Source organism: Ipomoea nil, unplaced genomic scaffold (assembly GCF_001879475.1).
Source record: "Ipomoea nil cultivar Tokyo-kokei standard unplaced genomic scaffold, Asagao_1.1 scaffold2705, whole genome shotgun sequence".
Lineage (NCBI taxonomy): Eukaryota > Viridiplantae > Streptophyta > Magnoliopsida > Solanales > Convolvulaceae > Ipomoea > Ipomoea nil.
Window position 1 is genome coordinate 425,366 of NW_017619133.1, and position 72,089 is coordinate 497,454.

The 72,089-nt window shown below is 40.1% G+C and overlaps 3 protein-coding genes and 1 long non-coding RNA gene across 6 annotated transcripts; 3 read left to right on the forward strand and 1 right to left on the reverse strand.

Annotated features, from left to right (window-relative positions):
• The first annotated feature begins 16,484 nt into the window (after positions 1-16,484).
• Positions 16,485-17,845, forward strand: LOC109156349 (protein UPSTREAM OF FLC-like). Of its 2 annotated transcripts, none has more exons than XM_019304185.1 (3): positions 16,485-16,951; positions 17,049-17,118; positions 17,194-17,845. In XM_019304185.1, exons 1-3 carry the CDS (start codon positions 16,756-16,758, stop codon positions 17,801-17,803), a joined length of 876 nt encoding a protein of 291 aa, XP_019159730.1. In that variant the 5' UTR covers positions 16,485-16,755; the 3' UTR covers positions 17,804-17,845. The 2 variants fall into 2 exon arrangements, with proteins under 2 accessions (XP_019159730.1, XP_019159729.1); XM_019304184.1 differs by having other exon boundaries at positions 16,487-16,966.
• Positions 17,846-18,031: 186 nt separating this feature from the next.
• On the reverse strand, positions 18,032-20,228 carry LOC109156304 (methyl-CpG-binding domain-containing protein 6-like). 2 transcript variants are annotated; one of them, XM_019304150.1, is made up of 6 exons: positions 19,946-20,225; positions 19,739-19,840; positions 19,615-19,659; positions 19,309-19,455; positions 18,551-18,727; positions 18,032-18,484 (listed from the first exon to the last, which is right to left on the reverse strand). In XM_019304150.1, the coding sequence occupies exons 1-6, from the start codon at positions 20,132-20,134 to the stop codon at positions 18,272-18,274; spliced, it is 873 nt and encodes a 290-aa protein (XP_019159695.1). In that variant the 5' UTR covers positions 20,135-20,225; the 3' UTR covers positions 18,032-18,271. The 2 variants fall into 2 exon arrangements, with proteins under 2 accessions (XP_019159695.1, XP_019159694.1); XM_019304149.1 differs by having other exon boundaries at positions 18,032-18,727; positions 19,946-20,228.
• A 916-nt stretch (positions 20,229-21,144) lies between these two features.
• On the forward strand, positions 21,145-44,155 carry LOC109156351. Its single transcript, XR_002050003.1, has 3 exons — positions 21,145-21,162; positions 37,839-37,845; positions 44,037-44,155. It is a non-coding gene; the product is annotated as an uncharacterized LOC109156351 (long non-coding RNA).
• A 16,899-nt stretch (positions 44,156-61,054) lies between these two features.
• LOC109156251 (uncharacterized mitochondrial protein AtMg00810-like) lies at positions 61,055-61,723 on the forward strand. Its single transcript, XM_019304109.1, has one exon. It carries the CDS (start codon positions 61,055-61,057, stop codon positions 61,721-61,723), a length of 669 nt encoding a protein of 222 aa, XP_019159654.1.
• The last annotated feature ends 10,366 nt before the right edge of the window (positions 61,724-72,089 follow it).

Genomic DNA, 72,089 nt, shown 5'->3' on the forward strand with positions numbered 1-72,089 from the left:
TGCCTAATTCGCACCACCTTCTCGCTTGCTTCATCAATTTATGTCACTGGTGGCTTTGTGAGCCCGACCTGGATCTCTTCAGATGTTTATTTACGGTGAATAAGTTCGGCTCACACTCCCCAGGTTTTATCTAAGTTTCTGCCCGACCTGGGCGTCAGTTATTCGAGGATCTTCCAGACTCCATAAAGGACTGGAAGCCCTACTTCTTCTTCGCCCGCCCTTCTTTCTCTACCTTTACCTTCCCTACCATATGACTGGCTGCCCTCTTCAAACCTTGCTCCCGGCGCGCTGCCTTCACCCAGGACGCGATCCAGGGTGCCGAGTTCTTGAAGAGCTTTGGACCTTACTCTATTAAGTACTGGTATCGAGTACGGGCCATGGAGATACGGGGCCTTTTGCCAGCCGGCGCAGCCACCACAGGTAGCCTTTCGTGACCTTCTATTTGCCAAATCTCCTTATTTGATCCGACTGCTGATCCTTTAACTTTCTCTTACGCAGGTCCATACGACTCCGATTCCACGAGCTCGGACGAAGCCGAGATCCTTACACCGGACATGGCCGACCGCACAGAGAAGATGAGGCGTCGACTATTGCAGCGGTCGTCAGGTGCACAAGTAGCTTCCTCCTCACTCCCTTCTCCGGTTCCCCGAGCGTCTCCAACTCCACCGGGCAATGTGGTGGACTTGACACCGTCTCCTGCTGCTTCTCCCTCCAGGCTTCCGCCTCCGGCTCCAACAGAGAGCCCGAGCTCCAAGCGACCATTGGAGCAGTCAGACACGTCGCCTCCTAAGAAGATCCGACTGGGCTTGGAACTTGAAGGGAACGCCCAGATCTGGCAGGGCAGCTACTAAGTCCAAAACTGGGCCGAGCACGTCCTTCTTCCAAAGGACTTAGAAGCGGCGAGCCAGATGCAGGATGAATACATCCTGGAAACCTCCTTACGACAGTCTAATTGCGTAAGTGTCTCAGACCTACTATTTGATTTCCTTTCTCCCAACTGTTGCTAACGTGTCTTCCTTTTCCCAGAACCTCACCTTCCAGCTGGAGCTGAGGAAACGGATGTGGGCGCTTAAGGCCACAATGCACTCTCTCGCCACTCGTCTATGCCATTCAGAGGAGGCTAGCCTTGAGGAACAAGCAGTTTACGCCAAGGAGAGGGAGGTCCACACTGCCGAGTTGCTGAGGGTTACCCGCCAGTGGGAGGAAGAGCGCGACAAGGTGGCGACCATCGCCACCACCTCCGTTGCTGACTATAAGAAGTCGGCCGCCTTCGAGGCAGACGTGAAGTCGGCAGTGACAAGTCGGCAGGAGGAGGTGGCAAAGGAGGGGTTAGCGACTCCGAAAAGAGATGAATACCTGCTGGATTTGGGCGAGCGCGACTACCGTCTGGGTTATCGTGAAGCACAGTTGAAAATCCACGCCCTCCTACTGGCTCGCGACTCGACCTTCACTCCGAAGGGCTGGGGTCTTAAGGCGGTGCTTGATCCCTTGCCGGCGGCTGATGCACCCGCGGCGACCGCTGATCCAATGGCTCCTCCTATGGTGAGTCCAGCGGCAACGGCTGACCCACCTCCTCTAGTGGAAGACTTCTCACTCGCTCTCCCAGCTGGAACATCAGCGGAAGAACGAGTCGAGGAAGTTGCTGTCGATACCCCCTCCCCCGTAGTCTAGGGCTTTTTAATAATCTCTTTTGTAAGGGTTGGTCTCCCCTTCGGACCTTTTAATGAAAAAAAAACTCCTTAAGGTTCTTCTTGCATCTCTCTTCTACTTATCTGATTCCTGTTTATGCATCGTGACTGCCTCTGCTGAACCCTTATATCCAGGCGACTCCTAGTGCACTTGTCTTTCCGCCGAGTCCTTTAATTGAGGCGACTCCTGTTCGTCCTTGAAAAATGTCTAAGGGTTTGAGCCCTGGCTTCCTATCTTTTCTCGCCGAGTTCCTCAGTCGAGGCAACTCTTGTATACTTTTCCTCGGAAACGTCTAAGGGTCTGGGCCCTTGTTTCCTATCTTTTCTCGACGAGTCCCTCAGTCGAGGCAACCCCTTAGGCTTTTTCTTTCTCAGAAACTGTTTAGGGTCAGTGCCCCGTTGTTTCTTTACTTTCTCGCCGAGTCCCTCAGTCGAGGCGACTCCTGTTCTTCCTTGAAAAATGTCTAAGGGTTTGAGCCCTGGCTTCCTATCTTTTCTTGCCGAGTTCCTCAGTCGAGGCGACTCCTGTATGCTTTTCCTCGGAAACGTCTAAGGGTCTGGGCTCTTGTTTCCTATCTTTTCTCGCCGAGTCCCTCAGTCGAGGCGACCCCTTAGGCATTTCCTTTCTCAGAAACTGTTTAAGGTCAGTGCTCCGTTGTTTCTTTACTTTCTCGCCGAGTCCCTCAGTCGAGGCGACTCATGTAAGCTTTTTCTCGGAAACGTGTAAGGGTCTGGGCCCTTGTTTCCTTTCTTTTCTCGCCGAGTCCCTCAGTCGAGGCGACCACTTAGGCTTTTTCTTTCTCAGAAACTGTTTAGGGTCAGTGCCCCGTTGTTTCTTTACTTTCTCGCCGAGTCCCTCAGTCGAGGCGACTCCTGTAGGCTTTTTCTCGGAAACGTCTAAGGGTCTGCGCCCTTGTTTCCTATATTTTCTCGTCGAGTCCCTCAGTCGAGGCGACCACTTAGGCTTTTTCTTTCTCAGAAACTGTTTAGGGTCAATGCCCCGTTGTTTCTTTACTTTCTCGCCGAGTCTCTCAGTCGAGGCGACTCCTGTAGGCTTTTTCTCGGAAACGTCTAAGGGTCTTGGTCCTTGTTTCCTATCTTTTCTCGCCGAGTCCCTCAGTCGAGGCGACCCCTTAGGCTTTTTCTTTCTCAGAAATTGTTTAGGGTCACTGCCCCATTGTTTCGTTACTTTCTCGCCGAGTCCCTCCGTCAAGGCGACTCCTGTAGGCTTTTTCTCGGAAACGTCTAAGGGTGTGGGCCCTTGTTTCCTATCTTTTCTCGCTGAGTCCCTCAGTCGAGGAGACCCCTTAGGCTTTTTCTTTCTCAGAAACTGTTTAGGGTCAGTGCCCCGTTGTTTCTTTACTTTCTCGCCGAGTCCCTCAGTTAAGGCGACTCCTGTAGGCTTTTTCTCAGAAACGTCTAAGGGTCTGGGCCCTTGTTTCCTATCTTTTCTCGTCGAGTTCCTCAGTCGAGACGACTCCTGTATGCTTTTTCTCAGAAACGTCTAAGGTTCTGGGCCCTTGTTTCCTATCTTTTCTCGCCGAGTCCCTCAGTCGAGGCGACCCCTTAGGCTTTTTCTTTCTCAGAAACTGTTTTGGGTCAGTGCCCCATTGTTTCTTTACTTTCTCGCCGAGTCCCTCAGTCGAGGCGACTCCTGTATGCTTTTTCTCGGAAACGTCTAAGGGTCTGGGCCCTTGTTTCCTATCTTTTCTCGCCGAGTCCCTCAGTCGAGGAGACGCCTTAGGCTTTTTCTTTCTCAGAAACTGTTTAGGGTCAGTGTCCCGTTGTTTCTTTACTTTCTCGCAGAGTCCCTCAGTTAAGGCGACTCCTGTAGGTTTTTTCTCGGAAACGTCTAAGGGTCTGGGCCCTTGTTTCCTATCTTTTCTCGCAGAGTTCCTCAATCAAGGCGACTCCTGTAGGCTTTTTCTCGGAAACGTCTAAGGGTCTGGGCCCTTGTTTCCTATCTTTTCTCGCCGAGTTCCTCAGTCGCGGCGACTCCTGTAGGTTTTTTTCTCGGAAACGTCTAAGGGTCTGGGCCCTTGTTTCCTATCTTTTCTCGCCGAGTCCCTCAGTCGAGGCGACCCCTTAGGATTTTTCTTTCTCATAAACTGTTTAGGGTTAGTGCCCCGTTGTTTCTTTACTTTCTTTTCTCGTCGAGTCCCTCAGTCGAGGCGACCCCTTAGGCTTTTTCTTTCTCAGAAACTGTTTTCAAGATGCGGAAAGTGATGGTATTTTATTCCAAGTTTGAACCTTAGGTGAATACACGGGCTAAGTCGAGGCGACCCCTTAGGCTTTTTCATTCTCAGAAACTGTTTAGGGTCAGTGCCCCGTTGTTTCTTTACTTTCTTTTCTCGCCAAGTCCCTCAGTCGAGGCAACCCCTTAAGCTTTTTCTTTCTCAGAAACTGTTTTCAAGATGCGGAAAGTGATGGTATTTTATTCAAAGTTTGAACCTTAGGTGAATACACGGGCTAACCTTTTGCCAATAGAACTTGAACTCACTGATAGAACTTCTTCAGGTGGATTACCTTCCAGATCTGGTCAACGAGCTTCCCTTCCAACGTTTCTAGTTTATATGTGCCGGCTTGGACCACAGCGTCAATGCGATAAGGTCCTTCCCACTTGACTGCGAACTTTCCTCCTTCCGTGGGTTGACTCGCTTGTCGGTCTCGCAGCACGAGGTCTCTTACTTGAAAGGTTCGTGGGCAAATCCGTCGATCTCGATATCTCTTTACATCCTGCTGATATTCCACCATGCGTGCATGCGCAGCTTCCATTCGTTCTTCTAAAAAGTTCTTTTCAATCCTGAGGGCTCTCCTCATTTCCTTCATCCGAGTAACTGCGGACTCGGTGGGTGGGCTCAACGACTTCTACTTGAACTTTGGCCTCAAAGCCATACGCTAAAGAGAACGGGTTTTCACCAGTCACCCGCCTCTGAGTAGTTCGGTAGGCCCATAGAACTCGGTCAAGCTCATCCGCCCAGTTTCCTCCAATGTCTTCCAACTTTTTCCGGATCCCGTCTACGATTGTACAATTTACATTCTCGATCTGTCCGTTGGCCTGGGGGAAAGTGATCGACACCTTGGTGTGGCGTATACTGTGCCGTTGGCAAAAATTGGCGAAGGGTTGGCAGTCAAACTGTCGGCCGTTATCGCTGACTATATGCTCAGGTAATCCAAAACGGCAGATTACTTTTTTCCACGGGAAGCGTCGACATTGATACTCGGTGATACTGGCTAGTGGCTCAGCCTCGACCCATTTGGTGAAGTAGTCGATGGCTACCACACAGAACTTTAAACGTCCGGGGGCGACTGGCAGTGGGCCCAATAGGTCGATACCCCACTTTGCGAAGGGGATGGCCATAGTGACTGGCATATAGAAAGTAGTTGGCCGAGTATCTTTTCGAGCGAATCCCTGGCAAATCACGCATTTGGCTATCCACTCGATGTAGTCTCTCATCATAGTGGGCCAGTAGTAGCTTGAGCAACCAGCTTCCGGGCGAGAGTGTGGGCACCCTGGTGGGCCGCGCTAATTCCCCGATGAGCCTCGTCCATTATTTTCTCCGCCTCAGTTCTGAGTAAGCATTTGAGGAGGGGACCTCCAAACGACCGTTTGTACAGTTGTCCATCGATAATCTCGAACGACGGAGCCTTGTGGCGGACCCGGGCGGCAACCCGAGGGTCCTCTGGCAGTTCTCCTTTCTCTTTATAACGTCGGATATCTTCTATCCAGAACATCTCAGGGTTTTTCACTCGGTCCCATTCTTTGGCCGTCACTTGCCGGATCTCTAGGGTCGCTTCCTCTATGCTAGGCCGGACCAGTTCTTCCTTTTGACAGATTCTGACAAGATGATTTGGCATGCCTTCTAGAGCAATTTTTGACAGTATATCTGCTTCTGTGTTGTCGGCTCGCGAGATATACTCTATCTCGTAGGCGTCGAATCCCTTCAATAGCTCTACCGTCTTCTCCTTATATTTGGCTATCCGGGCGTTCTTAGCTTCGCAGGTCCCGGACACTTGTCCCACCACCAGACGAGAGTCGGTCTTCATTCGTAGGCATCCTGCCCCTAATGTCTTGGCGAGTCGTAGACCTCCCAATACAGCTTCATATTCGGCCTCGTTGTTGGATGTCTGGAATAGATAACTCAGAGCGTAATAGAGCCTGAACCCTTCTGGAGTAATCAACATGATTCCACCGCCGCAATGTTGGCGACTCGCCGCTCCATCCACGTGCATCTCCCACCATTCGCGGGGGCCATCCTCCGAGATGGCGTCCTTGTCATCTTCTCCGGCAGTGCACTCGACCAAAAAAGTCAGCCAGGGTCTGTCCTTTGATCGACGGGCGAGGCTGGTGCTCAATTCCGTATTGGGTCAGCTCTACTGCCCACTTCACGAGCCGACCAGACGACGTGGGATTCCGTAACACGCCACCCAAGGGTTGATCTGTCAAGACTCGAACGGTGTGGGCCTGGAAGTAGGGTGCCAGTTTACGCACGGTGATCACCAAAGCGTAGACGATTTTCTCCAAGGGTGTGTACCGCGTTTCGGCTGATTTCAAAGAACGACTTACATAGTATACCGGATGCTGAGTGCGTTCTTCCTCTCGGACAAGCACCAAATTTACTGCCCTGAGGGATGTTGCTAAATACAAAAACAATGGCTCACCAACCCGAGGGGTGGACAGTACCGGAGGTGTAGAAAGGTATCTCTTCAGCTCTTCGAATGATTGCTGGCACTCGGCGGTCCACACGAAACCCTCCTTCCTCTTTATAGCTTCAAAAAAGGGCACGGTCTTGTCCGCCGACATGCTTAGGAAGCGACTCAGGGTAGCCAGTCGACCAGTCAACCTCTGTAAGTCCTTAACCGTGCTGGGAGGTTGCATATCCATAATGGCCCGCACCTTCTCAGGGTTGGGCTCGATGCCCCTCTTGGTAACCATATACACTGGGAACTTCCCACCTTGTACGGCGAAAGCACATTTTTTCGGATTAAGCCGTAAATTGTATTTAAGCATTACCTGAAAGCAATCGGCCAAGTCCCCGGCATGATTGATTTCTTCCCGACACTTTACTAACATGTCGTCTACGTAGGCTGCCATAGATTTTCCCAATAGGTCCTGGAACAACCGAGCGACCATTCACGTATACGTGGCTCCTGCGTTTTTGAGTCCGAATGGCATGACTTGGTAACAATACACCCCATCCAGGGTCAGGAACGTCGTTTTCTCTTCATCGGCCTTATGCATGAAGATCTGGTGATATCCTCTAAAGGCGTCCATGAAACTTAGCAATGCCGACCCTGCCGTCTCGTCGACCAACTGATCGATCCGAGGTAAGGGAAACGAGTCCTTCGGACAGGCTTTGTTGAGGTCGGTGTAGTCTACACACATTCGCCAAGCCAGGGGCTTCGGCACGAGCACCACGTTAGCCAACCACTCTGGATACTTAACTTCCCGGATGTGGCCTACGGCCAACAGCGTATTTACCTCTTTCTTTACAAATTCCCTTCGATCGTTTGCTAGATACCGCTTATTCTGGATCACCGGTCGATGATCGGGGTCTACAGCGAGCCGATGTGAAATGATAGACCTGTCTACTCCCGGCATATCCTCTGGCCCCCACGCGAAAACCAGGCAGTTCTCTCGCAGTACCCTTATGACTTCCTCTCGCACCTCTTCTTGGAGGCCGATTCCGATTCTTACACGTCTCTATGGTTGCTCATGATCAATTTCGACCTCTTCCAACTCTACGGCCAGCTCCGGGCGAGGTATCATTGTCTTCTTTAGAGGTCGCTCTGTGATCTCATAGACCTGCATTTCATGCTTGCCCATGCCTCTGCAAGCTTGCCGGTAGCAGTCGCAGGCGACTCTCCTGTCGCAACAGACCGTACCCACCCCTCTCGGCGTGCGGAAATTTAAGCAGAGATGCTCGATGGAGATCAGTGCTCCCAAATCTTCTAAACCCGATCGGCCGAGTATCGCGTTGTGAGAGCACGTCAGGTCGACCACGATGAACTTCATGTCCAGCTTCTGTACGTCGGGGTAGCTGCCGATTTCCACCGGCAGGGTGATGGATCCTTCAACCTCCACGGAGTCGCCCGTGAAGCCAGCGAGTGGTGTTTTGACAGGGATCAGTTGCTCACGTGACAGTCCCATCTTGACGAAGGTCTCGAGGTACAAGACATTGACGCTGCTCCCGGTGTCTACCAGGATCCGTCGGACGACTACCCCATTCACGTCCATCGCAATGACTAGGGCATCACGATGTGGTGTCTCGCATGTGGGTAGATCCTTGTCCGTGAAGACAATAGGCTCCAGGCAGGCTTTCTTCGAGCCACCCTCTCGTTCGTATACTGTTCCTACGTAAAATTGTCGAGCCCAGGCCTTTCTGGTGTTCGCGGAGTCGCCCCCCTCAGGTCCGTCGACTATCATATTGATGACTGGCTTCTGTCTCCACTGAGCCTCGCCTTCATCGGTCGCCAGCTGTTTGTCGTGGCTGCCCTCGACCGCCCCTGGGGGTTACTATCCTCTTTGGTTGCCGACCTTCTCCGCCACTGGTTGGGAGGCGGTGTTCCTTGCTGGATGATCCCCTCCATGATCTTTTTCAAACAGTAGCATTCTTCTGTGTTGTGGGTGTACGACTTATGATAGCGGCAGTATTTAGATGTCTTACCTGGGTCCCCGTTCACTGCGCGCTCCTCACTAGGAAGGGACGGAGGAGGCGTGACCGCTTGCACCTCATGCACCGAATGCTGGGGAATCGGCCGATAGGGCTAGATGCTAGGCATGTCGTACGGGCGCCGCGCCTCAGGTCGCCTAGTTGGCTCTGGGCGCCTCTCCTTTGTTTCTCCACAGGTTCGCTTTCCACTAACAGATCCTCCGACCTCTCGTTGTCGCTTGTGCTTCATGGCTTGTTCCGTGTTGGCCCGTTTGTTGGCCATATGTATGGCTTCCGCGTAGGTGGCTGCCGGTTATCCCGTAGGTCACGGTATAGCTGCCCGGATCGTAATGATTCTATGAAAAAGGTGAGGGCGGTCTGGTCCTCGACCTCCTCAATGGATTGGATCTCCTTTTGCCATCGAGCCAGGTATGTTTTGAGAGATTCACCCTCCTCCTGATGGATATCTCCCAGATGCGTTAAATCTTTTTGCGGTTTGATGTTAGTCGCATAATGACTCATGAAGCGGTCGGCCAATTCCTCGAAGCTGCGAATCGAGCCTGAGGGCAAGGCCACGAGCCATCTCTGCGCTGAGCCCTTCAGTGTTGGTAGGAAGGCGCAACACATGACTGGATCTCGAACCCCCAGAACTTGCATTTTGGCTTGATAGCTCAAGAGATGCTCGCGCCGGTCGCCGGATCCGTCGAAGGTGGCCTGTTCCGGGAACTTAAAGTCACCGGGTATCTTGTATGCCATAATCTCGGCCGAGAAGGGCAGACGGTGAGCAACGTCCGACCTGGGGACTTGGTTTTACCTTCTACTTGCTCCTTCAGATTCCGCAGCTCTTGGGCCAAGTGGGCCACATCCCAACATTGCGGGCGTGGTTTCTCGTGGACTCTATACTTTTGCCGACCTGTGACTCGGCCTGTCGTTCCTCGTTGCGAATTGGCTGCTCGGCCTGCCACGCTCGAGTTTGCGTTCTTCTAGTACGAGTTCTTTCTCGATTAACTTTTTCATTCTGTCGACCCGCTCTGGGGCGACTGGGTTCTTCTCCGCCAAGTCGTTCTTTCGCCGAGCGTCGTGTTACATTCGGGCCCAGCCTCGAATGCACCGATCGCGCAGGTGGTTCTTCCATGCGTTTTTCCTCTCGTCTTCCTCCATCCGACCGCTGGGGTGCTTGTGGGTTATGCGGTTGTATGTTCGGTGATCGCGAGACTGTCGACTCTCTCCTATCACGAGTTTCTGCTGCGACAGCACAAGCAATGGCCTGAATTTGCTCGGGAGTGAGAGGTATGATCGTCTGAGGTCGGTTTCGAGATGCCGAGTCGTCCCCTTGACTCTACGAGTTGCGCTGATTCAGCTGGTTCCTTAAGTCGGCTTCCGGCTCACGGTTATGATTGGAGGCCCGGCTTCGTCCCTCAGACATCTTCTTACTCGCTCGTCTCTCCTTTCCTGCGAATTTCGATGCTCAAGAATGAGCGTAGCTCTTTGTTTCGATCCTCACAGACGGCGCCAGTGTTGGTTTTAGGGTTTTTGGACCCAGGGATGTCTAACACAACCTTAGTCGATGGATCCACCTTTCAACAAAGCTTTGAAAAAAGGGAAAAGAATAACTGAAAGTGAAAAAGTGCTTCTCTATTCTCTAAGCATGGACTCTCCTGTTCTTTACATTCACGGAGGGGCCTTTATATAGCAGGCCCTCCATTAAACCGAGTTAAGAACACAATAAAAGGGGTCCTTAAGTGCTAATTATGCTTTAAGGCCGTTGGGTGCTGTTACCGGGTCGGCCAACGGCTCTTTTGAGCCTCTGAACGGCTCATTGGTCGAGCCCTTTAACTGCCGCTATAAATGCCGCGCAACGGCTCTCGCCGAGTCCTCACTTTGCCCTGGGCCTGGGCCGCCTCCTGAACTCGGCTCAGGCCTTTATCGGGCCTGCTACTGGTCCGGTTTTTCACCCACTGGGCAATGCCTTACTCGTTCTGCGCTCACCCTTCTTGGGCTCCACCCTCTGGGCCTGCTCTTCTTGGGCCGGGGTCCATACCCCATCAAATGTAGTGATATTGATAGAAATGAATTGCATATTGATTTAAAATTGCTTTGAGAGATTTTATCGAAAGAAAAGATAGGGGCAGTGACTATATTGAATTCATTTAAAGAGATTGGTTGTTTTCCAAATTAAATGCTACTATTGCATATCGAATACTATTGACTATCCCAATTATTATTGCCTCTGCAGAAAAGAGTTTTTCAAAGTTAAAATTGTTGAAATCTTAATTATGATCAAGACATCAAATATTTTGCAAGAGAGATCAGACTCAATGGATTAGTTTTAATCTCCATTGAAAATGAACTTTTGGAAGAAGTTGATATCAAAAGTTTGGTAGATGATTTTGCGTCTAAATGTGCACGGCGCATGTCACTTTTTAAATGAATTTTAGATGTATTTTTTATACGTTATTCATATTTTTATACAACTTTTTGAACAACTATTATTTATAAATAGATTTTACTTGAAAAAATTGCCCAAAGTTAAGATATTGCAAGGACCCCAATTTTTATTGGAACGTCATTGCCTAGCATAGTCGAATGCTCCTTGATGACGACTCTAGTTATGTCATACAACCCTTATTAATAAGTGTATTAGAATGTATGTTATATATTTTTATTTAGTACAAGGAATATAAATTCTCATAAATGATTTCTATTTATTTGTCACATTTTTAGAAATCTAATTTATCCTAAAATTTAAAATAATGTAAATTTTAAAAATATTATATTACCTAAAAATTATTTTTTAAACGTCTTGTTCTAACAATTGACTTAATAACCACAATATTCTAATTTCGATTTCTTGTGAGCGCTGCGGCGCTGCCTATTGACTTTCTCAATGTGAGTTACACAACTTTGAACAACATAAGTTAGTTTATCTTTTTCTGATTCTTTATCGACTAAGATCATAAAACATGCTTCATTAAAAATACACCTTTTTAAGTAGTAGTAGCTGCAAGTTTTTTCAAAATCTTAAACCATAAGCATAATACATGACTGTAATTTTCAAAAGGGATATAACTTGCTGGATTGAATATACTGAGAATGACCCACTAAAATCTGAAGTACATCTTCTCAAATTGGGCTTTCATATATCTATTTTGGGTTCCCTTTAACGTGCCCTCTTTTTAATTACTCGGTAACTTATGGCAAATTATGCCCTGGACCCGTGTCCATAATGAATTGTGGACACGGATCCAAAACGACGTCGTTTTTAAAAAAAAAAAAACGCGTCAGTTAATTAAAAAAAAAATTTTTGCGCTCGCGTTTTGCCGTTAATGGCATTATTTTTTTTTGGATTATGAATGTACAGTTATGCCGTTATGAATATACAGTTATGCCGTTATGAAATTATGAACGCAGAGCTCTAACATTATGAACTTACAATTATGAACATATATAGTGATAAAATTATGGCCATGGAGCTTTAAAATTGTGAATATAGAGCTTCGAAGATTATGAATGTACAGTTATGGAGTTATGAATGTACAGTTATAGAGTTATGAATGTACAGTTATGGAGTTATGAATCTACAGTTATGAGATTATGAATCTACAGTTATGGAATTATGAATGTACAGTTATTGATCGAATTATGAACAAAGAGCTCTAACATTACGAACTTACAATTATGAACATATAGTTATAAAATTATGAACATAGAGCTCTAAAATTGTGAACATAGAGCTTCGAAAATTATGAATGTACAATTATGGAGTTATGAATGTACAGTTATGGAGTTATGAATGTACAGTTATAGAGTTATGAACGTACAGTTATGGAGTTATGAATGTACAGTTATTAACATATAGTAATAAAATTATGAACATATACTTCTATAACGAAGCGGTCTGAAATTTAAAAAAAAATAAATAAATAAAAAAAATTAAAAAAAAAAGAGATAACAGTGCCTAACGGCACTGTTACCCGTGTCCAGCAAGCATGCTGGACACGGGTCCAACGCATAATGATTGGTAACTTATTGAATCGTTTCTGGCAAATTATTGTGTGGACCATGATCCACACAATGTTATGTGAATCATAATAAAAAGTACATTTTTAATATACTAAATGTACATTATTTTTGTACTGAATGTACATTATACAATATAATGTACACTCGAACAAAAATAATATATATCCCCGGAATACAATGTATATTATTTTTTTACTGAATGTACATTATTTTTGTACTAAATGTACATTATTTTACTGTAAACAAAATATGATCCACACAACTTGTGTGAACCATAGTCCACACAATAATGATTGTAGACCAAATCAAACTATAAATATGTGTGTATAAGTATGTGTGTACATGGCAAATTATGCCGTGCATCCGTGTGCACCATGCATGGTGCATACGGATGCAAAAACGATGTCGTTTTATTAAAAACGCGTGTCCCACTTAAAAAAAATCCAGTTTCGATTCCCAGCAATAACATTATATTGTGCATAATTTGAACTATATATCCAGAATCAATGAACTAAAAATTCAGAATCAATAAACTAAAAATACAGAATCTATGAACTAAAAATACAGAATGAATGAACTAAAAATATAGGATGAATGAACTAAAAATTCATAATGAATGAACTAAATATCCAGCATGAATGAAAAAAAAAAAATCAGTTTTGATTTACGTCTAAATATCCAGAATCAATGAACTAAAAATCCAGAACCAATGAACTAAAAATCCATAATCAATGAACTAAAAATCCAGAATCAATGAACGAACTAAAAATCCAAAATCAATGAACTAAAACTCCAGAATCTATGAACTAAAAATCCAGAATGAATAAACAACATAATGCTGTTGAGGGGAATCGAAACTGAAATTTTTTTTAAGTGGGACGCACGTTTTTAGTAAAAACGACATCGTTTTTGCATCCGTATGCACCATGCATGGTGCACACGGATGCACAACATAAAGATCTGTGTGTACATTGGGTTGGCATACTGAGCCCATATAAGAAATGATCAATCATTATTGTGTGGATCATGGTCCACACAAGTTGTGTGGATCGTATAATAATAGTGAGTGATTAGCAAATTTAAATATGCACCATGGTGCATGTAGCAATGTGGTCCATAAAGTAAGTATTTAATTACACCTCAGTTTCATTGGACAATACTTCTCTGTTTTTCAGTTTCATTTTCCACACACATTAGTTTCATTATAGCAATACTAAAATATCATTTTAATTCTATCACAGTTTTATTCGACAATATACATTATTGCATGAATTCTAATTTGTAGTTTCATTTTCCACACACACTAGTTTAATTATAGTAATATTAAAGTACTATTTTAATTACACTCTTGGTTCATTTGACAATATAATATATGTTAGTGTATGACTTTGAATTTTAGTTTCATTTCCATACAAACTAGTTTGAATATAACAACACTAAAGTATCATTTTAATTATACTACAGTTTCATTTGACAATATACGTTGTTAAATGAGCTCTGTTTTTTAGTTTTATTTTCCACATATACTAGTTTCATTATAGCAACATTGGAGTATCATTTTAATTTTACTACAGGTTCATTTGACGACCATGGTCCACTATATAACAACTGTGAGTGAATAACAACTCATTGAGTTGTTATACCATGGACCAGGTCCATGTTGCAAGGTATACCCTGGTCCTAAACAACGTATACATTGTGCATTTTTAGTATTGAAATTGTGAACTTCTATAATATAAATTGTGTTTCTAAGTCAAAACACATAACAGTTGTAAAGGGAAATTTGCGAGTACAATACATGGTCATCAAATCCTAATATGTTAATATTGTGTAATTGCAGTACTTGAAAGGAACTTGTGAATACAAAACAAGGTAATCAATTACGTATATGTTAAATTGTTAACACTGTGTATTCATAATATACAAATTGTAAATTTTTAAAAGATAAATTGTGAACATACTTGGGTCAACCTTACAAGGTAAACACATGTCCACAAATAATTTGCACAACTCAGTGGTGCCAACTATTTCGAGGGCTCTTTGTCTATTCTCTTATGAGAGGATTATTGTGGCGTTGCTCGTATAAAACAAATTTGAAAAAGTCACAAAAATCAACATGACTTAGACGACACCCTTTAGAGCAATAAGATTAGAGTAAAAGCAGCGTGATTAGAGTGTCCAGCCACACAACTCGATCTCGTCAAATATGCATCTCACAAGTTAAATTTTTTTAGACTAAAATGGAAGACTGTTCTAATTGCAGTCCATCTAATCAACATTCTAATAATTTTCTAGACTCTAACAACTCTCTCAAAAACATCTTTAGAAGCGTAGAAAGAATAATTAGCTTTGATTTTTAAACTCAAAATAAGTATTGAAAATTGAAAGGGAAGGAAAATAATGACATATTTGAAGGGGGATTGAGATGTAAGTTGTAACATCATTGTTACCAACTAGCTTCACTAAAGACATTCTAACAACACACTCTTAAACAGTATTATATAATACATATGCCAATCACACCATGCTTTGAAAGTTGAAACAACCTTAATTAATTCTTAACAAGCAATGTGTCTCTCTACGATGAAATTCATACTGGTCCGGATGGCCAGCTCAGTTGGTCACAAGGGTGAAGTTTGAAAATTAATAATGATTTGGTATCGAGTTTCACCAACTGCAGTGGGGGGCGCCGCTAAACATGATTTATATCTTCTTAGATGTTCTGTCGAGCCGAGGCGTGGGGGCCCTTAGAGTTGGAGATGTATTCAATCTTTTGGAAACAACAACAATAAAATTACTAATTACTTATACTTAACATTAAATCAAATTAAATATATCACACTAGCTATAGGTATTACCAAAACGTAAAGCTTTTACAATATACAGGGGGTGTAAAATGTTTTTTTTTTTTTTTTTTAAATTCCATTACACTATATACTTGACATTATTACACTCTCAACTAATAAATCATATAATACAATTTCTTACACTTTACATATAGCAGAATAAAAAATCTCAAAAAAAATTCTTATTAAATGTATTCTCATTTTTTATTCCATTTTTTACACTGCTGACATAACATGCTCTAATTAATTTAGAAAAATAACTAGGACAACATTTTTGTTCGTTTATTTTTCCCTTGCAGCGGAATTTTACTTTATAATAGTGAAGATAGCTTGAAAAGTATTACATTTTAACTAAAAATTACACACCAATCCCAAAAGTTAATTGTTATACCATGGACTAGAGTCCAACTTGCATTATGAATTTTTGTCAAAAAACTGTCTGTAGTTAACAAATTATGTGTTTTTCGTTAATAAATTATATACTTGTAAATAAATTGAAACAACATAATTTGTTAACTTTAAGCACATAATATGTTAAATTCAGATATATAAGTTGCATGATCTTATGCTTGCACCATGTGAATGCCAGTAAAGATAAATTATTAACTTATTTTGGATTGATTAAGTAATCAAACTATGTCGGAAGACTAAGTGTATTGTAGATTTCATATGAGAGTCTCATGCAAAAATCATAGTAACCTACTAAATCGCACAGATAATTTAGTTGGTTCTTGGGGAATAGAATATGAACAAGGACACATGATTTTGATTAAGTCTTATTAGTAGTAGTACGTGTGAGAGTTTAACTCAACGGGGTGATTCTTTGTAAGCAACAGACACTCGTCTTCCCTGGCCATGACTTACCACTGTATTGTTGAAAAAATAGCATGAAAATGACATTATAAGTGGTTATTTTGTGGTACAAATATATATGGGGTCCACTTCTGATTTTGGTCGAGTCAAAGTGAATTCAAATTATTCGTAGTGAGACGAAGAGATTGATATATTGTACGTTCAAAACGGATAATGGGTAAATGAGAAATTTATTCTCAAAATAGACCCATTTGAATTGGAAAAGGAAGATGGTAAGGCTTTAAAGTAACATCTGTCCCACATTAGTTTGGAAAGTAAATTTGCACTACTATATATACAAAGAGTCTTTAAATATATATTAAATTGTATAACATAGAAGTTTTTTCTGGTATTACACTCATATCGACCCAATAAATTTTCCCCACTCAATCATACCTCATATTTAAATTTTACTTTTTATGGACAAAGTAGCAACCTACTAGCATTGCCAGGCTCAATAAATTTGAAAGAAGTGAACCACTCCGCAGTCCGCAGTCCGCAGTCCGCAGCCTTAGCCTTATTTGGCGAGCTGAAAACCTGCTTCGAAGACTCCAACATTCGGGAAATCCATGCAAATCACATAAACGTACGTACAGCAAAAGAGTTCAGAGGAAGATCGTGAGTCGTGACAGTGTTTCTGGGTTTTGCACATTTTGCTGTAAGTTAAAGGTTTCAGGTTTGGGAACAACAACAATGGCGGCGGCGGGGACGTCGAGGTGGATGGAGCTCCATATGGCGAAGAAATGGAGAGATAAAGACATCAGCCCGGAGCGAACCAAAGTCTGGACCCAACCGCCGGAGCGCAGAGTCGCCGTCGTCTACTACCTCTCTTTAAACGGAAAACTTCAACATCCTCATTTCATGGAACTCCGTCTTTCATCCCCTCGAGGTCTCTTTCTCAGAGGTAAATTAAATGTAAAATGAAGTTTGGGATTTTTGGGAATTAATGAAATATGATTCTTTCTTGTTTTTCTATATATTCTCAGATGTGCTTGACCGCTTGAATTCCCTCCGAGGAGAAGGCATGGCTTCTCTGTATTCTTGGTCTGCGAAAAGGTAGAAATTTTCCATTGATTTTCTCTTCGGATTATTGTTTTTCTGTTGGTTCATTGAAAATTGAATAAATTTTAGGAAGTATAAGAACGGTTTTGTATGGCAAGATTTGGAGGAGAATGATTTTATATACCCAGCACATGGCCATGAGTATATTCTCAAGGGATCAGAGCTCATCATCACCCATTCATCATCTCAAGAAACGCCGGCATTGACAGCCGCCGGTGAAGATCGCGAGTTTCCGCCGCTGCCGCCGCCGAGGCATAACGTGCACGCCGTTGAAGAGGATAAGGAATCGGGTCGGAGTGGGAGTTCAGAGCCGAGCAACGGCGAGATTTCAACGCCGCCGGCCGGTTCTAGCCCGGAGACACTAGCGGCGTTGATGAAGGCCGACCGGAGGAGGGTCATCTTAATGAACGAAGCTCGAAAGGCAGCTGCATATTATGATCCCTCTGCTGCAAGGCCCAGAACCGCATCGGTTGTGATGCAAATCCTGTCGTGTGGCTCGGTGGCAGCCCGGGAACACGCGCCGCCGTGCAAGGCAAAGACCCATGCATTTTCTCTCATCTCTCATCACAAGATGGCAACGTTGCTGCCATGCGGAACACGCCGGAATAATCCACCAGACGTTGCAGAGAATGCTGTCATGGAGCTTCCATTGATTACTAGTGTTTACACGAGTCTGTAATTTCTAAACACCTATCATCCTGGGGTACATATGAGTCATATTCAGCAAAAATAGTGTCAGGTACTGTTGGCCCAACACATTTATGTAAAAAAAATTCGTATAATATATGTTATATATCAAAGCCCTTAATTAGATGTTATTAATTAGTTGATCATATATATATAGCGTTAAAGTTACTTTACTCATATTCCTTAAAATAATATCAATACACCATCCAAAGTTCTGAGTAAGTATGGAACAAAACCGTTAACACTGTCTACTGTTCAAGAGGACACAACTGAGAGGACATCAAATATATTACTACCACTTCTACTATTACAAGGTTAGGTTTCTAGTAATTAAGACTTTGTTGAATCAACATTAGACTACATCGATATCTAACAAGTTCTACCAGATACAATTTGGTATTTACTGTCCAAACTTGAATTACCTCTGCCAAACTGAGTTTCATGTTTCATGTTTCATGTTTCATGCCGTAGCCTCGTTGTTCACGAACAACATGAATCTGTTGTTCCACTGTTGCTTAACAGAATCTGGGACTGGTGTTTCAGCAAGAAATGGGTTCCATGCATTGCCTCTGGGACTAGCAAGAACCCATTTGATTTTCGATGGCGGGGCGACGAATGGCGAAGCCTGCTTTTTTACTTCTCCAGGTATGTTTCTCTTTGATGCAGCAGTGTTCTGAGTAATTAAACAGGAAATGAAAACACAGCATTTTGTAAACAATAATGAACTTTTTGTCCTCACCTTTGAATAATGTTGTTGGTTTGGTTTGAAGTTGTTGGACAAGAGTCTGTTCTGATTCAACACTTGGTGGGATTCAGACAATAATGGGATATGATGATGCTCTCCAAATTCTGCCAAATGTTTCTCAACCTCTATGATGGATCGAAATTTCTGGCCTGTTCCTGGTTCATAGTAATACTACATGCCAAAAACAATTACACAACCATTCATTGGCCTAAGGAACTTGAACAGTTAAGAAAAATGCAGAATAACAGCATGGTTAGTTGATGATAATTATTTAAGCATTTCTTGATCTAAAGTGGATATGACAGTTTTGAAGTTAAATGAAAACTGATCCTCTGCCACCATGAATACTCGTCCAAAACTCATATATTTTGATATACGCTGCAGATGCTACCCTAAAGTAGCATTCAAAACCTTAACTAGAATCACAAAAAAATTAAACTAGTTTAAGTTGTTCATATATAGTCAGCTGACTCAAATCAAGAGTCAAAATTCATATACTTTTTTAAAGTAAGAAAATCTAAAAAGATTCCAAAAATTCGAATCTCAAAGTGACAACTCATACTAATTTTCCAACCCGAAAATATTCACCATTTTAGAAGTAGTGAGAGTTTTTTTATTTGAGCTGATCAGCTATGGACAACCTAAACTGATTTATCTCTTTATGATCTTTTGTCGAATAGGAACATAAGACACAGTTTATTGTGCATTTTAGAATAGCAGTTGTGAGTTTCCCTAAGGTAAAGAGGGGATACCTTATCAACTGAGCTTCCATCTCTACGGGGTACCTCCTCCACAATCCAACCATCAGGAAGCTGATACCTTGATGAGGTGGCTGTATTTGCAGAAGGCACAACTGCCCAATGCTCCATATTCAAATCACCTTCATCCACACGCAAAAGCTGCATTTTCATAATAAGATCAATATAATGCTCCTACTAGCTCATGATTCAAAGTTTTTTTTTTTTCTTTGAAGCCCATTGTTAAGGCTGCTCATCATCACCATCAGGTCTCATACTCTCATCTGTTTTAGGAAAAGTAATTAAAAGTATAATTTGTACCTTCCCACCAGAAACCGTCATCTTCCTTGACAAAGGATTAGTACTCTGCAGATGAAGGAAGAAATTAAATATTTACACTTGGAAAGAGTTTGGGTGTCTGAAATTTCTTTAGATGATTACTCACAGTGAATTCCCTGGATCTAGGAGTGTATTCTCCTCCATTAAGGTGCCTCTCAACTTCTCTTAAAGACCTGAACTTTCTTCCAGTCCCAGGCTCAAAGTAATACTGCAAAATTGAGAATTTGGCGGAAAGTTGAGACGATTAAGATAGAACAAGAACAGAGAATGGGTTAAAACAGAACAGAACAGAAAAGAGAAAGAAGATATGGACCCGGTCGACATTGGAGGCGGTTGAACGAGGGACTTCTTGGATACCCCACCCGGTGGGGAGCATGAACCGGCCGGAGGGAAAGGAGGAGGGCGGGGAGTGTCGGCGGCGGAAGTGAGGCGGTGGGGTTTGCAGAGGCACCGACATTGAGTTTGGCAGTGCGAGGGCGGTGGAGGAGTTGCTGCTCTCCATGGCTTGGTGGCTAGGCAGGCTAGCGGGGTGGCACTCTATAAGGAAAGAAAGAACGTGGAACGCGTGGCCGATTGGCCGCGGTGTTTTTACTCAGGCGACTTTTGTAATAGCCACGTCACATTTTTCCGTGAGAAAAATCATGAGAAGGGATATCTCAGGTAAATTCTTTCATTTACTAATAATTGTTAGTTTCTCGTTCCGAAATAGTCACTTGACAGGTCAACCTAACCATTCAATGAGAAATAAAATGTAAAAAAATAAATAGAAACAAGAATTTTAACGTGCAAATTCAAAGGTAAAAGTCATGGACCTTTTTAGCAGTTCTAAACTAGAAATTCACTATTTTATAGATATTTTTGTATACTATAGTGTCTTCTCTTGATGGATGTCGGTTGAGCTCTCCTGTTCTCGTTCCTAATTCCTTCTTTTATAGTAGAAGTGAGAGTAATGCAGATGGTGAGTAGTTAGGCTCCCTACAATAATGGGGTATTTAATGGGTTTTATCAAAAATTAAATGTATATTTATGACTAATTAATTGCAGCTTATGAAAGGATAATTAGGGAGCCGACTGGTCATGTCCTGAGTGCTGACTGCCGAGTCCGAAGCCCGAATGCCTGCTTGGTGATACCGACCGGGTAGACATGTTGGGTATCTATCATCAGTCCCTTACTTTACTGTGTCTCGTGAAGCATGATGTAGGAAAGTACATTGTCGTGTCTCAAAATCAATTCAGCACAACCACAGTTGAATTCTGGATCAAAATTTTTTGACTCATTTTACAAGGAGGCGCAGTTGACTGAACACCGACTCCTTTTACCGGCCTCCAGCCAACACTAACACCAGTATTTTTCCCGACTCCTTTTACAAGGAAGAGCGGTTGACTGAGTGTCAACTCCTTTTACAGCCTCTAGCCAACTCTAAAACCACCATTTTTTTCCCGACTCCTTTTACCTGCTATATTTCTATGGCCGACTGCTGAAACTAACTACCTGCAAACTTTGAGACATTAATTAAAGAAATGGCATCTGTGCGAGATGCGTCCGTCGAAGGGGTTTGGACCGAACCAATTAGTAAAATATCTATCCTAAGTTAGCTGACCCCTCCAACTTCTATGAGACAGTCTCTCAACATCTTACTTCATGTTCTCAAACCTGCACGGATTCAAAAAAGACTAGTAAAAATCAGCCAACCGCCTCGCGTCCGAGGGCTGACTAACTACTCAATTTTACCGTGTTCAAGCTCAATCGTACCATTTAAAGAGCTGGTATACCACTCATGCTCAACTGAACCATTTGTTAGACTGGCCGATACCCAAATTTTTGGATCACTCTTTTTTTTTTTTGGATATTTATCAAGAGTACTCAATAGTAATACATCTCAAAATAGTAAACCACCAAGCTTTGGATTTTTGCTACTATCCTTGTTGCTCTATAGTAATCTATCAGAAATTATCTAATAGTAACGCCATGAGGGAGGTACTCCAGTACTGATAACTTGTGCTTGTAATCACATAATCCACGTGACAATTAATAAATACGTTGCTATTAAAACAGAGTTTAGATCACCAACCTCCAGCCATAGCTTTAGATCTTGATCACCAGGGACTCGTGGTCTGATGAACAGAAGTTCCTCGGGCTGCTGTAAAATCTCCGTAGGTTTTAGTTGTGTTTCTCTCACTTCTCTCAATGACTTTAGATGGTGTATGATACGTCAACCGAGCAGTGAGAGGACTTGGGAGTCTAAATAACCTACATCCCATCAATGTAGGTAACTAATTACCTAATGCTGACTAAGTTCTAATACTTAGTCAGCCTATTGATTTGCACCACTTAAATATTATTGTTATTATATAATAAACTTAATAATAATAATAATAATAATAATAATAATAATAATAATAATAATAATAATAATACACAAGGAAAACGTTACATTCTCCCACTTGGTGCAAATACGGAACCCAAGAACAAGATTTACACCAACCATAATGACATGTCCTCCTTAGCGCAAGTAATATCCATTATGATCAAATGCAAACTGTCCTTGAGTCCTTTAGGTAATCAAACTTAATGAAACAAACAATATGTTCATTTCAAGTCCACTGAAGTATATTTTCTTATTGAGATAAACTGAATTGTGTACACACTCAAAGAAAATATCTGAAGTATGTGAAGAAAAAAAACTTAAGTGCAAAAGAATTTCATTATTAAACTGAATGTATATACAAAATTACAAAGTGGACTAAAGTCCCATTTTCTGAATCAGATCCTTGAATTTAGACGGAGGCATGCCTTTAGTCAAGGGATCTGCTAGCATCAACTCAGTATTAATGTGTTCAATGAATACAACTTTATTCTTGACACGCTCCCTAATGGCTAAGAACTTGATGTCGATGTGTTTACTTCGACTCCCACATTTTTCGTTCTTAGTTAGGAAGACTGCAGCTAAGTTGTCACAGTAAACTTTCAGTGGCTTAGATATAGAATTCATAATTCTAAGCCCGGAGATGAAATTCTTGAGCCACACACCTTGCGAAGTAGCCTCGAAACAGGACACGAACTCGGCTTCCATGGTAGAAGTAGTTATTAAGGATTGTTTAACACTTCTCCATGAAATTGCCCCACCAGCCAATATGAAGACGTACCCGGAAGTCGATCTCCGAGAATCAACACAGCCAGCAAAGTCCGCATCAGAATAACCAACAACATCCAGGATGTCCGTCTGCCTAAAACCCAACTTGAAATCTTTAGTACCTTTGAGATACCTCAGAACTCTCTTCACAGCTCCCCAGTGGTCTAAGCCTGGATTATGCAAGTACCGCCCTAACATACCAACGGCAAAGGCAATGTTGGGCCTTGTACAAACTTGAATATAGCCGAGACATCCAACCGCTTCAGCATATGGAACATCCTTCATACGCTCCGTCTCCAACTCGTTCTTAGGACATTGGTCCAAACTAAACTTATCCCCTTTTGCAATGGGAGCAACATTCGGTAAACAGTTTTTCATCCGAAACCTTTCCAAAACTTTGTTAATATAGGTTTCCTGCGATAGACCCAGTATGCCCCGGGACCTATCCCTATGAATCTTTATGCCAATGACATAAGATGCTTCACCCATATCTTTCATATCAAAGTTTTTGGAAAGGAACTGTTTCACGTCACGAAGCATCCCCACCTCATTAGTGGCGAGTAGGATATCATCCACATATAAAACAAGGTAACAGATTTTACTCCGACTAACTTTCTGGTATATACAAGGATCTAAGGGACCTTCAACAAAACCAAATGATGAAATGACCCCGTCAAACTTAATATACCACTGACGGGAGGCTTGTTTTAAACCGTATATGGACTTCCTAAGCCTACACACCAAATCCTCACCACCTCTAGAAGAGAAACCTTCAGGTTGTTTCATATAAACTTCCTCTTCTAGATCACCATTTAGAAACGCGGTTTTCACATCCATTTGTTGCAACTCAAGATTAAAGTGTGCAACCAAAGCCAGAATGATTCGAAGAGAATCTTTCTTTGATACAGGAGAAAAGGTCTCCTTGTAATCAATTCCTTCTTTTTGAGTGAATCCCTTAGCAACGAGTCTGGCCTTGTACCTCTCAATGTTACCTAATGAGTCTCTTTTGGTTTTAAATACCCATTTACAGCCAATCGGCTTGGCCCCATTAGGTAACTCAACAAGGTTCCAAACTCCATTACTCTTCATGGAATTCATTTCATCTTTCATGGCTTCTAACCACAAATCGGACTGTGCACTACTCGTAGCTTGTGAGAACGTTATGGGATCATTTTCAGCTCCAATGTCAGATTCTTGTAGATACGATACATAATAGCTAGGAACTGCTAAACGCTTTAGCCGAGTAGACCGTCTTAATGTTGGAACACCAGTACCTTGTGAAGGTTGTGGCGCAACTACCTCTTCAGGAACTGGATGTAGTTCTTGGATTGGTTCAATTTCGGTCTGTGTAGGTTCAGGATCTTGCTGAAAATCCTGAATTGGTTCAACCATTGGCTCAAATTCTAGTTCAGGAGGTTGCTGTAAGTCCTGAACTTGTTCTTCCAATGGTTGAGTTTCAACAGCTTGTGGAATCTCAACAATGGGTTGCACAACCGCAGGCGGGACTGAAGGCGCATTGCGTATAAGTACAACTCCGTTAGATGACGTTGAAGGGCAAGAGTCAACATGATCAAATAAAGGAACTAAGTCCTTAAATCGATCTCTCCCACTGATCAAGTCATCTTCAAGAAACTTAGCATTTCTTGATTCCACTATCCTAGTCGTACGTTTTGGACAATAAAACCTATAACCCTTAGAAGACTGTGCATACCCAATAAAGAAAGCACTTATCGTCCTCGGGTCAAGTTTCTTTTCATGTGGGTTATAAATCCTCACCTCAGACGGACAACCCCAAACACGCATATGATGCAAACTCGGTTTCCAACCTTTGAAAAGCTCAAAAGGTGTCTTGGGGACAGCCTTGGTCGGAACCCGGTTTAATATATACGTTGCCGTCTTGAGAGCATCGGCCCACAATGATTTTGGAAGTGTGGAGTTGCTCAGCATACTCCGCACCATGTCCAAAAGAGTCCGATTCCTTCTTTCAGCAACACCATTTTGATCCGGGGAACCCGGCATGGTGTATTGGGCAACAATCCCATGCTCTTGAAGGAATTCAGCAAACGGACCCAAAGCTTGTCCATTTTCTGTGTATCTACCATAATATTCACCACCTCTGTCTGACCTAACTATTTGTATTTTCTTCTTGCATTGGTTTTCAACTTCAGCCTTAAAGGTTTTAAAGGCATCCAATGCTTCATACTTATGATGAAGTAAATACACATAGGTAAATCTAGAGAAGTCATCTATAAAGGTAATGAAATATTTCTGACCCTGCATATCCATATCTGGACAGCATATGTCAGTATGAATTATCTCTAATAATGTTGAACTTCTATTGGCACCTTTCTTCGACTTGTTAGTCTGCTTGCCTTTAATGCAGTCTATACAAGTCTCAAAGTCAGTATAGTCTAGAGTAGAAAGTACTCCATCCTTTACCAACCTTTTAATGCAATCAAGGGAGATGTGTCCCAATCTCCGGTGCCACAACATTGAAGATTTATCGTTAACACTACACCGTTTGGTGCCAGTTTGAACATGTAAGGAATCATAACTTGCATCGTTTTGTAAGTGAAGACGATAAAGACCATCAGACAGTGTACCATTTCCAATACAAGTAGAATTATCAAATAATTTAAAATACTTGTCTGAAAAATTAAAACTGAATCCAAACGGTACAAGTCTTGAGACGGAAACCAAATTTCGTGAAAAAGTTGGTACGTAAAATGTCCTCTCTAAATTCAAAACGAAACCACTGTCTAAAATCAGCCTGCAAGTCCCTACAGCTTCAACCGGCGAGCCCATCTTATTTCCGGAGAAGATGTTTCGCTCATTTGACATCGGTTGTCTCAGTTTTTGCATATCCTGTAAAGAATTTGCAATGTGGATTGTTGAACCAGAATCAATCCACCAAGTGTTAGCATTAACATCTGACATATTGGATTCAAAACAGACAAAGGAAGATATCATACCTTTCTCAGACATCCACTTCTTAAACTTTGCACAGTCCTTCTTCATATGCCCCTTCTTCTTACAGAAGAAGCATTTCTGTGCTTTCTTAATGTCAGTCTGAGGGGATAATTTTGCTTTCCCTTTAGCTGCAGTGTGGCGCTTGCCAGATCTCCCTTTATGCTTTGCTATTGCAAGCATGACACTCCCCCCCTTTTGTTCCTGACGTAGTCTCCCTTCTTCTTGCACACACTTATTAATTAGATCATTAATAGTCCATTTCTTGTCATGTGTGTTATAAGCAATTTTGAAGGTGCTATACTCAGGAGGGAGAGTGTTTAGTGCAAAATGCACCACAAATGAGTCTGGCAGCTTGATCTCCAACTTGTCAAGTTGAGCTGCAATATCACTAAGTTGCATGATGTAACTGCGCACACCATCGGCAGGAGAATAACGAAGGGAGGTGAACTGCATTATTAAGGTGCTTGCTAGGGATTTGTCTGAAGTTTCAAACTTCTTGGCAATGGCCTCAATACACTCTTGAGCTGTTTTAAGCTTATCAACCGTGCGGCGTATATCACTCGAAACCCGAGACTTAATGAAAAACATGCACAGGCGATTGTGCCGCTCCCATTTAGCCCAAATGTCTTTGGCTTCTTGAGTGCTCGTCGCGGTTATAGCCGGAGGCGCGGGATGGTTAATAGCATAGTCCATCTCATTCATGCCAAAGTAGATCAGGAGCACATCATTCCACTCTCTATAATTATTAGGAGTAAGCATTGGGACCTGAACGTGTGAGACAATTGGGATAGTTTCTGAAAGGAAATTATGAGTTTGTTAGTTTTGATTTTCGAGGCACAAAAGAACTAAAGTGCATATTTTGCCAATGCAAACTTATGCAAAAGATAAATTCAAATGCTATAAAAATTGCCTGTGGGCTGAATTTTTACGCACAATGAATTTACCAAACTGAATGGTGAAAACCAGAATGGGTACGGTTTGGGTGTTTCCACCCTTGATGACAAAACTACCAAAACTATATGCCGATACATAATCCCTGTGGGCAAATTATGATCATAGTCTGGCATTTCATCCTAATCAATCCTACAAATACAACAAAATTGCCTGTGGGCTAAATTTTGCCATATCATATAGAATTAATTACAAGGATATTGCCAAATCTTTATGTGAGTGAATCTAAATACAATTTAAGCAATTAAAGATGTTGTGGCTACTCTTTAATTACAAAATTGTAATCACTTGGCAAATGGTAATTTAAAGCCTAGCAAACAGATTAAACCAAAACATGATAGACAATCTTTAGGTATACTCCCAGGAAAGTTGGTCGAGACGAAGCTCGGTTAAATACCAACTCCTTAGACAGAGTAGCGTTGCAAGGGGACTAGTAGCAACAAGGCTTTTAAGCCAGGGCCATAGAACTAGTATACCTCCCCAAGAAACTTCCCTAAGTCATGTATTCTCATATTTGAAGTAAAATTGTCTGAAAGATCTATAAGATGGTTATACACCTATGGATAAGGCTTTAAATTTGGGTAAACTAGAACTTTGTACTTTATGTGCTTTATAGCTTTAGAAAGGCACGAGCGGAGCAATAACCGAATGAGTAAAATAATATGCTTAATCTATCCTTAAAAGGCACTAAATTCACCTAAAGGCACTATAACATGCGTAATAGGCATATAATTCAGACCTAAAAGGCACTAAATTCAGGCTTAAGAACATGCTTTTCTAACATATGCATAATTATAACTCATGCTCCACAATTAAATTGTAATACTGAATACAACTTAAACTGAAATTCAATATTAAATTAAAATTCAAACAAATTGAAACATAATAATTTGTTCAAAGGAATTATAATTTAATATCAACTTTAGGTAAAAAAAATCAATTGGATAAAACACATAAGAAGAAGCCAAATATGATGAATAATAAAAAAATTTCAGGAGGCCCAAATGAGTACAGGCCCAGAACCATTTTTTTTTTTTTTTTTTAATAATGGAGCCTAGGTCTGGCCGAATTGGGCCAGACCTGGCCCATTAAACCACTGAAACCATCATCTTCTTCATCTGCTACTGCTTTACGCAAAACAGAGAACAGAAGCGGAGAAGCGGAGAAGCCGGACGCGAAAATGGAGAAGCAGTAGCGGAGAAGCCGGGAGGAGCCGACTCCACCACCACCGCCGGACCGCTCACGACCGCCGCCACGCCGTGCCCCTTGTCTCCACCGCCGGCCACCACCGATGGAGGCAGCCTGTGGCGTCACCACCGGGAGCAACCCAGTTCCGCCACCACCGCCGTCCTCAGCGGACAATCAGCCGGCGCCACCAGAGGACCGTGCATCACCGGCGAACAGAATCCGGCGAGTACTTTCCTCACCGGCGAATCAAAAATCCGGCGAACAATCACAGTAAGAACAGTAGCAGTCCGGACGGAAAAAAAAATAACCAATTGTAAATTTTTTTTTTTTTAAATTCTAAATGCGGAAAAGATTACACAATATTTCCAGCAGCCCAACAGAATTGCACATTACATATGTATTCTAAATTATACAAAGAAAGTATAGCATATGTAAATGACTGTATTATGCAATTGAACAAAAGGCTAGGCAGAGATAAAAAATGCCTCTGATACCAAATGTAAGCACATAATCCACGTGACAATTAATAAATACGTGGCTATTAAAACAGAGTTTAGATCACCAACCTCCAGCCATAGCTTTAGATCTTGATCACCAGGGACTCGTGGTCTGATGAACAGAAGTTCCTCGGGCTGCTGTAAAATCTCCGTAGGTTTTAGTTGTGTTTCTCTCACTTCTCTCAGTGACTTTAGATGGTGTATGATACGTCAACCGAGCAGTGAGAGAACTTGGGAGTCTAAATAACCTACATCCCATCAATGTAGGTAACTAATTACCTAATGCTGACTAAGTTCTAATACTTAGTCAGCCTATTGATTTGCACCACTTAAATATTATTGTTATTATATAATAAACTTAATAATAATAATAATAATAATACACAAGGAAAACGTTACATTGCTCACTCTCGAACATGGTTTTGATTGTGCAAAAGGCACTTTTCCCCTAAGCACGTACTTGCTCCACGCAAATTATTGCAAGCCATATAAATTTATCAATATGTAACAAAGAATTTGTATTAATATAAATTGAATGATACAGAGCAAACAAGATGTTCTCAGAAAAGGTTGTTTTTTTTTTTTTTTTTTTCTTTTTACATGACAAACAAATAATTAGGAAAACGCAGACCACAATGGAGTAATTACGAAAAAAAAAAAAAAAAACTAAACAAGAAAAAGTAAATAAAAAAGGCATTCAATTACAACAGAAAATGACGTGTACTGTCTTTTCTGATTGACCTTAGCTTGTTTCATCAAGCATACAAACATTACTAAGCTAATTATGACTACAAAAACTAAAGCTTTTAACATTTTCAAAATATTGGCATCACAAATTTCCCCCCTATCAATTCTGAATTAACTTTCTCCAGCTCTATTAATTAATTAAATTAAAGCATACAATGTTTTCTCAAACACGAATACAACACAAATTTTTACATTATTGTATTAAATTAAATGTTAAATTCACCACATAACTACAACATAAATACAAAAAATTAACAAAAAAAAAAAAAAACTTAACCCATTGATATATGTTTAGAATAAAAAAAAGAGGGAACTATTTAAAATAAACAATAGAATATGAAACAAAAATTAACCAAGCAAGTAGCTAGAAACAAATTAAATAAATAAATACCATTAAAATATGCATAGATTTTAATCGCAAAGTATCCCATTGTAATGTAGGTATATGTATGGTTATACTGAGACCGATGAACTAGTAGATAGTAATGTAGGTATATATATGGTTATAGTGAGATCGATGAACTAGTAGGTAGTAAGACGTAAGGTAATTATACATACATGAAGACACAATTTGAAACTAAATCACATGAGAGAAGTAGAGGAGATAAAAATTTAAAAAAATTCGTTAATAGTTTGTCACCTCAGGGAGTACAAGTAAAGGAGTAAAATTTGAGAGTACGCATAGCAGAACTCAGTAATATAATGAATTTAAAATATGAAAAGTAATGAGAAGGATTAAAGTGTCCAAAAAATAATACGGATGTTAAATAGCAAAAACGATAGTCTGGAACTAAATTTAGAATTGTCATCAAAGACAAGGAAATTATTAAATAGCTAGTTGGGTGACTATTTTAGGGTTTAGGGGTATTATTATTATATTACTCTGTATCTCTTTAGTAATAATAATGAATTTAAATTATATTGATACCCTTGTAATTAATATGGATATTGTAGTCATTTTTAATAAATAAAATAAATATTGTTCCTAACCGACGATTATAGGATAGAAATACGTACGTATAGTACGAACCTGTTCTGATGTGTACGTAAGTATGTAGGGATCGGGCGGGAAATGGGAATGGTATAAATTGGAGTAGTAAATTAACATCCCATTCCCATATATCTATCATATATATCCATTCCGCTAGGCGGGGGATCGATCATATCGAAACGAAGGTTTTGGCGTTATGGAGATTCCATTGGGTTCGCGCTTCCAACCTTTTGATTACGATGTCGTTAAGTTTCTGTTCGAATTTGCTACAGGGAGAAAGGATGATGAAGGGCTGATTCATGAGGAAGATATTTTCGGCGATAAAGAACCATGGGAGTTAATCCGCTGTGGTCCGTCGGAAAATATGGCATACTTTTTGAGTAGGTTGAAGAAGAAGGGCAAGTCGACGACGGCATGTAGGGTTGAACGCACCGTCGGGAAGAAAGGGAAGAACGGGAAGAGGTCCGGAAACTGGCACGGCGAGGACAAAGGTAAACCAGTTTTGGACAAGAAAGGGAAGTTTGTGATGGGATATAAGCGGTGCTTCATTTACAAGAATCGGAGTGAACCAGAACAAGACCGACAGTGGCTGCTGAAAGAATTCTCCCTGCCGGAGTCTATAATCAAGAAAGCTAGGGCAGAATATCCCATTGTGGAAGAGAGAAAAGATTTGGTGTTTTGCCGCCTAGAGCGAATGTTAGGGAACTTTTTTGGTTGTTTGTATTGCTGTTATTTTCCACATTCGAGGGTGGAGACCTCCAGAAAAGAAACTATAGAGAGAGAAGAGAGCACCAGAAGAAGATGAGAGAATTTCTTAAATCCAGGATGATGTCCCTTCATTTTATTTCTACTTTATATATACAAGCTAATGTTAACAAACTTCCTACTAAACTGCCTACAGTTACTAGTTTTTATTTAATGACCAGAATAAATGAAAATAATTAAAGACAAAGTCCAAAAGCTATAATTTAGGAACAAACATAGTCATGCAGCTTGAGAGGTGGTCGTGTGATCCTCTTTTTGTGTAGATGGTCTGACTCTTTCTCTGTAACATTACCCTCCCCATCAGAAACAGCCTTGTCCTCAAGGCTAATGTGTGGAAAGGTCTCGTGGAATGGAACCCAGTATTCCCAAGTAGCTTCAGAGGGTGATGACTGGTCCCACTGTACCAAAACTTGTTGTAGCTTCTGCTTATTCTCCGCCACCATCCGCCGATCAAGTATACGCAGAGGAGTTTGAAAGTGAGCTGCTGAGGCGGGGGGCTAGACAGGCGTCGCCACACCTGGATTCGGACAAAGCTTTAAAAGCGAGACGTGGAACACCGGGTGGATGCATGCAGTGACAGGTAATGCCAACTTATAGGCAACATTGCCCACTCGTGCCAGAATACGGTACGGGCCAAAAAAACGTTTTGCTAACTTGTTGTTACGCCGCTGGGCGACAGAACCTTGGCGATATGGCTGCAATTTGACATATACCCAATCATCAACTGCAAATTCTTTGTCACGACGGTGCCGATTAGATTGAACCCGCATTCGTTCCTGAGCTCGTTGAAGGTTGAGTTTGAGCGCAGCTAACAAGGTTTCGCGGTCAAGTAGGGATGTGTTTAGTGAGTCAATCGGCGTGGTGTCACTTGAATACCCGATAAGTGATGGAGGAGGCCTCCCATAGACAACTTGAAAAGGGGAGAAACCTGTAGCACTGTGTATACTGGTGTTATACCAATACTCCGCCCAAGGCAGAGTTTGCACCCACCTAGTCGGATAGTCGCTGACAAAAGCTCGTAAGTACATTTCGAGACACCGGTTGAGCACTTCTGTTTTTCCATCCGTTTGAGGGTGGTAAGCCGTACTGTGCTTCAGGTTCGTACCTTGTAAGCGAAAAAGTTCCTTCCAAAACATACTGATGAACAAAGGATCGCGGTCAGAGATAATAGAACGAGGAAAACCATGGAGTCGGACATACTCACGAACAAAATACTCTGCCAATTTCGGCGCCGTCAACCCCTCAGGTAAGGCACAAAAGTGGCCGTATTTAGACAAACGGTCGACAATAACCCAGATAACAGTTTTGCCATTCGAAGATGGTAATGACGTGACAAAATCCATAGAGATGTCTTCCCAGACCTGGAAAGGGATCGGCAACGGCTGTAACAACCCTTTCGGGCAAAAATTCTCCGGTTTAATTTGTTGACAGATGGAGCAATCCTTGACATGTCGTTGAACATCGAGGCGCATCTTAGGCCAGTAAAACTCAGCTGCTAATCGGGTGTAAGTTTTGTGTTCTCCAAAATGGCCCCCGATCAACGAACCATGGAACAACTCTAGCAGTTTGTGCCGTAACTCCTGCACGGCTGGCACATACACCTTGCCGGTGTAGTAAAGAATTTCGTTCTGCATGGAAAACTTGGAGTCCACGTCATCGGCTGACCCCAGTTTGGCGATAATGGCCCGCGCCGTTGGGTCGGAAGTCAAAGCATTTTTAATGTCGGAGAGTAACGTGGTCGTGGTGACCGCGATGGTTAGCAACCCCGCAGTTGCCTCCGAAGTCCATCGGGATAGAGCATCCGGACCGCGATTGTCTATCCCAGCTTTGTATTCAATGCTGAAATCAAAACCCAATAATTTAGTTAACCAACGCTGTTGTTCCGGGGTCTGAATAGTTTGGGACAATAATTGCTTCAGACTTTGGTGATCAGTGATGATTGTAAATGGCCTCCCTAACAAATAGGATCTCCAACGCTTCATAGCTGCCGTGATCGCATACATCTCGCGACTATAAGCCGAAGCGCCTTGATAACGAGGCGGTAACTTTTTGCTATAATAGGCTATCGGGTGGCCTTCCTGCGACAGAATAGCGCCAACTGCGCTTCCTGAAGCGTCAGTTTCCACCGTAAATGGTTGGCTAAAATCTGGAAGACGGAGCACTGGAACACTAGTCATAGCATCTTTCAAGTCGCAGAAGGACTTATCCGCAGCAGACCCCCACGTGAAACCCCCTTTTTTAAGCAAGTCTGTTAACGGTCCAGCAATAGAAGCATACCCACGCACAAACCGTCTATAATAACCGGTAAGTCCAAGGAACCCCCGTACCTCAGTTATCAACCGCGGCTTGGGCCAATTCTCCACCGTTTGAATCTTGGATGGGTCCACATGAACGCCATTCACCGACACGAAATGGCCAAGGTATTCCAGCCTATTCTGACCGAATTCGCACTTGGAAAATTTTGCATAAAGTTGGTGCTGGCGTAAGACTTCTAGGACAGCCCGAAGATGACGAATGTGTTCAGGCATGGAACGACTGTAGACCAGGATGTCATTGATGAACACTAGGACAAATTTTCGCAGGTACGGTTTGAAAACCGCGTTCATAGTGGCTTGAAACGTTGCCGGCGCATTAGACAACCCAAAAGGCATCACGAGGAATTCATAATGGCCTTCATGAGTTCTAAAAGCGGTCTTGGGAACGTCCGGTGGATGAACTCGTATCTGAAAATATCCACTACGCAAATCCAGTTTCGAGAATACTGCTGCCCCATGTAACTCATCTAGCAACTCATCCACGGACAGCATTGGGAACCGGTCACTGACGGTGATGGCATTGAGTGCCCGATAGTCAACACAAAATCGCCAAGTGCCGTCTTTTTTTTTTTTTAACCAGTAGAACCGGCGAAGAAAAGGGGCTGGTGGACGGTTGGATGATGTGTTCTTGTAGCATTGCTTGTACCTGGCGCTCAATTTCGTCCTTCTGGAAGTGCGGGTAGTGATATGGCCGAACATTTACTGGCTTTGAGTGGGGTAGAAGGGTAATGTTATGATTGGAATCTCTATTTGGTGGTAACCCTTTAGGGATGCTAAAAACATCTGAAAACTGGTTCAGGAGATCGTGTACGTCGTGATGGACCCCCGGGAAGGAACTTTCAGGGTGGGTTGTTTTTGGAAGTAGTAGGAAACACTGTGATATAGCTTTAGTTTGGGAGAGTCTCGTCAACTGGTGGCAGGTGACCGCCGTAGTGCCAGGCGTGGCCGTGCCTTCCAACTTGACCCGCTTCCCCTTGTATTCAAACTCCATCGTCAAGTTTTTATGGTCTGTAACAATACGCCCTAGTCCTTCCAACCAATGAACACCAAGAATTGCATCCGCACCTGAAAACTCCAGGACGTGAAAATCAGCTTCGAACTCAGCGCCTTGCATGACAAATGGCACAGTCAAACACATCCCTTCGCTCTGGAGCCGTTCACCATTTCCCACTGAGACCATAAAGCGTGTCATTTTGTCTACCGGAAGATGAAGATAATGAGCTAACCTCGGCTGTAGGTAGTTATGGGAGCTACCAGTATCGATCAACACGGTAAATTCCCGTCCGTCTATGCTAGCTGCCAACCGGAAAGTTCGCGGACCTGGGGTACCGCCCAAAGCATGCAGTGAAATCTCTGGAACCTCTGGTACCGTGGCTTGCTGCTCAACGCTCCCGTCTACGTCGAATGTTTCGGGGTTTTCTTCCTCACCATTAGCGTCAATTTGATCATCGGACAAGAGCAATAAAAATGGTTTTGTTTGGCACCGGTGACCCGGCCTGAACCGTTCGTCACAGTTATAACACAATCCCTGTGCTCGACGGGCTTGGAGTTCGGCAGCTGTCATTCGCTTGATCGGTAGGGATGTTCTGGAGTTTGCGTTCTGGTTCGCGGGACCCGGCAATGGTAGCAATGGCGATGTAGTAGGAGGGCGAGAGGCTGGCGGGTTGTTGGGTTCGTGGTTGGGATACCTCCAAGAAACTGGTTTCGGGTTGAAGAGTCGTGTATCACGATGTTTGTCTTCGACCAATTTGGCCATGGCGATAGCATCGCACAGAGTAGGGGGTTTGTAGATAGCTAACTCGCCCTGAATCGCGGGCTTTAGACCAGATATGAAACAATCAAGTAAAGCTTCGGGAGGTAGGTCGGTAACCCGATTACTAATGGTTTCAAACTCGGAATGGTAAGCTGCAACAGTAGTTTTCTGGGTGAGCTTGAACAGTGTCGCCCGGTGGTTCACATACGAGGAAGGGCCGAAGCGTTGTTCAAGAGCTGTAGCGAACGCCCTCCAAGAGGACAATTGCTGGTTTCGATGCATCCATTGGAACCACGAGAGAGCTTGTCCAGTCATGCAGAAACTTGCAACATCTAACTTTTGTTCTTCTGCAACCTCCCACAGGCTAAAGTATATGTCAGCCTGAAATATCCAGTCCAACGGATTGGTTCCGTCGAAGGTAGACAGATTGCAACGGGGAAGCCGTGGTGGTGCCGTGCCCGCGTTTTGGCCTGCCGTGAAGGGGTTGGCGCGCTGGGTCGAAGTTGACGCGGCCGGTGACCCCGGGGCTTGATTGATCCGTAGTGCCAAGTCTGCCACTGCAGTATGTAGAGCCTCGATGAGAGCCCGGTTTTGGACTGCCAAAGCTTGCCGAAACTCCTCCGTGGCTTGTTGGTGGGCCTCATGAAGCTGTCCGATCTGCTCCTCCAAAGCTCGGTGACGGGTCTGCGCTCCGTCGTTGGTCATGTTGGCCACACTCAACGAGAGCACCAAATGTTAGGGAACTTTTTTGGTTGTTTGTATTGCTGTTATTTTCCACTTTCGAGGGTGGAGACCTCCAGAAAAGAAACTATAGAGAGAGAAGAGAGCACCAGAAGAAGATGAGAGAATTTCTTAAATCCAGGATGATGTCCCTTCATTTTATTTCTACTTTATATATACAAGCTAATGTTAACAAACTTCCTACTAAACTGCCTACAGTTACTAGTTTTTATTTAATGACCAGAATAAATGAAAATAATTAAAGACAAAGTCCAAAAGCTATAATTTAGGAACAGACATAGTCATGCAGCTTGAGAGGTGGTCGTGTGATCCTCTTTTTGTGTAGATGGTCTGACTCCTTCTCTGTAACAGCGAGAAAGATGATGATGATGAAAAAACAACAACCGATTTGGAGGTTGAGACAACGTGGTCGCCGATTATGGCTCCATCCCCAATCCAGACATTAGCACTGCAGGCGGATGATGATGATGATATGAATTCATACTTGGTTGGTGTTCCCATGGAGACATTAATCGTTCCAGCGAAGACAACACCGGCGGCCGGGGATATGGATAGGGATCACCACATCAGTTCTAGTGTTCCGGTAGAGACTTTACCTGAACTCAGTTCCAGTTCGTTTATGGATTTTATATGCAATATGGAAGATGTAACTAGGTTGATACATTTTGATTTTGATGCCTGAGACATCATTATTCAACCAAAATTGTTTCCTTTTTCTAACTATACGTAATGTCTGTTTTTGCTTAATTTGCACAATGTGAATGCCAATTAAATTAACATAGAGACTGTGAAGGTGATAAATCGGATCTTAGAAAACATTGAACCAGACAGGCCAAGGTTGGTTCACTTGGTTGGGATTGGTATCAGTAGAATCATGTGTCAAAGCTCTGTTTGGTAATATTCCCCAAAATAAATTAAAGTCTACGGGAAATGATTAGTATGCTCATTTGAGTAAAATTATTGATCTATCCCTAATTGAAAATTCTTAATCCCACTTGTATTAATAGGCATTAACTGTCAGCCTCCCTTATTGCGAATGCGAAGTCACAATTTTACCCATTAGCATGCATGACATCTCAAAATACAACACTGTTATCATGGATCTCCCTTTCTTGTCTTTATTAGCCTTTTGTGCATGATACGCACTACATTAATTTTTATTTAAGTGCTTAGCACTATGATAGGTTTTGTTTGCCACGTCTAATTGAAAAGCCTATTGAAATTTTAAGGGCAAATTATGTCCTCAACCCGGGCCCAAAACGACGTCGTTTTTAAAAAAAACGCGTAATTTAGTAAAAAAAAAAAAAAAAATTCGCGCGCGTTTTGTCGTTAACGGCGTTATTTTTATTTTTTATTTTTGGATTATGAATGTACAGTTATGCCGTTATGAATGTACAATTATGCCGTTATGAATGTACAGTTATGCAATTATGAAATTATGAACATAGAACTCTAACATTATGAACTTACAATTATGAACATATATAGTGATAAAATTATGACCATGGAGCTTTAAAATTGTGAATATAGAGCTTCGAAGATTATGAATGTACAATTATGGAGTTATGAATGTACAGTTATAGAGTTATGAATCTACAGTTATGGAGTTATGAATCTATAGTTATGAGATTATGAATATACAGTTATGGAATTATGAATGTACAGTTATTGATCGAATTATGAACAAAGAGCTCTAACATTATGAACTTACAATTATGAACATATAGTGATAAAATTATGAACATAGAGCTCTAAAATTGTAAACATAGAGCTTCGAAAATTATGAATGTATAATTATGGAGTTATGAATGTACAGTTATGGAGTTATGAATTTATAGTTATAGAGTTATGAATGTACAGTTATAAAGTTATGAACGTACAGTTATGGAGTTATGAATGTACAGTTATTAACATATAGTAATAAAATTATGAACATATACTCCTATAACGAAGCGGTCTGAAATTAAAAAAAAAAAAAAAAAAGAGAGAGAGAGAGAGAGATAACAGTGCCTAACGGCACTGTTACCCGTGTCCAGCAAGCATGCTGGACACGGGTCCAACGCATAACGATTGAATTTTAAGGGTGAAAATTTTGTAATTAATAAGCTAACTAATTGAAATTAAAGTGTTTGGTAATATTAATTGTTGAATTAGTTGATAAGTGTAAAAAAAAAAAAAACATAAAATGATAAACTAAGATATTTAGATTTTGATTAACTAGTAATTCACCCGCGCGATGCACGGGGAAAAAATTATGTTATTATAAATATAAATAAAAAAATAGAAAAACTAAAAATATTTTAAATTGTTTAATATAATAATATTTTTGAGCTTCTATTGGTCAAGTATTTATTATTTTTATAGAATACAAAATTATAATTAAAATTTTGTATGGTTAATATAATCTCTAATTATGTACATATTCAAATAAACTTATAGAGAGAATTTTCATAATTACATTGATTTATTCTTAATTGTATTTCATCTATATTATAATTTTCTCAATACGAATAATAACTAAGATAATTACATTTAGAAAGTAAATTTCAAATTTTGTATGAATAATTTAAACTCTAATTGAACACATTTTTTTTATATGATTATATAATATATTCTTTATGCACATGGCATTCCATAAACTCAAATGTCATTTTATAAGTCCAAGACCACTTTTTGTGGAGATAATTCAAAATGTATTTTTTTTTTCTTTTAAAAGTCCTATGATTAGACATCCAGAAAAACATTAAAGACCCATACGATATATACATTTATATATATTTAAATTTTTATTTATGGCTTAAGTGATTTTTTTTATTTATTTCTGAAGTCCAATAATTGACCCACAGTCCGCAACATTTGTTTTCTTCATCCCTTCTTGCTTTTGCCATTTCTTTGAAGCATTTGAGATGGAGAAAAATTATATGTAGAGGCTTGCATTAATTGCATTGTTTCAGATATTGAATAGGCTTTCATCGAAAATTTAATTAATATTGTAATCCCAAGAACCACCATAAATAACAAAGGCATATCAAATAGACTTTCATTGTAAAGCCAGAGATTTAACTAATATTGCATCGTTTCATATTTTATATTAATCGGGAATCGGAATCCTTAAACCTAATATCATAACATTTAATAACTCCATTAATTCAATAAATGTAATCCTTTGTTATGGGCGAGAAAAAAAAATAGCCATTTTATTTTTCAAATGTTGTGCTTCTTTTTTTTTTTTTTTTTTTTTTAATAGTAAAAGATGTTGTGGCTATTTTATATTTATAGCTAGTAATAATAATAATGTTGGTAATTAATTGTAACATTAATTATTTCCCAACCATATAGCTTTATTATATGTAAGATGAAGACGGAAGAGTAGATGATATGTCATTTTTATAAATTAATAAAAATTGAAATGAATAACAAAAGTTTAAAAAAGACAAAAAAAAAAAAAAAGTTAAATATATAAACGGCAAAACATGTTTACTAACAGTGTCATTCTCACGATCAATTTCACATTAATCATTGTCAATTTCATAATCACAATAGCTAATCCATCCCCAATATCTGCTGTGTCACACATATTTGTCAAATTTGTACCACATCTCTACCAAAAACAACAGGAAAATTCCTACAAACATACTGCAAAGAGCTTCATAAAACACACAACAATTTATAGTAACAAGTAAATAGTACATGTGATACGCACAATTTAATAGATATTTGACACTCACATTTAAAATGTGTGCTCCTGTTTTTGGGTTGATATACAGACTTATAAATATAATCATGGTTAGAAGAAAATAAATTATCAGCTTATATTCACATATTTAAAAATAGAATAAATTTAAAGTAGAAAAATGACCAAATTAAAGTTGATATTCACAGACTTAAATAAGAATCAAAGTTAGAAAAGAATATTGACATAATTAATAATAGAATCAGAGATGCTATTTTCATAACCTTCCAAACGGCCTCCAAAGTCTTCCAAACTGTTATTAGCAGTCTTCCGAACTGCCTTGAGGTTATTATAACAGGTTTCTATGGCTTTTCAAAGCGCCCGCAGATGAGAGAGTCGTGGGATCTTATTCGTTCGTTAGCTAACAGATCGGATCTTCCGTGAGTAATGATTGGAGATTTTAATGACCTCTTATTTCAGTATGAGAAGCGAGGAGGAAACCCCCATCCGGACAGTCTATTACGGGGATTTGGGGAAACTATTGAGGATTGTGGCTTAATGCAGCTGCCAATGTCAGGGTATCCGTTCACTTGGGAGAAGGGGAAAGGAACGCTAAACTGGATAGAGGAACGATTGGACAAAGTTTTGGCTACCCAGAGTTGGAAGGAATTGGTGGCCGATGCAAGTGTACAGAATATTTTAACCCGAAAGTCGGATCATTCTACTCTTTTCCTTGGGATTCTGAATCTTCGGCAAAGGAGGGGTGGTTAGAAAAGAGGGTTTCGATTTGAGATGGCATGTCTGCATGATGAGGGGTGTAGAGATGTGGTGGAAAGGTCCTGGGGTGAGGGAAGGGGTAGGGGTTTGCAGGAGTGTATCTCATTTTGTGGTGATCGGTTAACACACTGGGGTAGAGACCGGTTCCATAAATTTGGGGAGCAGATAATGACCCTACGGAAGGAACAGTTGCGCCTCATGGGGTGTACGGACCCGGTGTCTTTAGCTGAGTTTCAAAGATTGGACGAGTGCTTATCTGGTATTGAATTGCAGGAAGATGCTTATTGGAGGCAGAGGGCCAAGCAACACTGGATCAAGGACGCGGACGCGAACACGAAGTTCTACCACAGGTATGCTTCTCATCGTAACAAAAAGAATACTATTACTAGAATTATGAATGAAGGTGGGGATTGTATTGAGGGGGATGCTATGAGGAATGTTATCTTGAGTTACTACCGTGATATTTTTAGCTCGAATTCACCTGTTGTTAATGAAAATTTATTTGAGAATATACAACCACGGGTAACGGATGCTCAGAATGTGGCGCTATTGAGGCCCTTTGAGGATACTGAGGTTAAGGCAGCGCTGTTCTCGATGTATCCAGATAAGGCACCGGGGCGTGATGGGATGAATCCGGGATTTTATCAGCACTTCTGGGATGTGGTGGGTAATGATGTGTCCTCTTATATTGTGAATTGTCTAAACACTAAGTCGTTGCCTACTAATTTGAATGATACAAATATCATTCTCATTCCAAAGAAGAAAAATCCGGAGATGGTTTCTGACTATAGACTAATTGCATTGAGTAATGTGATTTACAGGGTGATGGCAAAAGTTATCACGGCCAGAATGAAACCACTAATGGGGAGTATTATATCTGACTCTCAGAGTGCGTTTATATCTGACAGACTAATTACGGACAATATCTTGATAGCTGCGGAGGTTGGCCATTATTTAAACAGGAAGCAATATGGTATAGCAGGATGTGGGGCTTTGAAACTGGACATGGCGAAAGCCTATGATCGTATGGAATGGTCATTTTTGCGGAAAATGCTTCTGTTGCTGGGGTTTGATGATAGATGGGTGGAGCTATTAATGATGTGTGTGACCACAGTATCTTACAGTGTACTAGTGAATGGATCACGAAGCAGTCAAATCATCCTGACTCGTGGTTTAAGGCAAGGTGATCCCCTTTCGCCACCAAGCTCTGGATTTTTGCTGCTATCCTTGTTGCTCCATGGTAATATATCAGAAATTATCTAATAGTAACGCCATGAGGGAGGTACTCCAGTACTGATAACTTGTGCTCACTCTCGAACATGGTTTTGATTTTGCAAAAAGCACTTTTCCCCTAAGCACTTGCTCCACGCAAATTATTGAAAGACATATAATTTTATCAATATGTAACAAAGAATTTGTATTAATATAAATTGAATGATAGAGAGCAAAAAAGATGTTCTCTGAAAAGGTTTTTTTTTTTTTTTTTTTCAAAAAAAAAAAAAAACATGGCAAACAAATAATCAGGAAAACGCAGACCACAATGGAGTAATTACGAAAAAAAAAACTAAACAAGAAAAAGTAAATCAAAAAGGCATTCAATTACAATAGAAAAATGATGTGGCACTGTCTTCTCTGATTGACCTTAGCTTGTTTCATCAAGCATACAAACATTCTAAGCTAACTATGACTACAAAAACTAAAGCTTTTAACATTTTCAAAACATTGGCATCACAATTTCCCCCTTTATCAATTGTGAATTAACTTTCTCCAGTTCTATTAATTAATTAAATTAAAGCATACAACGTTTTGTCAAACACGAATACAACACAATTTTTTACATTATTGTATTAAATTAAATGTAAAATTCACCACATAACCACAACATAAATACAAAAAAAAAAAAAAAAAAAAAAAAAAAAAAAAAAAAAAAAAAACCCTTAACCCACTGACATACATTTAGAATTAAATTAAAAAAAAGAACTATTTAAAATAAACAATAGAATATGAAACAAAAATTAACCAATCAAGTAGCTAGAAACAAAATAAATAAATAAGCACCTTTCAAATATGCATAGATTTTAATCACAAAGTATCCCATTGTAATGTAGGTATATGTATGGTTATAGAGAGATCGATGAACTAGTACATAGTCAGAAGAAGGTTTGGACGTGAGGAAATTATACATACATGAAGACACAATTTGAAACTAAATCACATGAGAGAAGTAGTGGAGGAGGGGGAGACTAGTGGAAAGTATTTGGGTTTGCCCTCGCTAGCGGATAGGAGGAAAAAGGCTATTTTGGGCTTTTTGAAGGAACGAATTCTGGCCAGGATTTGGTCATGGAATTCTAAGTTTTTGTCCAGAGCAGGTAGAGAGGTTCTTCTAAAGAATGTAATTCAGGCAATGCGGACATATGCAATGATGGTTTTGTTGTTACCCCTTGGGCTATGCCGTGAAATTCAGAATATAATGAACCAATATTGGTGGACCGGCAGAGTTGGGGGTGGTCGTGGAATTAAATGGCGCTCATGGGAAGGTTTGTGTAAACCCAAAGCTGTTGGTGGGATGGGTTTTCGCCGCTTACATGAGATGAATAAAGCTCTTCTCGGGAAACAAGCTTGGAGGCTGATAACTAGACCTGCTAGCCTGGTGGCACGAGTGTACAAGTCTCGGTACTATCCTAGTTGTGATTTTTTCGATGCAGGAGAAGGGAATAATCCGTCCTATATCTGGAGGGGTATGATGGAGGTGAAGAGTTGTCTGAAGGAGGGTAGCAGACGGGTGATAGGCGATGGAAATGAGACTTTGATAGGCCCGGATCCTTGACTACCTGTTGATGTAAACCCCTATGTGGAGTCTGAGCTGCACCAGTTGGTATATGATGCCCCGGTGTCCTCTCTCATGAACATGCAAGGTAATGGTTGGGATGTGGGTTGCGTGAGGGATATTTGTGGTGCTCGCGATGCTAACTTGATTTTAAATATTCCTCTCAGTATTAGGAAGCCTCGGGATCAGTGGTTTTGGAATTGGGACCAGAAGGGTGCTTACACTGTTAAGTCATGTTACAAGCGGCTTACTATGGTGGTTGCAGATGATCGCCCGTGGTCCAAAGTTTGGAATCTTCACATTCCGCCGAAGGTGAAAAACTTCTGCTGGCAGTTAGCTTCATCTTACCTCCCTACCTGTGACATTTTGATGACTAAAAATGTTGCTTGTGCGTTGAATTGTCATATGTGCAGAGATGTAGAAGAGTCTGCCCTTCATTTGTTTGTTTATTGCCCTCAAGTAACACGCATCTGGAATAAGTTGGGGATGCCGCATATCAGTACCTATGAAGGTAATCATCTTGGTGACTAGTTTTTTAAGGGTATGAATTCTTTGAATGTTAGTCTATTGCTTAACTTTGTAATGGTTCTGTGGGGTGTGTGGTGTAGCCGAAATGACAGCGTTTGGAAGGGTGTCGTTTTTGATTTGAATGTAGTGGTTCAGAGAGCTTTGTTGTTTCTGGATAGTTGGAGGACTGTAAATGAGGCGTCACCAGGTCAGGACACACATGTGGCCGTGACTCGATGGACGAAACCTGCTCAGGGGCGACTGAAATTGAATACAGACGCAGCGATATGTGAAACTAATAATGTTATGGGTTTTGGTTGGGTACTCTGCGATGACAATGGGAATTTCTTAGCGGCCAAGAATATGTTATTGCCTGGGGTCTTTATGGTGAAAGAAGCTGAGGCTTTGTGCATCCGGGAAGCTTTGAGTTGGTTGAAGATTACAGGTATGGGCTCCGTGGATGTAGAGATGGATAGTTAGGTTGTTTATCATGCAATTGGTTCGCCAGCTTTTAATTCTGCTTTTGGTTTCATTGTCGATGATATTAAAAATTTAGCGTCGGAGATAGATGATGTTAAATTTTGTTGTGTTAAGCGATCTACGAATTGTGCCGCTCACTCTGTTGCTAGGGAGGCCTTTTCTGAGTCAAGTTGCGGGGAGTGGTTTGACTCTCCACCATCTTTTCTTGTAAACGTTATTCTGGGTGATTCAATGAATTAATCTTTCGTCTTCAAAAAAAAAAAAAAAAAAAATTTAAAAAATGTTGTAAGAATATTAGAATAGACAAAGAGAGGAGAGGGAAGGTCGAGATTCTCATTCATCATGCAGAATACTTATACAAAGGTATTACAAATATAAGGTAATGAATACATATAAAAGGTAGTAACCTTATCAGTTACAACTACTACCATATATATAATAATGTCCACATTAATAATATTTATAACACTCCCCCTTGGACATTATTTGACATGATCTTGCTTCTTCAAAACTTGCAAGGAAAACCCTGTGGGAAAAACCTAGACAAAATAGTATATATGTATATATTCATGCCTCGTTAAAAACTTCACTAGTTCACTAGTTAAGACCCAATCTTTAGGATTGATTCATGTAAAATGATACTCCCCCTCAAGATAACAATCTTTAATTCCCATACATTAAATTTCCAAACTGTATAGAGGGATTTCGTAAATAAATATATACAACTGTCATTTGAATAAATATACTCTATAATAATCTTGTGACTCTTCTGGAGTTCACGTGGTATAATATTGATATCATAATATCTAGTTAAAAGGATTTCATTATATATCCTTGTATCATTTGTGCAACACAATCTTTATTGACCCTTTATGGGATAATGGGGGTAAATATAGTACAGCCAGTTTTGGGACTTGGCAATATGGGGATACAAAAATAATAGCCAGTACCCAAGTAGCCCATTGTATATTGGTTTGTCTAAGTATCCAATCAAAATCATATATTGGTTAATTGGTGTATACAAATTTCTTCAAAGAAAAACTCGATCTTCAAGTCGAGATAATACTTAGCTTTCCCAAGCTTTTGTTTCAAAATCTCCGTCTTTAGATATGGGCTGACATCATCAAGCCCTTTATATATTTCATTGATGTTTTCCACCATCAATATTGACTTAGATAATAAATAATAAATAAGTTCATTATTAACCCTTTATCAAGCACACAATGGTACATATTATTCCTTCAATGAGGATATTAACTCCATTCGCAACCCTTTAAAGAGTAAATATAATGACACTTAAATTCTCATTTCAGGAATTATAAATCCATCAGGAATTTCTCAAAATAAATATTAACTATTTCAGGTCCTATAAAGACCTTAATATTTTAATGTGCGATTTTCACTTTTTTTTTCTCATTTTGAGAACTTAAAATCCTTCGGGGACTTTTGAATTTAATATTAGTTGCATATCTAATTTATTATTCTGCCAATGATGTAGCGGAACTTAATGCCATTTATCGTGGGAAAATATGTTTGATTAAAATCAATCAAGGGTATCTGCGTGAACCCATAAGACTACAAACTTGCTTTATATCATATCACCTCATTATTCTTATTTCTCTTTCGTGCACACACCCACTTGTAATCTTCGGGGTTAACTCTCAACGGTGTATTGTTATAAAGAGAATTATTAACAATTAGCGAGTCGAGCTATGCCTTAATTGCTCCTTTATACGTTAAATAGTCATGGCACTTCCGGTGCATAACTTTGGATCCAGATTATCATATAATGGAGCAATTTGTACAGGCTATTGTGTTGTTGACAACTATAATACTTTCATAAATCTCTCCCATATTTATAATTGTTTATGGCAATATTTAAGTCAACCAGATTCTAGACATTTCCCAGAACTTATTCAAATCACATCTGGTTGTCTCGCATCCCTAGTATTATGTTTGTTTGGTGCACCTATAAATTGACTAGGGTTTTTCGTCATCTGGACGAACGTCTCCAAGACATAATTATTCAAGGTATATCAAGAGTGACAATGTTTATTTACTAGATCTAGTATAATGATTCTTATCTCTTACACCGATAGATCTCCTACACTTCTGGCATCAATGAGTATTGATAGATATATTTTGTCCAAATTGGGGATGGTATATGGACCTAGTCACTCTTTTATGATCAGTATGATCAATAGATGTATTTGGCATATTATTTGCTAATATCGCAAATATATCATCTTCTGAACTTTCAGTTCAGTCTAACTAGTACATGGATTAAATAATGAAGATATTTTTATTCTATGGAATTTCTTGGCATTCTATTAAATTTGAACTCTTACCTCCCCCTAATGCCGAGAAACAATCTTCATTAATTAAGTATGCAGTCAGCGTACCTAATGATATGTATATTAGTCTCCTATCATGTGCTCTTGGCATTAATTAATCAAGAGACTAAGGCTTCTTTGGTAGCCTTTTTAGAGGTACGTTGTAGTGGTGATATATTAAAATAGACTGCGCACTATAAATAATAACGCAGATAGGGAAATGTTTATTTTGAAAACATGTACTAGGTATAACAATCATAACAATCCTTGAGGGATTGGTTTGTGATATTCAGTGAGTTAGATTTGGATTGCAAACAAAAGTATATCCCCAAAACAGATAATTGAATAATTTTTCCTTCACACATGCTCTATAAAATACTCATGTGGATAAGAAATTGTAATATCTAACTCATTATGTTTGCCCTCAGTGACCCAATTGGTCATGCCATAATTAAAAATTGGATCTCTAAAATGTAAAGATTATCGCAACACAATAAGTTCTCAAATGTATATAAGATTTTCCACAAGTGCCATATAAAATCATATAGGGCAAAGCATACACATTGAACAAAATGAGTGAAACATTCGACAATCTTAGGGAGATTAAACGTCAAAAGAAGTATAGATGTTGAAAAATTATCAAATATTAACAATTTGTTTGCTTCAGGCAAACCAACATGATGTGACTCACTTTTGGCAGTTAAGCACATAGCATTTTTGCATAGTAGCATATCATTAAAAATAGAAGTTGCAAACTTCATTCACGAGTCATGAGTCATTGGTCACTCAAAGAACTACTACTGGAGTATAATGTGACTCATAAATGACATGCAAGATAACGAGTGACAGATAAATTAACGTTCTAAGTTTACCGTCTATGCAAAGCTATATTAAAAAAAATTAGGTACTATCCTGACGGTAAATATGTTACCGGTAATAATAATATTAGAATAACGGATTGTAACAATAGATGTATTGCCTTAGTCTCCTCAGTGAGCCTAAACCTTTAGTTCAACATCATCAATGGTGGCTTCAATGACAGTAAAGGAGGCACCTGTTGGAATTCTGTCCGTTGAGGTTCTGCCCTTGGTTTCCACGTGGTGCCGGGTAAAATATAACGCCGGGTCGGATGCCCACTTATGATCCGGGTTGGGTGCCAGCCCTATTATCCTGTCACCAGTCCCACCCTACTCCTGAGTCAACGGATGTGTTTGAGTTGACTTGGGAGTAAGGCTGAATCTATCTTGATCCTGTGCAGAATCCTGATTGATTTAGAATATGTAATTTTATTTTCCAAATCCCTGATTTATGCTTTCCAAATCCTTTCCTACTTCTAAAGATATTCACTTAACTTTTTTATCGCAAACTCCTCTCCAATATAAACCCTTGCTTCTGAGCAGTTGGGGAGCACCTCTTCATCAACTTCTGCCACCGCTCTGTAAGTCTCCGCTATCATTACTTATTTTATCGTTACGATTTATTTATGAATTAATATATATGCATATACATATATACACATGTCTGTCCCCTTTTCATTTTTTTTTTTTGCGACCGAGGCGTCGCCTCAGCTGGCCGAGGTGCAGCTCCTCGGCTTGTGGCTGAGGCGACGCCTCAGCCATTTGGTCGAGGCGTCGCCTCGGCCTATGGCTGAGGCGCGACCTCAGCCATCTGGCCGAGGCGTGCGCCTTGGCCTGCGGCTGAGGCGCTGCCTCAGCCATCTGGCCGAGGCGAGTGCCTTAGCCTGTAGCCGAGACGTTGCCTCAGCCGTTTTTTTTTTTGTTTTTTTTTAATACGCTCCTTTCTTGACAGGCAATTTTGTACCCAAGTCTTGCGAGCTTATCTGTAACCGAGGTGAGGTTAGTGTGTTTTTGCTTATAATGGATATCACGTCTTTGATTGATGTCGGAGAACTTGAATTTGATGGTGATGATGAGGAGTACCTTCCGGAGCATGATTCCTCTCTTTTTGCAAATTTTTCCCCTCTTCCGTTTGTTGTTTAAAGCTATGTTGAATCATTTCATCATTCAATAATTTCATAATTCCAAAGAAGCTGAGCTGAGGTGCTTAAATGTTCCGTGGTGATTTTATGGGGTCTGGAAAGAATGATCTTCACCCACAGTATTTGAAAATTTTGACTAGCGTGGTCTGAAAAATAAATTCGTGAAAAATACTTGTTGAACTCCTTTTGGTGTGAAATTTTTTCTGGAGAACCTAGACTTGTGATCTTTGATGTCTGTAAAAATATTTTGTTAAAAATATGTTTTGGTTGTTCCAGAAAAATTCTGGCAGTGTGCTGCCAGTTATTTTTCTGTCTGGCGCAGTGTTGGAAAATATTTTGGGAAAAATACTTCTAGACCTTGGATTGTCATGAAAATTTTCATGTACGTTCTAGACTTGCTGAACTAAATATCTGCAAAATTTTGTGCCAAAATGTGTTACCTTTTTTCCCCAGAAAATAATGCAATCCAGGTCAAAATTCTGAATTTTTCTGCCAACTTTCAGTTTAGCTTGTATATCTTGCTATTTTGTGATGTTTTCATGCTTGTATGAAACTATGAGATAAAATGAGAGCTTGCTTGGAAAAGTGCTGTTTTTTACTCCCCGAAATAGGAATGAATGGGCCCAGCAACTAACATCTGCTCGTTACCCTTCGGCGAACGGTACTTCTCTCATTTTATTTTCTAATATATGAATTAATAGAATATCTCTTGTCATGTCATGTCTTGCGTGTATCAAACATGATACCCTTTATTTAAAATGGATGTGCATGATTTAATTGAGATTTTGGTGTCCAAGACATAAGGGACAATTATATCACATATTGAATATCCTTCTCTTTAATTGACAACATTTAGCATATAATCTCTTGATTAGGCTCATATAAGAGAATTTGTTATTTCTCGTGTTGGCAACTAATTATTTGCTATAGGCCATAACTATTGAGATTTATCACACAACTTATAAATGAGACAAAAGCATGAATTCTCAATATGGTTTTTCATTGTTAGGTTGCACCTGTTCTTGATAAACCGATCTTGTGATGTCAATTAGATTATATGAGCCTAAATTTTGTGATATCTAGCATGAATAATTGACTATAGTTTTGCCTGGAAGGTGAATTCATAGCACTAATTATATGATAATAGCACTAGGACAAATTCCCCAAATATAAAATTGACTTGGTATTGATTTAAAAGTTAATTGTTATTTGTCCAAAATTCAAGTTTGGCTGCGCTAATTTATTATAGCATTGTTTCACACGAGTCTTTGACATTGAAATAAATCTCAAATTTGAGTATTTAAACAAAAAGGATATGACGGTAAATATGTTACCGGTAATAATAATATTAGAATAACGGATTGTAACAATAGTTATATTGCCTTAGTCTCAGTATAGAAAATACCGTGTATCCTTTGCTAGCTGAGGAGAGCCCCATTTATATTAAAGTTCTAACGGTAACAACATGGGACATAAATGGGGAGCCTAAGCTTTTAATTCATTCTCATCAATGGTGGCTTCAATGGTGACTTCAATGGCAGTAAAGGAGGCACTTGTTAGAATTCTGTCCGTTGAGGTTCTGCCCGTTGGTTTCCACGTGGTGCCGGGTCAAATATAGCGCTGGGTCGGATGCCCACTTATGATCCGGGTTGGGTGCCAGCCCTATTATCCTGTCACCAGTCCCCTGAGTCAACGGATGTGTTTGAGTTGACTTGGGAGTAAGACTGAATCTATCTTAATCCTGATTGATTTAGAATATGTAATTTTATTTTCCAAATCCCTGATTTGTGCTTTCCAAATCCTTTCCTGCTTCTAAAGATATTCACTTAACTTTTTTATCGCACACTCCTCTCCAATATAAACCCTTGCCTCTGAGCAGTTTGAGAGCACCTCGTCATCAACTTCTGCCACCGCTCTGTAAGTCTCCGCTGTCATTACTTATTTTATCGTTACTATTTATTTATGTATTAATATATATGTATATATATATACATGTCTGTCCCCTTTTCTTCTTCTTTTTTTTCCTTTTTTTTTTTTTTTGCGGCCGCGGCGTCGCCTCAGCTGGCCGAGGTGCCGTGCCTCGGTTTCTGGCCAAGGCGCTCGCCTCAGCCATTTGGCCGAGGCGCGGCCTCAGCCATCTGGCCGGAGGCGAGCGCCTCGGCCACAGGCGTTCCCTCAGCCCTTTTTTTTTTTTTTTTTTTTTTTTTTTTTAATATGCTCCTTTCTTGACAGGAAATTTTGTACCCAAGTCTTGCGAGCTTATCTGTAACCGAGGTGAGGTTTGTGTGTTTTTTCTTATAATGGATATCACGTCTTTGATTGATGTTGGAGAACTTGATTTTGATGGTGATGATGAGGAGTACCTTCCTGAGCATGATTCCCCTCTTTTTGCAAACTTTCCCCCTCTTCCGTTTGTTGTTGACTCACCCACACCTAGGCCCGAACTGAAAAAGAAGAAAAAGCGCAAGGCCTCATATTCCGCTCTTGATAACTCCCTCGTCATGTCCATACGGCCTCAACTAGGGTCACGGGATTGGGTGGATATAAGAGGTATCCTTAGTCCTGACGTTTTGACTACCCTCCTAATCCTCAGGGTAATATCTCCGACCCACCCCTCGATAAGTATTTTGGGATCCACCTTCTGTCGCTACAGGTTGGGTTGCGGTTTCCACTTCATAGGTTTGTGATAGATTTTATGAACTACTACGAGATAGCCCCCGGCCAGCTTGTTCCCAACGGTCACCAGGTGATTGCATGCTTTCTTTCTATATGCCAGGACAAAGGGATAGAACCCACTCTAGACCTTTTCCAGGCACTTTTCATAGTTGGTAGGGCTTCTCAGGAGGGTAAGGGATTTGTCATGGTTTCAAGTAGGCCGCGTTTCAAACTCTTTGAGGACCGCCCTACGTTTAACAAGGTCTGGAAACCCAAATTCGTTTTTTGTCACACTTGTGGGTCGTCCGTCTCCCTTTCGTGTCACGTGGGGATCCCGTCTACGTTGCCCTCCTACCCCCGACATGAGTCCTTCCCTCTGCCGAGATGTAGATGACCTACTATGGGATGGTCTTTTATCGATCGTTGATTACACCACCGAGTGGAAACTCGCGGGCTTAGGCTTCGTGAGGACTCAACCTGCTGCTCTTGCACCCACGGGTATTCTTCTGTTATCACTTAGTCTTTATTCATCAACCACTAACTCTAACTTGTCTTCTTTCGTTGCAGGTACCATGTCTTTGTCTTCGAGATCCAGTCGATACTTATCGCGATCGCAGGATCCCCCCTCCAAGAAGAGCAAGGTAGATAAAGGTAAAAAGAGTCAAGCTGCGGCCGAGTAGCGTGCTGGCCGACGGGTTAGCGTGCTGGCCGACGGGGGCGGCATCACCTCCTCGGCCGCAACTTGGCTCTTTTTACCTTTATCTACCTTGCTCTTCTTGGAGGGGGGATCCTGCGATCGCGATAAGTATCGACTGGATCTCGAAGACAAAGACATGGTACCTGCAACGAAAGAAGACAAGTTAGAGTTAGTGGTTGATGAATAAAGACTAAGTGATAACAGAAGAATACCCGTGGGTGCAAGAGCAGCAGGTTGAGTCCTCACGAAGCCTAAGCCCGCGAGTTTCCACTCGGTGGTGTAATCAACGATCGATAAAAGACCATCCCATAGTAGGTCATCTACATCTCGGCAGAGGGAAGGACTCATGTCGGGGTAGGAGGGCAACGTAGACGGGATCCCCACGTGACACGAAAGGGAGACGGACGACCCACAAGTGTGACAAAAAACGAATTTGGGTTTCCAGACCTTGTTAAACGTAGGGCGGTCCTCAAAGAGTTTGAAACGCGGCCTACTTGAAACCATGACAAATCCCTTACCCTCCTGAGAAGCCCTACCAACTATGAAAAGTGCCTGGAAAAGGTCTAGAGTGGGTTCTATCCCTTTGTCCTGGCATATAGAAAGAAAGCATGCAATCACCTGGTGACCGTTGGGAACAAGCTGGCCGGGGGCTATCTCGTAGTAGTTCATAAAATCTATCACAAACCTATGAAGTGGAAACCGCAACCCAACCTGTAGCGACAGAAGGTGGATCCCAAAATACTTATCGAGGGGTGGGTCGGAGATATTACCCTGAGGATTAGGAGGGTAGTCAAAACGTCAGGACTAAGGATACCTCTTATATCCACCCAATCCCGTGACCCTAGTTGAGGCCGTATGGACATGACGAGGGAGTTATCAAGAGCGGAATATGAGGCCTTGCGCTTTTTCTTCTTTTTCAGTTCGGGCCTAGGTGTGGGTGAGTCAACAACAAACGGAAGAGGGGGAAAGTTTGCAAAAAGAGGGGAATCATGCTCAGGAAGGTACTCCTCATCATCACCATCAAAATCAAGTTCTCCAACATCAATCAAAGACGTGATATCCATTATAAGAAAAAACACACAAACCTCACCTCGGTTACAGATAAGCTCGCAAGACTTGGGTACAAAATTTCCTGTCAAGAAAGGAGCATATTAAAAAAAAAAAAAAAAAAAAAAAAAAAAAAGGGCTGAGGGAACGCCTGTGGCCGAGGCGCTCGCCTCCGGCCAGATGGCTGAGGCCGCGCCTCGGCCAAATGGCTGAGGCGAGCGCCTTGGCCAGAAACCGAGGCACGGCACCTCGGCCAGCTGAGGCGACGCCGCGGCCGCAAAAAAAAAAAAAAAGGAAAAAAAAAGAAGAAGAAAAGGGGACAGACATGTATATATATATACATATATATTAATACATAAATAAATAGTAACGATAAAATAAGTAATGACAGCGGAGACTTACAGAGCGGTGGCAGAAGTTGATGACGAGGTGCTCTCAAACTGCTCAGAGGCAAGGGTTTATATTGGAGAGGAGTGTGCGATAAAAAAGTTAAGTGAATATCTTTAGAAGCAGGAAAGGATTTGGAAAGCACAAATCAGGGATTTGGAAAATAAAATTACATATTCTAAATCAATCAGGATTAAGATAGATTCAGTCTTACTCCCAAGTCAACTCAAACACATCCGTTGACTCAGGGGACTGGTGACAGGATAATAGGGCTGGCACCCAACCCGGATCATAAGTGGGCATCCGACCCAGCGCTATATTTGACCCGGCACCACGTGGAAACCAACGGGCAGAACCTCAACGGACAGAATTCTAACAAGTGCCTCCTTTACTGCCATTGAAGTCACCATTGAAGCCACCATTGATGAGAATGAATTAAAAGCTTAGGCTCCCCATTTATGTCCCATGTTGTTACCGTTAGAACTTTAATATAAATGGGGCTCTCCTCAGCTAGCAAAGGATACACGGTATTTTCTATACTGAGACTAAGGCAATATAACTATTGTTACAATCCGTTATTCTAATATTATTATTACCGGTAACATATTTACCGTCATATCCTTTTTGTTTAAATACTCAAATTTGAGATTTATTTCAATGTCAAAGACTCGTGTGAAACAATGCTATAATAAATTAGCGCAGCCAAACTTGAATTTTGGACAAATAACAATTAACTTTTAAATCAATACCAAGTCAATTTTATATTTGGGGAATTTGTCCTAGTGCTATTATCATATAATTAGTGCTATGAATTCACCTTCCAGGCAAAACTATAGTCAATTATTCATGCTAGATATCACAAAATTTAGGCTCATATAATCTAATTGACATCACAAGATCGGTTTATCAAGAACAGGTGCAACCTAACAATGAAAAACCATATTGAGAATTCATGCTTTTGTCTCATTTATAAGTTGTGTGATAAATCTCAATAGTTATGGCCTATAGCAAATAATTAGTTGCCAACACGAGAAATAACAAATTCTCTTATATGAGCCTAATCAAGAGATTATATGCTAAATGTTGTCAATTAAAGAGAAGGATATTCAATATGTGATATAATTGTCCCTTATGTCTTGGACACCAAAATCTCAATTAAATCATGCACATCCATTTTAAATAAAGGGTATCATGTTTGATACACGCAAGACATGACATGACAAGAGATATTCTATTAATTCATATATTAGAAAATAAAAGAGAGAAGTACCGTTCGCCGAAGGGTAACGAGCAGATGTTAGTTGCTGGGCCCATTCATTCCTATTTCGGGGAGTAAAAAACAGCACTTTTCCAAGCAAGCTCTCATTTTATCTCATAGTTTCATACAAGCATGAAAACATCACAAAATAGCAAGATATACAAGCTAAACTGAAAGTTGGCAGAAAAATTCAGAATTTTGACCTGGATTGCATTATTTTCTGGGGAAAAAAGGTAACACATTTTGGCACAAAATTTTGCAGATATTTAGTTCAGCAAGTCTAGAACGTACATGAAAATTTTCATGACAATCCAAGGTCTAGAAGTATTTTTCCCAAAATATTTTCCAACACTGCGCCAGACAGAAAAATAACTGGCAGCACACTGCCAGAATTTTTCTGGAACAACCAAAACATATTTTTAACAAAATATTTTTACAGACATCAAAGATCACAAGTCTAGGTTCTCCAGAAAAAATTTCACACCAAAAGGAGTTCAACAAGTATTTTTCACGAATTTATTTTTCAGACCACGCTAGTCAAAATTTTCAAATACTGTGGGTGAAGATCATTCTTTCCAGACCCCATAAAATCACCACGGAACATTTAAGCACCTCAGCTCAGCTTCTTTGGAATTATGAAATTATTGAATGATGAAATGATTCAACATAGCTTTAAATATGCATATTCATACAGTGAGGTTTCTAGCAATGAGAGGTTCAAATACTATTTGAATTAGCAAAGAATCTTGCATTTTGATTCATGAGCATGATACACTGATGCATAATCCAACTACATCATCCCAACATATAGCTCTACTTTTGTATGAAAAGAACTTAACGTTTATACAAGATAGTCCAACAAACAACTCAATTAACATCTTCTACATGAATTCAATTCCTAACTAGTTTTTGGGCAATTCAACAAAAGAAATATTTAGCCTCACAAATGTCATAGAATCTTGAATCCTCATTAACCCAGTCTAACAAATATGTCAACTAGCTAGGTCACTGTGTAAAAGTATAATATTTTCAAGACTATATAAAATAATCTTATCATGAGACAAAATCATGGTGACAATTAGCATTGATAAAATAGTGTGAAAAGCTCAAACTGATACTAGCTACATGCATTAGATATAGATTAAATCTTTAACACATTGCTTTTGTTGGTAAGGTTAAAAGCAAAAATTACATTGACTTAATAGATAAATTAGTCAAGTATATATGGAGCATAGCACGTAGAGATAAACATCATGTTAAGCACTCAAATTAGGATAATTGAATAGCATTATGAGTTGAAAAAAGGTAAAACCTGTTTATGGGAAAATGCAACTTTAATTTATCCTTTCCTGGATCTAATTGCTTCGCTTGCATCCAGACCAATTCCCAGTGTTTCGTCGTTAATATGAAGTCGGTATGCGAAGCTGGGATGTCTCCAATGTAACCAAGAGCCACGTCGTGAAACTTTCGCGTCTGCATATTAATTAACTGCGGAAAAACTTTCAAGTCTGCAAGGATGTCTCATTCGACCGAGTCTGGAGGCGATCGACCACTTTCCATGACCACCTCAATGAGTCGGAGCCTTTGAGCCTGAAAGGTGACCGTCGGCGCTGGAAAAACGTTGACCTGTCTCGGCCGAAACCTGCTCCAGGGAAAATCACAGCCCTCCTCGCCGTCGGAGAAGTCAAGGGATATGCGGAACTTTCCGATCTAGATTGCCTCTGCCTTCGCAGACGGCTTCGGCCAGAGGGACGACACCAACCGTAGATGGACGTCGGGGAAACTCGGACTGTTTCTCATCCCCTTCTGCTTCCCCTGAACATACTCCGGTCGTGGGTGGAGGCCAATGATCGGATGGCCGATGCTTATCGCACAAGCACCTACGATCCACATACTGCTTCCGTTTAGGTTTACCCAAGATGTAGAGCAAAGCGCTGATAGCGTATTGTAAGAATATTAGAATAGACAAAGAGAGAAGAGGGAAGGTCGAGATTCTCATTCATCATGCAGAATACTTATACAAAGGTATTACAAATATAAGGTAATGAATACATATAAAAGGTAGTAACCTTATCAGTTACAACTGCTACCATATATATAATAATGTCCAAATTAATAATATTTATAACAAAAAATTAAATTAAATTTCTTATTAATTTTAAGAAAGACAAACATTAAAAAAAAAAAAAAAACACACACATTTTCACTGCTCGCTTAAGAAGGGCTAATATTCATAATTTGAACTCCACTCGCCATTGGGAGCAATACTAACATTTGCAATACCTAAGATTGATTCATAATGCTGAATAGAAATTTTTCAAATATTGCATGGTGTGTCATCATGCAAATTACCAATAACAATATACTCTTGCGTGTAATTAGTCCAACCCTCCCAATTTATTTTTATGTTTAATGTTTTCTTCAGCTTTTAATTCTCGGCATTCTAATTTTTCGTATGTTGGTTCTATTGTAAAGCAATGTCTTCAAATTGCTAGTGACATTGGGTCTGTTCAGGTTCGCCATGTCAAGAGGTCAGTAAATCACGTAGCTCATGTTCTTGCGCGGGCGACTGATTCTCCATCTGTCCTAGGGTCGTGATTAACTAACCCGCCCTCGTGTATTGCTGCTCTTGTGAGCTATTAATGAAGTTTCTTCCTGGTTTTCAAAAAAAAAAAAAAAAAGAAAAAAAAAGAGGGAATTAAGGCTTAATTACGGGCTTAGCTACTTAGATTTTAAATGTATTGGATGAATTAGGCAAATTATTGTGTGGACCATGGTCCACTGAATATACATCATATAAAGTAATGTACATTCAGTACTCAAATAATGTTTTTTTTTTTTTTTTGTGAATATAATGTACATTTTTAATATACAAAAAGTACATTATATGTGTACCAAATGTACATTATTTGTTAGTATAGTATGGATCTTGATGAATTAGTATTTGGCCAACTAATACTAAATAAGTATTTGGTCATCCTAATGAATTATATTATTTTAAATCCTTATGGGCTAGGCCACTAGGTTAAAATGTTTGGGCTTATTCATTAGTTTTTCGGTTGGTTTCCATGTTCTAGGCCGAAAATCAAAATTCTCCATCGATTTGATTATCGGTCATTAGTTTCTCAGTCGGTCTTCATTTTTTACTCACCCCTACTTATGAGCAATTTACGCTTGTTTATCTCATCCACTAGACTATTGCCATAGAGGCGTGATTGTTTCAAGTTGCTCGACCAAGTGCCCCTAACCAGCCCCTCATTGCCTTATTAATCCTTGGATTAGGCTTTGCCTTTGCATTAGGTGGAAGTATCCCATAACTCCAATATGGTTATTCACACCCTCAAATAGTGGCTGAGGATTCCCTCGTCACCCCAAAACAATTAGTTATTCATCATTATCTCTTGTATGTGTTAGTAATGTGATTATTATGCTATTATTTCCTTATTGTATTTAGTTAATAATTGTGTGGTGCTAGTGTAGTCAACTAGGGATAGTCTATTAGTCAGGAGAGTTTTACGTGTAACAACTCTTATTAGTATTCTATCTCTATCTCTGTAACTGTATTCTGAATCAATCTCTCTCATCTGGTATCAACCAAGCCTTAGGTTAGATCCTCCTACTTTCTCTCTCCCTACCGTAAACGCCAAACATGTCGACCAATTCTTATGAGAGAACCGTCACCGCTGCCGCACCACCGTCGGTGACTACCCCAAACACTCTAGCCACCGCCCATCACTTCGTCTCTATTAAACTCACCTGTAGGAATTTCTTGTTCTGGCACACCCAACTCGTTCCCTTCCTACGGGGACAAGGCTTGCTCGGATATGTGGATGGAGAAACACCATGTCCGCCGCCTACGATCGACAGTCCTCCGTCTAGTGACTCGGCGTCTGGCGACACCGCCGCCGTGCCTACGGTTAATCTCGCCTATAGGGTCTGGACGCAGCAAGATCAATCCATCCATTCCCTCCTGATTTCGTCTCTATCTGAGGATGTTATGTACTTGGCGGTTGGCTGGAATACCTCGCGGGAAGTATGGAAATCCATCACCGCCGCTCTCGGATCCTCTATGCGTGATTGTTGCCTAAACTTACTCGGTCAGTTTCAGTCAATGCGGTAAGGCAACAGTTCGCCGACCGGCCAGTTTCCCTCGATGAACAGAACTTGTTCGTGTTCCGGGGGCTTCGTCCGGAGTTCAAGGCCATGGCTGCCTCCTTGACGGTCTCAGGTAATCCGATATCCATACCGCAGTTGTCTAATTTCCTACAGGCACAAGAATTTATTCTTGCTGATGATTATCCAACGGCGGCCACTGGTTCGTCACCGGGCCCATGCCGCCTTATACACTGGTCGGAGTCGCAATCAGAACGGCGACAGCAATTCCTGCGACAGTCACGGCCAAGGGCGTGGACACGGAGGTCGCGGTGGGCAAGGTCGTGGTGGCCACAATGGTCGTGGCAATCCTCTGAGGTGTCAAATATGCCGCTCCATCGGCCACACGGCCGTCTATTGTTTCAAGCGGTACAACACCCACCCACCGACGCAGGCGAATTTGACTGTCCCCGGAGATGAGTCGGCATCCACCGCAGTCACCAGCTGGTTCCCGGACACGGGTGCATCCGCCCATGCGATGCCAGATGCGTTGATGATGTCTCAATTGGATGAATACAACGACAGCGATGTCCTGCGAGTCGGGTAATGGCGCAGGTTTGGTTATTTCACGCGTTGGTTGTGCATCTATTCCTTCCGTGTCAAAATCCCTAAAATTATCTAATATATTGCATGTGCCCGATATGTCTGTTCCTTTACTTTCAGTTCAACGGTTTACGGATGAATACAACGTGTTTTTTGAATTTCACAAAGATTTTTTTTATTTTTTATTTTATTTTTTTTTTTTTTTTGTGAAGGATACAATAACCAGGGCAATTCTGCTTAAGGGACGCACTTCTGGCGGTCTATACACACTTCCGCTGTCACGGTTACTTTTCGCGTTTTTAAGTTCACGAACCACTCCAGTGATGTGGCATCGCAGACTAGGCCATCCTCACAGTCGTGTCTTGAATAAAGTTCTGCAAAATTGTCCGGTTGAAAATAAATCCAAACCGGTGGGCACATGCACTTCATGTCATCTCGGCAAGTCTTCACGGTTTCCGTTAGATAGGGTCTATTCCACTAGTGAAAATGTATTAGACTTATTGTATACGGACGTTTGGGGCTAATCCCCTGTACTTTTTGCTAGTGGTTTTCGCTATTTCCTTTTATTTCTAGACGATTATTCGCGATTTACCTGGTTTTATCCCTTACGGGTAAAGTCGGACGTATATAAATGTTTTGAGTCGTTTCATGTCATGGTACAACGATAATTCACGCGTTTTATCAAGTCCATACAATCCGATCTAGGGGGTGAATACCGCAAACTACATAACATTTTTCAATCCCTTGGCATAAATCATAGGCAATTGTGTGCCTACACGCACGAACAAAACGATAGAGTAGAGCGCCGGAATAGGCACATTGTTGAAACCGGGTTAGCTCTACTCGCTGAAAGCTCAGTACCACTACAATACTGGGACTTTGCCTTTGAAACAGCCACCACATTAATAAATTACTTGCCCTCTTCGGTGTTACAGTTTCAAAGCCCATATTCGCATATCTACAAAGTTTCACCTCCATACACGTTTCTACAGGTATTCGGGAGCCGGTGTTATCCCTATCTTCGGCCTTATAATCTCCATAAGATAGAGTATCGCTCCGCCCCATGTGTTTTCTTAGGTTACCCTCTGTCCTATACGGGATATAGATGCATAGACTTAACAACTAGAAAAATCTATATCTGTCGTCATGTCCGATTTGACGAATCTGTTTTTCCTTTTTCAGACTCAGTTATACAGGACAAACCACATCAGACTGCGCACTCAGCACCGTGGGCGGTCGGGCCCTTTGTGCCCCAAAGCACACAACCGCCCATTGCATCTCCACCGCCCACCGAGCCGGGGCCCGTGCCCTTGTCTCGAGATCCCGCCCCATTGGCTGTACAAGCACCTACTACCACGGAAACAACCCACTCCACTCGGGCACCAACACAGGACCGTGGACACGTCATGCGTCTTCGGCACATGACTCGGGGCACTAATGAGTAGTTCCATGCTCTAAGTGCCACTACTGACCCTACTTCCTACTCACAAGCTGTAGGTCATCCCCATTGGCGTGACGCCATGGACCAGGAGTTCAATGCTCTCCTACACAATAACACTTGGTGACTAGTACCGGCAGAACCTCACATGAACATCATCGGGTGCAAATGGGTTTTTAGAACCAAACACGTCGCGGATGGCTATATTGAGCTCTATAAGGCACGCCTCATCTCCAAGGGCGTCAATCAAGTCGCCTGTGAGGATTTCTTTGACACATTCAGTCCTGTTGTCAAAACGACTAAGGTCCGGCTACTGTTTTCTCTAGCGGCATCAAATAACTGGACCTTACGACAACTTGACATACACAATACTTTTCTAAATGACCACTTAGCAGAAACAGTGTATATGAAACTGCCACCATGGTACAAAGTTCTCATGCACCCCGATCATGTCTGCCACGTGCTTGGTTCAAACGGCTCCATGATTTTTTGATCTCTACAGGTTTCTCCTCTTCGAAGACAGATGTGTCACTTTTTCACTACACCACCGGTGAAACCCGGGTTTTTTTGCTAGTCTATGTTGATGACATAATCATGATGGGGAATGATGTTGCTCTATTAGACACTCTCCTCAATCAGTTGTCCACGACGTTTAAGATTCGAGACCTTGGGGCTCTGGGGTTTTTTCTTGGCATTGAGACACTGAAGGTAGATGGTGGACTGCTTCTTTCTCAGCGTCGCTATATGGGGGACATTCTTACTCGCGCAGGAATGATGGATTGTAAACCACTAGCCACCCCAGCTGCTGTCACTCAGGCAGTTTCTCCAGCCACGCAGCCGTTTGAAAACTCAACTCAGTATCGACGAATCGTGGGGGCTCTGCAGTACCTGACTATCACTCACCCTGATCTGTCCTATGCAGTTAATCGGCTATGTCAGTTCATACATTCACCTACTAAGGAGCATTGGGGGCTACTGAAGCGTGTTCTCCGGTATGTCAAAGGCACCCTCGACTATGGTTTACACCTTTCCCCGTCTTCATCCTCGGCCTTACATGCCTTTTTGGATTCAAACTGGGCTGGATGTCCGATTGACAGGAAGAGTACAAGCGGATATGCTGTGTTTTTAGGCTCCAATCTCATCTCCTGGCTCTCTAGGAAACAGCGCACAGTTGCACGCTCCTCCACCGAAGCCGAGTACAAAGCTCTGGCTGATGTTTCAGCGAAAGTCACTTGGGTTGTTTCTCTACTCCGGGAACTTGGGTGACACTCTGGCCAGCCATCTACTCTATGGTGTGACAATTTGGCCACCACGTATCTCTGCGCAAATCTAGTTTTTCATGCCCGGACAAAACATGTTGAAATTGACTACCACTTCGTTCGGGACAAGGTTGCATCAGGTGACTTCATTGTTAGCATTGTGTCTACCAAGGATCAACTTGCGGATATCTTCACCAAACCGCTCCCAGGTCCACGCTTCTAGACTCTACGTGACAAGCTCAATGTTGTCTCGCTCCAACCTTGTGCTTGAGGGGGTGTGTTAGTTATGTTTATTATTATTATTATGCTATTATTTCCTTATTGTATTTAGTTAATAATTGTGTGGTGCTAGTGTAGTCAGTTAGGGATAGTCTATTAGTCAAGAGAATATTACGTGTAACAACTCTTCTTAGTATTTTATCTCTATCTCTGATCTGTAACTGTATTCGGAATCAATCTCTCTCATTGTATGTAACAAAGAATTTGTATTAATTAATTAAATTAAAGTATACAACATTTTCTCATATAACACAATCTTTTACATTATTGTATTAAATTAAATGTAAAATTCACCACATTATTAACCGCAACATAAATACAAAAAATTAACAAAAAAAAATTGACATTGATATACAGTTAGAATAGAAAAAGAATTATTTAAATTAAACAATAGAATAAAAAAAAAAAATTAACCAAGAAAGTAGCTTGAAACAAAATAAATAAATAAATAAATAAATAAATACCTTTAAAATATGCATAGATTTTATTCACAAAGTATCCCATTATAATGTAGGAATATGTATGGTTATAGAGAGATGAATTAGTAGATAGTAAGAAGAAGGTTTGGACGTCAGGTAATTATAAATACATGATGACATAATTTGAAACAATGAAACTAAATCACATGAGAAAAGTAGAGGAGATAAAATATTGAAAAAAAAAAAATCAGGTATAGTAGCTTATAATTTATGAAAATTAAATTCCTTATTAATTTTAAGAAGGGCTAACATTCAGATATGATTAAAATAAAACATCTTATCACTACTAATTTAAGAAGTGCTAACATTCATAATTTGAACTCCACCTGCCACTGGGAGTAATACTAACATTTGCAATACCCAAAATCGAATCATAATGTTGAATAGAAAGTTTTCAAATATACAAATTACCAATAACAATGCACTCTTGCATGTAATCAGCCCAACCCTCACAATTTATTTTTATGTGAAATAATAATACTATATTGATTACCAATTTGAGAATTATTAAATAGCTAGTTGGGTGACTATTTTAGTAATAATAATGAGGGAAAATGACACTTTTTCCCCCTAAGTTATATACTTATAGCATTTTTTTCCCCTCAATTATTTATGTAAGCACATTAGTCCCCTCAATTATTTTAAAAGTGGTGATTTTTCCCCCTAATATATTAAATTGATATTTCTACCATTAAAGTAAACATTTTATTTATTTTACTTCTCCAACAAATTATTGCGTATATGTAGCGATTACCACGGTTCGGTTCGAACTGAACCAGACACTATAGCGATCGAATTAAAAGTTTTCAGTTATGATTCAGATCTAGAACCCAATATTTGGATTTCAATTTATTAAATTTAAGAATTAAAAAAATTGGATCATGAACCGTGAACCGGCGATTCCGGATCCAGTTCGCGATTTTGAACCGTCTTTATTTTAAAATTTTATTTTTTATTTTAAAATAGTCTAAATTCAACAATAAATATATTTTATTTTTCAGTTCGGAACATGAACCGGCCATTCCGGTCCGCGATTTTAATAAACTCTAAATATCGCATTTTGATTATAAATTGTAATTGAAATATTTTGGTTTGGTTGCTATAGTATATGTTTGGTTTGAACCAAATTATAGTAATAATTTGTTGGAGAATAAAAATAAATGAAATATTTACTTTAAATATTTATTTTAAGGGTAAATATGTCCATTTAACATTTCAGGGAGAAAAAGAGCCACTTAAATAATTCAGGGAAAAAAAATGCTATAAGTATATAACTTAGGGGAAAAAGTGCCATTTTCCCTAATAATGAATTTAAATTACATTGATACCCTTGTAATTAATATGGATATTCTAGTGATTTTTAATAAATAAAATAAATATTCTTCCTAATCGACGATTATAGGATAGAACTCATAGAAGTACCGAGTACGTACGTATAGTATGTAGGGATCGGGCGGGAAATGGGAATGGTATAAATTGGAGTAGTAAATTAACATCCCATTCCCATATATCTATCATATATATCCATTCCGCTAGGCGCGCGGGGGATCGATCATATCGAAACGAAGGTTTTGGCGTTATGGAGATTCCATTGGGTTCGCGCTTCCAATCTTTTGATTACAATGTGGTTAAGTTTCTGTTCGAATTTGCTACAGGGAGAAAGGATGATGAAGGGGTGATTGATGAGGAAGAAACCATGGGAGTTAATCCGCTGTGGTCCGTCGGAAAATATGGCATACTTTTTGAGTAGGTTGAAGAAGAAGGGCAAGTCGACGACGGGATGTAGGGTTGAACGCACCGTCGGGAAGAAAGGGAAGAACGGGAAGAGGTCCGGAAACTGGCACGGCCAGGACAAAGGTAAACCAGTTTTCGACAAGAAAGGGAGGTTTGTGATGGGATATAAACGGTGCTTCATTTACAAGAATCGGAGTGAACCGGAACAAGACCGACAGTGGCTGCTCAAAGAATTCTCCCTGCCGGAGTCTATAATCAAGAAAGCTAGGGCAGAATATCCCATTGTGGAAGAGAGAAAAGATTTCGTGCTTTGCCGCCTAGAGCGAAAGAAAGAAGATGAAGATGATGATGATGATGATGAAAAAACAACAACCGATTTGGAGGTTGAGACAACGTGGTCGCCGATTATGGCTCCATCCCCAATCCAGACATTAGCACTGCAGGCGGATGATGATGATGATATGAATTCATACTTGGTTGGTGTTCCCATGGAGACATTAATCGTTCCAGCGGAGACAACATTGGCACCGGCGGCCGGGGATATGGATAGGGATCAAGATCACTACATCAGTTCTAGTGTTCCGGTAGAGACTTTACCTGAACTCAGTTCCAGTTCGTTTATGGATTTTATATGCAATATGGAAGATGTAACTAGGTTGATACATTTTGATTTTGATTTTGATGCCTGAGACATCATTATTCAACCAAAATTGTTTCCTTTTTCTAACTATACGTAATGCCTGTTTTTGCTTAATTTGCACAATGTGAATGTCTATTAAATTAACATAGAGACTCTGAAGGTGATAAATCATCCCACTACTTAGTACTCTTGATCTGAGCAATCCTGATCAGATCCTTGTAAACATTGAACCAGACAGGTGCCAGGATTGGTATCGGTATCAGTAGAACCAAAACTTATTATCTTGAAATACTACTTGGGACAACGTTTCAAAATAAGTTATTATTTTAAGCTCTCAATGTTTTATTAAATTGAGTTTTAAATCTTATTTGTAGCTTAAAATAAGTTATAAGCTTTAAAATAAGATCTATCAAATAGAGCCAAAAGCTAACAGCAAAGGGGTAATTTTTTCATATTCACGTAATTTTACTTTTTTGAATAAGCTTCTAAATAAGCTTCAAAATAAGCTTCTAACTTGAAAGTACAGAACATATATAGCTTGTAAAGTATTATGAATTTTTTAAATTTAAAAAAAAAAAAAAGAGGTTATTATTTCACAGAGAAATAAATTGAGAACTAATTTGAAGAGTTTAGAATATGGTTTATGAAACATAAACCGTAATGTATGAACATTGTTAATGGATTGTTAATGTCGATGACTACAATGGTTCAGTATAGATTTTGTGAACTTTAAGCAAACAAATTATGTAGTTTCAGTATATATTTTGTGAATGTGGTTTTTTAGGATTATTGAGTCCTAAATCGTGAAACATTGAGTACAAAAATTGTGAATATGGAGTTCAAACATTGTGAATATAGAGTTCATATAAAATGTGTTATACTGTTGATTTACTTGTGAATATTGAGTTATGTAATTGTGATTATATATATAGTTATGTAATTGTGAATATAGAGTTCAAAACTTGTAAATATAGAGTTCAAAAATTGTGAATATAAATTCAAAATATTATGTGATACTATTGATATAATTGTGGATATAGAGGTATGACATTATGAATATAGAGTTTTGTAATTATGAATATAGAGATTAAAAAATGTGTTATACTATTGATTTGATCTTTATTTTATCGCTTTCTTGTTGAATCCTTATTACCATTATAAGGATCCTGTGCTTCATTTGGATGCTGATGTTTCTATTGGAAGCGTTGAGTTCCTCGAAACATATTACTTTGGTGATATAGAAATGCAAAACAAGATATTAAAGGAGGAATTGTCCAAGTATTAGATGAAAGATGACATGTTTGAGAAATCGATTGCGGTAAAATGATGTAAGTCTAATGATGAATAATATGATCCGGGTAAAATACTTAAATACTAGTTTTAAAGTTTAAATTTTTAATAATACATATAACATATTTAATATATTTATTGTTTTGATGTAGCAATTGGTGGTCAATTGCAAAAATAATAACAAGTTTTCTCAATACCACAAAGAACTTTATTGAAGATTATAGTTACTCATACATTTTAAGCTATTAGGAGTAAAGAAGATGAGATTGATGACCCAATAACATGTCAAGCTTTATAAGAAATTCAAAAAGTAAAATTATGTGAATATTAAAAAAATTATCCCTTTGTTGTTAGCTTTTAGCTCTATTTTAAGCTACAAATAAGCTATAAGTTTTATTTGATAAAACATGAAGACCTTAAAATAATAACTTATTTTGAAACATTATCCTATGTAGCATTTCAAAGTAAGTTCTTAACTTTTTAACTTTTTTTAATTTTTATATTTATTAATTTATATAAATGACATCATCTGCTTTTCATTAATCCAAATCTTAATATCTTAGTTTATCATTTTATGGTCTTTTACACTTATCAACTAATTCAACAATTAATATTACCAAACACTTTAATTTTAATTAATTAGCTTATTAACTACTAACTTGTCAGCTTTAAACTTTCAACTAGATTAGCTTTTCAGCTAGACGTGTCAAATATCATAGTGCTAATAAGCCGTTATATAAAAATTAATGTACTGCGTACAGTGTTGCAAAAATCGCGCCTAGGCGTCGATTAATCGGCGCCTAGGCGCTAGGCGGTGGGAGGCCGCCGCGAGGAATGGCCTCGGCGGCCTCCTCCGCGGCCGGCCGCCTAGCCGGCCGGTTCGGCGATTTTTTTTATTTTTTTTTTGAAAATGTGGAAAAAGTTCCGGAAGGCATAACTTTTGACTCGGTTGTCCAATTTGGACAAATTTTTTTTTCAAATCGCGTATTTTTTCGAGATCTATACACCGCAAACAGTCAAAGGCGGTTTGGTCCACTAATTTCTCAAAGAAATGCTTCTTTGGCTCTTAATTTTAAATTTTTATGTATTTAGATGGTTTAAACAATCTTTTGAACAATTTTACAACCACTTTCGTAAATAGTTTCTAAGAAATAACTATGGAAACCTTATGTTTTATTACTAAATTTTAAAAATTTTAAAAATTTTTAATTTTATTTATAATTATAAAAAAAAATTTAGAAAAATTAAATAAAAAAATAAAAAAATCGACACTTAGGCGCTGATTAATCAGCGCGCCCCCTTGCCGCCTAGGGGCGTCTAACGTTTTTTGCAACATTGACTGCGTATCACAAAAGGCTAATAAAGACAAGAAAGGGAGATCCATGATACCAGTGTTGTATTTTGAGATGGCATGCACGCTAATGGGTAAAGCTGTGACTTCACAATGAGTGGGGCTGATAGTTAATGCCTATTAACATAAGTGGGATTAAGAATTTTCAATTAGTCATATATCAATGATTTTACTCAAATGAGCACTATAACACCCCCGATTTTAACATAAAACAAGGCCATTGTACTTAAAAGTTAGGGATGTCAATCGGGCCAGCCCACTCGGTTTCGGGCTAGCCTTGTCGGGTTGTCGGGCTAATCGGTTCGGGATAATCGGTTTATTAATATTTTATTCTCGAGTTCGGTTTGGCCCTAACCCTAAACTTTGGGTTGTCGGGCTAATCGGGCATGTTGAACCATCTGAACTAAAATTAAAAACTGAAAGTGAGTACCAATATTTAGAGTAGAGATGACAATGGGACGAAGCGGGTGTGGGTACAGGAAGTATATTCCCGGTCTCCGTCGTTAATGAAAAATTGAAAATAGTCCCTATCTACGTTCCCGCGGAGAATTTGACAGGGACGAAGAATTCCGTCCTCATCAATTTTTAGTCAAAATATTAGATTAATGTTTTTTTAAATTTTAAAAAACTAAAAACTTAAGTTTTAATTTAAATTATATATATATATATATATATATATATATATATATATATATATATATATATATGTTTATTTTTAAGGAATAAGGGTCAAATAGGCCATCGAACTGCACCCAATAATACAATTAGGTCATCGAACTTTAAAAAGCTACAATTGGGTCCCTGAACTAACCAATTCTATTCAATTAGTCCAATTTGTAGATTTTTCAAGTGGTTAGCAGGTCACCAATTTTCAAAATATTTTTTTAAAATTATTATTTAATATTAATAATTAAAATTAAAAAAAAAAAAACACAAACCAGATCGCCGGAGACGAAGATAAGTTATCTTCGTCTCCATAGCCGGAGGCGAAGAAGTTATCTTCGTCTCCGGCCATGGAGACGAAGAGTTTCTTCGTCTCCAGCTATGGAGACGAAGATAACTTCTTCGTCTCTGGCCGGAGATGAAGAAGTTAACTCCGTCTCCATGGCCGGAGACGAAGAAGGTTTCTTCGTCTCCGGCGGAGACGATAACTTCTTCTTTTTTTCTTTTTTTTTTTTTTTAAATTTTGAATAATTATTTTAAATAATAATTTTTTTAAAATATTTTAAATTAGAGGTGACCTGATAACAACCTGAAAAACCTACAAATTAGACTAATTGAATAGAATTGGTTAGTTCGGGGACCTAATTGTAGCTTTTTAAAGTTCGGTGGCCTAATTGCATTATTGGGTGCAGTTCGATGGCCTATTTGACCCTTATTCCTATTTTTAATTATAATAATTATTCCATGTATGTTAGGTTTCACATCACTTCTATAATAAAAAATAGTTTTCAATAGTTCGGGTTGTCAGGCTAGCCCTTTTAATTTCGAGCTAGCCCTATTGGGCCACCGGGCTAATCGGTTTCGGGCTCGTCGGGCTAATGTGTTTTATCGGGCTAGCCCGTTCGGGCCATAGCCTTGTCGGTTTCGGTTTTATCGGGTTAGCCCATAGGGTTCGGGCTAAATTGACATCCCTATTAGGAGTAGAGATAAAACTAACATTAAGGTATAAAGACTGCGGAAGCTAAACTGATAAATCAGAAGATGTCACGCCACACCTAACTACAAAGCCAGATGCACAGGCTAAAGTCACAACTTAAATATTCAAAACCATAACATAGAATTCATAAGTTCAACTCTACTGGCTCACAGGCCTCAACAACTAACTAAGAAATAATAAGTGAGCAACGCTAATCTAATTCGTCTTCTAGCGTGCTCGAATGAACTACTCATCACCTGGAAAAATATAAGGGGTAGCACCCGTTAGCGAATAATGCTAAGTAACCTACCACTACTTGTGGAGTACAATATAATATAGATATAGGAAAACCATTTGAGACTTGGAATACAAAATATACAGTCTTTTAAAACGAGGAATAGGAATAACATAACTCATAATGGAATCACTCTCAATCAAAGATCGACATCACACAGTCACTCAATAGATCAATAAGAATGACAGAAGCAACATACTCATCAACAAGATACATCATACGATAATCAATCAAGGAATAACATTAATCATATTCATAAGCAATGAAAGTCAAGGATCACATTCAATGACACGTTCCAACATTATGCCCTGTTCCAACCTTGTATCAACAGGCCAGCCTTATTTCAGTTCAAACTTGTATCTCCAAGTGTCACCCTGTACACCGAGTCCAACCTTATCCCTCCTAGGGCCTTAGCCTCCCCACCTGTATCCGCCAGCATATACACTCATCTCACAGGCATACGCAATGTCATTATAATAGTACTAATCACGTGATAATATACCACCAATCATGTGAGCAAAGCTCAGTAAAATTACCACCAATCTCACAGTAATACACAGTCATTGTCATAGAGGATTGGGGCTCATCAATAGCCCAATCAAGTATCAACTAACGTGTACAACATAAATACAAGATCATATCAAGGGATTCAATCGATAAATCTCAATGGAAGACATGAACCAACTCATACTAACATCAACAACAACATAGCTAGCATGTACATCAGAAGGATAAACATAACGGTTCAATCGAACATCAATAACTTCACATTAATCCAACGAATCACAAAGTTGGACCATAAGCACGATTCAAGACTCATAATCCTATCATGGATACTTAGGACACCGTTCTAGACGTATGAAACATCAAAGGAGACACACAAGTGCACAACGATTCAACAAAACAGAGGCCAAAGCACAACGTACTAGTGGGCGGAACGGTGGGTAGACAACCACCCGCCACTCTCCCTTACAGGTACCAGCGGGTGGAACCACGGGTGGGCCCCTACCCGCGACACCCCCCGCTGGCAGAACACCTTCCACCCGCGGGTAGAACGGCGGGCAGACAACCACCCACTGTTCCTCCCGCGGGTACACGTACCTAGCAGACAAATCCACTTCAGGGAATAACATCAACATTGCCAAGTTCAAGTCCAAAACATCCAAAACCTTACATTCAACAAAGATAGAACTTGAGCACATGAATAGCTCAATGATAGCATTTATGAACCCTAGATACAAGCTCTAAACATGCATAAACACAATATTATGCATCAAATCACTCACAACATCAAGAGTAGCAAGAAATTCATATTATCAAGTAGAAAATAGGTTTTGTAGCACATGAGTTACCTTTGTAGCCTAAAGAACACCTTCTTTTCACTACTTAGACTTCTTCTTGAAGCTCATCTTCTACAAGGTCTTTCCAACACAACCAAAACCACAACTTTAGATAAAGATAAAGATAATCTAACTAAAAGCACTGTCTAAGCTCAAATCTTACCCTTCCTAGAGCCTTGGTGGATGAAAGTTAGGATCTTGGGAAATTTCTTGCAAGGTTGGGGAAGATTTTGGTTTGGCTTGGAGAATAAGCTAAACCTCTAGAGAGGAGGTAGAGAGGATTGTAGAGAGAGATGGAAAAGTGGAAATGATTGGGGATTCTCTTGGGTTGGGTAGAATCCTTAGGTTAAAATCTGAAAAAGTTGCAAGGTGGACCCCTTTGAATCACTTTAAGGCTAGGAAAGAATTAAATATTAGGTACAAGGCATAAGGCACTATGTACACCTTGTTGACTAATGATTTTAGTAAATTTTAGGTCCTCTGACTATTTTAATAAGGTATTAAGGAGAGTGTTACAAGGCAAGCTTATAATTAATTAAATAATTAATTCCATTCAAGGGATGGATTTTCGTGGTGTCACACTCTCTCCCCCTAACAAGAAGCTTCATCCCCGAGGTTTGGGTACAACGATGTTCAAAAGGGAACAACGATTGATTGGCAAGTGTATCGAGGGTTTAAGGCAATTTTCAAACAAGGGTTGAAGTATACAGGTTTCCACCAATTGGCCAACACTACTAAGACTAAGTCCAAATCAAACCACTTACCCATAACTAAATCTAAACAATAAAAACAACAAACCACTTTGGTACCTTCGGTGAAGAAGTAGGGGTAGCGCTCCCGCATGCCATCCTGCAACTCCCAAGTTGCTTCTTCGATTCCGTGGTTGGACCACAACACTTTCACCATCTTCACTGACTTTCTGCAGGTTTCCCTCACCTTAGAGTCCAAGATTTTGATCGGACTTTCCTCATAAGTCAAGGTTTCATCAAGCGATATTACTTCTGGTTGGAGCACATGAGTAGAGTCATGTACATACTTCTTCAGCTGGGACACATGGAACACATTATGCACATGCTCTAGTTCCATGGGTAAAGCCAAGCGATAAGCTAGATTTTCCACTCTTTCTAAGATCTCATAGGGACCGATAAACTTGGGGCTTAACTTCTCTTTTTTCGCTAACCACATCACTCCCCAGGTGGGAGGGATCTTCAACCACACCTTATCCCCAACCTGGAACTTCGCTACTTTTCTCCTCAACTCGGCATATGATTTTTGTCTATCTTGAGCCATCTTCATTCTTCCCTGAATGTACTTGACCTTTTCCAC

Bases quoted from the DNA above. Each gene is read 5' to 3' on its own strand.
- LOC109156349 (XM_019304184.1), top strand. From the start codon at position 16,756: ATGGCGGCGGCGGGGACGTCGAGGTGGATGGAGCTCCATATGGCGAAG. The intron at 16,967-17,048 runs GTAAATTAAATG...ATATATTCTCAG, and splicing joins TCGAGGTCTCTTTCTCAGAG to ATGTGCTTGACCGCTTGAAT. The intron at 17,119-17,193 runs GTAGAAATTTTC...AATAAATTTTAG, and splicing joins TATTCTTGGTCTGCGAAAAG to GAAGTATAAGAACGGTTTTG.
- LOC109156304 (XM_019304149.1), bottom strand. From the start codon at position 20,134: ATGGAGAGCAGCAACTCCTCCACCGCCCTCGCACTGCCAAACTCAATG. The intron at 19,841-19,945 runs GTCCATATCTTC...TCAATTTTGCAG, and splicing joins CCGCCTCCAATGTCGACCGG to TATTACTTTGAGCCTGGGAC. The intron at 18,728-19,308 runs GTATCCCCTCTT...TTTGGCATGTAG, and splicing joins ATGGAAGCTCAGTTGATAAG to TATTACTATGAACCAGGAAC.
- LOC109156251 (XM_019304109.1), top strand. From the start codon at position 61,055: ATGGGGAATGATGTTGCTCTATTAGACACTCTCCTCAATCAGTTGTCC.